Here is a 57,812-nt window from a genome sequence, read left to right as displayed (position 1 = left end):
CAACTAAGGACCAGATACTGTGCGTGGATAATCGCAGGGCTTCGATCTCCTTGTGTTTAGTTATTACACTGCTCCTGTATCCTAGAATCATCCTCAGCAGCCAGGACAAAAATGCTCATAGCCTCTCTAATGCTGCTCCTGTCCTATCTACCACCTCCAAGTCTCTCTAATGCCACTCCATGCCTCTTTATCACCACTCAAGGCCCCTCTACTGCCAATCCAAGCACATCACTACTCCAGGCCTATCTAACACCTCAAAGCCCTTCTACTGTCTGCCTAAACCTCTCTATCATCACTCCCTGACCCTGTATCACCACTGGAAGCCTCTCTTATCATAAATCCAATTCTACCTTACACCTACAATCCTATCATCACTCCAAACCTCTATTATCAATCCAAACATCTGCCACCACTCACAGTCTCTATAATTACTCCAGGCATTCGATATATCCATCCATTTAATCAGCACTAAATGAGCACTTACCTGGTCCTACACAGTGCTCACGAGTAGGGTGGTGATGAGTTTGGTGAGTGACAGGGAAAAGGTCCATTAACTATATAGAATGCGAGAAACCTGGGGAAACATTCTACATGAACTGTATGCACCAATATTCAACTGCATCCATCCACCAAAACAAAACTTTCTTCAGCTCAGGAAAGACCTTGCACTGTGAAACGCTGGTCCCAAAAGTCTCAAGGAACCATGCTCTGGGCAAACCTGGCATTCAACCATATCTAACCACAATAACAAGTATGACCAAAAATAATGGGTAGGATGAGGGATGGGACGGAGAGGGTATGGTATCTACAGCATTCAACAGGCACAAGGAACCATTTCACAAGCATAACAGGCATTCACTCACATCCAACCACCAAAGTTTCTATACAGCTGGTACACAAAAGGTCTGTGGAACAATTGTCAGAACATAACTGGTATTCAGCCATGTCCAGGCACCAAAATAACAAAGGGCACTGACCTGGTTCAACACAGCATTTATGGGTGAGGTTGGGGCAGGCTTGGTCGGTGTCAGGGATAAAATGGTCTTGTATCAACAGTATCCACAGGCACAGGTAAACATTCGATGATGATAACCACTCTAGGTCTCTATTATCACTCCAGGTCTCCATAACACCATCCCTAGCCTCCCTAACACCTCCGGGTCACTGTATCACCACTCAAGGCCTGTCTTACACTTCTCCAGGCATTTTATCACACCCTTTTAAATCAACAAAAGGACAACACTGACCTGGTCCAACACAGCACTCATGGGGAGGGTTGGGGCCGGCTTGGTGGGTGTCGGGGGTGAGTAGGTCTGGTAGCGTGCGTTGCTCACCCCAGCGATGTCCTCCAGCACCACTGTACATTCTTTGCTCAGTTTGTCACGACGCTGGCTCACTTCCTCCACCCTAAACCAAAGAAAAAACATAGCACTGCATTTTATTTTAGTTTCTTGGTCTTCCTTATGCAAAAGAAAAATATACCGGTACTTTAGACTGATAAGGGCACCCTAAGTGTTAATGGGAGGACATCATTCTGGAACAAATTCTAAACGTTCACAATTGGAGCTGCGATGGTTGTGTTTGTCAACTTTTACTAAAAATGTCTGTTAGGGTTCAGAGTTTTGTTACATATATACATCCACACAAGCTAAACCCATCAACTGTCCAGTGCAGCTGATGTAAACATACGCTACATTATCTAACGTTAATACCCACAGCCATCCCGTGGATTTGGACACACCCTCCAATGACCCTAGATTTCTACGTCACCAAAAAGTGCCTTGGGTCTATGCTAGCAATGAAAAGGAAAAATCTATCTATCTATCTATAGCCCGACGCCCTAATCCCGCAAAGGGTGGCCGCAGACAATACGCCTCCAAGTCACTCTGTCACCCACCATTTGACTACCCTCCCCCCAACTCACCCCCCCCCTCCCTCATATACCTCTCAACTCCATCCCTCCACCTCATCCTCGATCTACCCCTCCCTCTCCCTCCCCTCCACCTCACCTACATACACCCTCTTAGTCAGTCTTTCATTCTCCATTCTCTCCACATGTCCAAACCACCTCAGTGTATTTCTCCTAATCTTTTCAACCACATCCACATCTACCCCACAACGTTCCTTCACTTCTTCATTATAAAAAATATATAACGTTCCTGACTGCACACTAATGACTTCCGTATTGGTCTGAATAGATAGAGACAGATAAAGCCCAACACACTCACATGGCATAATACTGCGATGATCCTTTATGTGTAGGGTGTGAGAGTGTGTGTTTCTTGCCAGCCAGTTTCGCTGCAATGGAGTCTATGCCCATCTTACCACCTTCTCGCTGCCCCGGTGACGCTGCGGCTCCGTGGCTCAAGTCAGGGGGTGGCTCTGGCTCCACAATCACTGTCTGTGACTGGCTGGTTAGGCCTTGCACAGGGTCCTGCTTTGGGCAGACACTCATTAGCATCATCAGCACTGTTACTGACCACCATCATCATTATTACCACTGTCATCACCATCAACATCTTCAATATCATCATTACTACTGTCACCACTACTACCACCATCATCATCACTACAATTAATATCATAATCATACCATGATCATCATCATCATCATCACTGTTACCATCATCCCCATAAGTCACTGTACCTTATGGAATAGTGAGCGTACACTGGCATGCTCATCCTGGCAGTAGATGCGCTTGTGGGCCAGGAAGTTGACCAGAGATCGGAACAGGTTGCGGCACACCTTGCACTCTAGGATCATCTCACACTCGTTCAGCAGCAGCTTACGCACCTGCAGGAGAAGGCAGGCCCAGTGGTTAACCCTCTCACAAGATTTTTTTTTTTTTTTTTTTTTTTTTTTACCCACTCACAAAGATGACCTTATTTGTTCCTTTTTCTTGTTTAGTTTATTACTGTTGCCACCAGATCATTTTATTTAGCTTGGGGAAAGATGGCTTGTTATTCTTTTTGCTACCAGACAATTATAATCCGCTTGAGAGAGACCTGTTCTGGTGACGGGGAAAACGAGAGATATACCGTACATTCTTGTTTGAATGCACACTCCTGAGTCACATATGATGGCCTTAAAAAAAAAAAAAAAAAAATATCTGGCTGAAAGGATTACATTTCTTGGATGAGTAATGGCAAAAGGATTACATTTATTGGATGTGTAATGGCAAACTGGGTCTCTATATGAAATGAATACGTGACACAGAGGTAAAAAGTGGTAATGTAATGACACCATTCACTTCTAACTTACTTTTGTTGTTTACCCTTACTTCCACCAGACAATTTAAACTTTAAAGTACTGTTACTAAGACATCATTAAATTCCTCCAACTCAGAGCATCTGTAAAATCTACTGAAGGCTGAATTAAACTATTACTAAGACACTAATAAATTCCTCCAACTCAGAATGTCTATTACACCTATCAAAGGCTGAATTAAACTAGCTGGCAGTGGCAAGAATACTATTTAAATGATCCCCTTGGGCTGAAAGGGTTAAGTGATTATGAAAGGGAGGGTGCGAGCAGGAGAATCTGTGTTTAAAACATGATAAACTTGATAAATGCATATGTGGAGACTAAACACTGTGAAATTAACTCAAATCCTGTAAACTAGAAGGTAAAAACATAACACTGACTCACACACACACACACACACACACACACACACAATTACCGTACCTCCTCTGTGCCAGCAATGAGCGCCTTAGCGATTTTTGCCACACTGTTGGATGAAGCAGCTATGGAGGGCTTCAGGAGAGAGAAATCAGGGTCCTCAGGCAAATCAAACACTGGCACTGGCGCCTGGGGGTGGCAAGAATAAAACGAGGATAAAATTATTGTGTTATGAGGGTTTAAGACATCACAAACTCCCAATCCTAAAACATGACAAAGAATGCATGTTACTTAATGGTTCATAGCCTATATGGAACAAAGTAAATGTATGGATGACAGTGGAGTGAGAGAGAGAGAGAGAGAGAGAGAGAGAGAGAGAGAGAAATATTCTAAAATCAACCACAAACACACACCCTTTTAATGTTCTGCTGTCCCCCACCACTCCCACCAGCAGCAGCAGCACCAACAAACTTGGCTTTGGTGGCAGCGCTGGACTTCACCGAGGCCTGTGCCCCTCCGCTGCCACCGCCACTCGTCTGCTTTGTACTGGAGGCTGGTCTGTTGCTTGTACTGATGGATGAGGTAGTTCCCCTGCCGAATCCCCCCATACTACTACCACTACCGCTGCTGCTACTGCTGCCGCTGCTGCCTGGGATGCTCGTACTCTTACTTGGGGTGTTTGATGCGCTGGCTTTCCCCATGCTCTTCCCGCTGCTGCTAGCCCCTGACGTCCCTACCTGGTGATTGTTTATTCACCATCATCATCAACACCATTATCCTGATCCTATTACCCACCTAAGGATGGGGTGAGGATGGATCCAGGAACATGGAAAGAAACAGTACAAAAGTAGGAGAATTATTAACAACATGCCTAGTGATGTGGACCACAAATGTGTAAATATTAAAACTGCCATAAAGTGTGACTCTTCCTCCTAACCTTATTGCTGTTACAAATTTAGGTGTTAAATCCAACCTAATGCACTACAGTCAAACTACACAACTCCCTACCTTGCCACCCGACGACTTGGTGCTCTTCGAGGTGCTCTTGTCTGGGGTGGGGACAGTTTTTGCCTGCGCCCGTGCATTTGCTGTTGCAATGCGTTTGGCCAAGAGTTTCTGCGCCCGCTTAACCATGTCTGTGTTCTTAAGCATTCTGTGGAAAGGCAGAGGGTGTGTCATAAATGAACTACAGTACCATGATACACTGGCACAACATGGAAACAGTGTCATTTCATAGCTAGGATAATAACTGACTCATTAAAGACTACACATCTGGGTTCTGTTTAATTCCAAACTTAACCTTTTCAGTGAAGGACTGAATGAATGAGTGAGGAATGAAAGGGAATCAGTAGGGAAGGGAATGACTGAATAAGTGTCACTGAATGAATGAGGGGGTGTACCAAGTAAGTCTAGAGTTAAAGAGTATACTGTATCTGATTTACCTGAGAGACTTTGGTACAGTAGGTCCACCGGTTCCAGATCCCACCAATGATGAGAGTTAAAGTTCAATTATATTTGCTTCGGTAAAGTCTGTTTCATTTCATAACTCAGTTAATGGCCAAATGTAGTCAGACTGGAGGATAAATGTGACTAGTAACCAAGGAGACTCAGTCCTACCTCATTACTAGGACCCATCAAATTTCACACAATCATGATTAGGTATTCAAGTTGTATAAGTGATCTGGTTCCCTCAAAAAAAAAAAAAAAAAAAAAAAAAAAAAAAAAAAAAAAGTATTCCTAAATGATATCCACCTGAGTTTAGAGGAAATGTATAAATTTTCAATAACACTATACCCCTCGTGCTGTGTGGCCACCCGCTCAGGGGTGACTGATGAGCAGGGGTGGGCTGTGAGCAGACGGAGGAACAGGTGGATTTGATTAAAGCAAGATGATGCAGATGAGAGGCTGGGGTAAATGCATCACAGCATAGGTCAGTGAATATAAGGTTAATTTGAATGCATCATGAATAAAAACTACAGAACAGAATATACATTAAATATGGAAATCATTAGTGAAATAATGATAGAGAAATTTTTCATCCATTCATTGCCAGATGCCATGTATCCCAAACGGGGTGGCCAAGGCTTAGAGTTAATTGTTTTACAGGGAGGGGCACTAATCCTCCACCAACCCCACTTGACATGTAGGGAGAATGTAGATACTAATATATACAATATACTGTATATACAACACAACATGGAGGGGGAGTGGGTAAGTTGGGTTAAGGAAGGAGGGAGGGAGACAGAGAAGTGAGAGGAGAGGGAAAGAGTGGGGTAAATCTGTACGAACAGTAATGAAGAGGAGCAAGAGAGGAGCGACATGAGAGGTAGAACAAGTGAGTGGGAAGTAAGTGGGAGCATGACTGCTGTGGTAAATAGCTGTTGAAAATAGACAAAATGATGTGAGGATTGGGAAAGGGAGAAGACATGGATGGAAGAGGGGGGACAGGAAGGGATGGATGAACACAGAGGGGGAGAGATGTGGAGTTCTAGAGGAATATCAACCTATCTAACTCTTCCCTGTTTTCAGACTTAATTTGTTTGGTTGGATTTGTTGTTGTTCACACAGCTATCGCGACATTAATCATCTCGCATCTGTTCTTTTATTAAGTTTCTACCTTGTTCTGATTTCTACATCCTGGAATTAATTTGACCTCTGAATGATCATGTCTTGTATCCTGGGTAATTTCTGCAGCCTCTTTAATGTGGCTTCCTTCAACATGGATTAGAAAGTAGTTAAATCAGACAAGTGGTCCACCGTATTACTTGATTTGAAAGATAAACAGTCCACTTAGATATAAAATAGTTTGAATATATATTTGCATACTCCTCACCCTGCCCTTGGGTGGGTAAGGAGGTCCGGATGATGATTTGCATACTGCTTAATGGAGACTGCTGCAGAAAGCTTCATGAAAGGGAAAAGCACAGGTCATAAATACCCACAACCTTTTAACAAGTACTTTTTCACATCCTACTGTGGGCTGAGTCTCGTACTGTGTTGGTAGTACATCAGATGAGCAATAAGCAAAATCTTATCCATCATCATACCTGGCCCTGTAGTATCAAACAGATTTGCTACTACCAATTCACATTATCCAACCAATTATGAAATATCTCTTCTTATATCCTATCATGTAACAATGGTGATAAACCTCCACTCACTGTATCTCTATACATTCTACCCAAACTTCACCAGCCCTTCTACAGCATAAGCTATAATCAGAGTTTGAAAGCAAGAGTAAAGATTTGTATCTCAACTGTAGCCAAAAAACAAAAATGTCCCTGTATTTATAAACAAAAAAGATTGTTTCAGATGTTCAAAGGCCGCACCAAGTCATTCCACAGCAAGTGCAAAAAGGCATCCTAATACACACCACTAAATACTAGTCGAGTGACAGGCATAAGCATCAGCCACTGGGCACTGCCTAAATGTCCGTACGGCCAGCTTGCTACTGCCCCGGCTCACCTGTTAATTGTCTTCTTATCAATATTGAAGTGAATGGCTGTCTTCTTCTTGAGACCAAAGTTATCATCGCCGCCATTTTTGAAGTAGTAGTCGAGGACCTTTAACTTGAATTCATTCGTGTAGGTTATTTTCTTGGAAGACGCAGTCATGTTATCTGCCAAAACCAATGAACACAAATTAATATCAGAGCACACAGACAGGAGAAATAGGACAAACCCCGACAAACACAACCCCTTACGGGATTAAGGCGTCTGGCAACAGATAGACAGATGTATACATGTAGTCACATATTCTGATATGCCACAATTTCTAAGGAAAGGTGTGTAATGAAATGCTGAAACAAAAATATATGAATGGTAATTAGAAGGAATTATTTAAACACTAGCTTTATCTCTCCTCTATGATAAAACACACAGAGCACAGGGTCATAATACTGGCAGAATCCCTCGAACCCACACAAAAACTAAAAAAAAAAAAAAATCCAGTTATTTATACAGTATAACCCTTTTGTCAATGATGGTCTCATTTTAAATTGCTATATACACTGCAAAGATACTTCCTGACAGGTTGGTTTATGTTATATTAATTCTAATTGCCGTATAATAAACAGTACAGATACTTCCCGCCAGTCTCTCGTCCCATAATCAAGGTTGGCCACCCCATATTAAAGATCCTAATGAGGTCCCTGTCTCTCCCCAGCATCATGAGGGGCTATTACAGAACAGGAACAAATATGATTCATGATCATTTTGCCAGGACCAGCCCTCACAGGATACAGCATCTGGCAGTAGTTTGATGGGTGGACTGACAGTTGATCAAAATTTTCCTACCAGTCAGTCTCATTACTTTTACACTTCAAACAGTTTCAGTCACTGTTAAATTACATATTCCCATGTTTTACACGTCAGAATTAAAGCGAAATAACTGAAAACACCAAACCACGCAATAACAATGCCAAACCGTCGAAAGACAAATCCGATCCAGTGCTCTTTTCCAACGTGGAGGGGTCAATTTCAAATTACAAGGGTCACCCCTGAAATGCTGCGTCTGCTTTCTGTTACACTTTTAAATGAGATCATATTTTATTGAACGACATCATAATTACATAAAAACACCTAAGGTTGTCTGTTTAAGTACAATTACGCCAAAACCGACAGCGAAAAGTGAGAGCAGACACTCCAGACGCCGTGGCCCTGAGTACATGCCCCACTAGAGGGACGACTTAGAGCCTCTACACGCAACACCTGCTCCGACACCATTACCACTCTTATCCCGAACGTGCCGCGCCCGAAACTGATGATTTTCGTTGCCGACGACTTAAATGTACATTCCTACCTAGGTTATGGCGCCTACAAGCAGCTAAGGTGAGATATATCCTCTGTGAAAGATCGCGGAGGTGGCCCTCTTGGCTTTGTCGTTTGGCCCTACCCGGGGAGGATGTGACAAACCGCTCCCATTATGCATCACCATCACCCTATGCTCAGGCCAGAACGTACCTTACATATAACATAAATACACAAGAAAATATTCCCACCTGACTGTAGCTGCAGTGAGCTGCTTGTTCCTCGAATCACGGAGTAAATTAAACATTTAACGAGGGAATGCTGAGGCCCGACATTTTCTTTCCTGCGACGATGAGTTACTCTGCCCCTGTACCGACAGATGGCATCACCGCCGCCCACTCACAACGCGACCTTCTCCTGACGTCATAACCCGCGCAGTTTAAAATACCCTCTCCCTTATTTCTCCATTTAGACCATAATACGCACTCCCTGGTATCTTCAGTAGCATTTTTACGACTTTAATTGTTCAGTAAGTAGGGGAATAATCACTAAATCCATATGAAAGTCTTCTGTTAGGGGACAACTAAGGTAGAATAGTGAAAATCAATACATGTGACCCCCACACTGCAGCCCTGATGGGACATGGGAACAATCACCCACACTGATCCACACGCCGCATCCTGTCCCTCCACTTTCAGCCTACTACCCCTCCTCCCAGCCATTCAGCTCAGATACACACACTCTTTCACTTCGTCTTTCGCTCTCCAATCCGTCTATAACCAGACCATACAGTATGTTCACAGATCCATTCGTTTGTTCATCCGTCCCTAGGTCCACATCTGTATGCTACCCTCCCACATTATTCTTGGTCTACCTTTCCTTCTCTTCCCAACCACCCAACTCAAGAAACTTTCACCCACCATTCGCTCCATGTGGCCAAATTAGGCTACATTCCTTACTTCTCTGTACTGTTCATTAGGCCATTTGTCCCTCGATTTCAGTGGCACATACTTTTACAGTTCACTTTCCACTCGTCCTTATGCCCAGGCACAAGTCACCTAATTAACTGCACTTGAGCCATTACTTCTGCCAGTGTTTTTGCAGATGACAGTGACGTAACCAGTCGAGGGATGGCCCTGAAATATACCTGGCCAACCCAGTAACCTCCCCATATTTCTAAGAGATACCAAAGGGCCTCCTTGAGTTCTCCTTTGGCCAACCCATAATTAATCGTGGCCACCTTTTGCTTGGGGATCAAGTATGGAAGCTGTGCTAGTTTGGGAAAAGTTAAAAATGTTCGTGAGACGCAATTTTAAAAGCAGGGTGATGGTTTTTGAGAGTGACAAGAACATGACGTGCAATCAACTGGTAAGGAAATGGAGGATATAGGGGCATTTAAGTACTCAGTCTGGCGTAGACAATGACGGAGAATGAAAACAAAGAAAGAATAATGTTGCAAAGAAAATAGGCTAACAGATATTTCGAGGTGGTTTGGTGAAAAGGGATGGACGTCCGTGAATGAAATATTAAGATGGCGGAGTATATGAGAAAAGAAAATTATAGGGAGGCGTGGGAGAGGGGTAGGGTGTGGGACAGGGGTAGGGTGTGGGACAGGGGTAGGGTGTGGGACAGGGGTAGGGTGTGGGACAGGGGTAGGGTGTGGGACAGGGGTTGGGTGTGGGACTGGTGTAGGGTGTGGGAGAGGTGTAAGATGTGGGACAGGGGTTGGGTGTGGGACATGGGTAGGGTGTGGGACAGGGGTGGGGTGTGGTATGGTGTGGGACACGGGTAGGGTGTGGGACTAGGGTGGGGTGAGGGACAAAGGTAGGATGTGGGACAGGGTGAGGGACTGGGGTAGGCATGATAAAATAACTAAAAAGAGATCATAGGGGTAGAGTGTGGGAAAAGTACGGTGTGGGTTTGTGAATTTGTTGCTGTTGTCTTCGAGCGATTTAAATTGGAAAAAAGAGGACAGAAATGGACCAATAAAGTTTAGACGTTAAGAAACATAACAAATAAAGTCTGCAATTATGCACAGTGTGAACTGCTGTGAAGTACAAATTGCCATGATCCGTCAAGTAGAGAGTGAGGGCGCAGACTTCAAAAACTGACCACGAAAAGGTGTAATATATAAAACATTGTAGAAAAGAAAAAGCAGGAGTTTAATCAAAAGACCCGCCACCTTTTTTTTGTTGTATAAGTACTCTGTACCCTTTCACAGTTAAGTGGGAGCCGTTATCAGTACTTATCATCGCAAGCTACTGCTACCAGAGAATTAGTTAAGGTTCTAGACCGGACTGGATTACGGCAACGTGCTGTATGGTATAAGTCGGACTTCATCCGTAATTCAAGGTAGCACTCCCGCATATAACGTGGGGCCCTATAATCAGCGTGTCTTGGAAGGGTATTGGGCCATTGTTTTGGCCGTGTCCCTCAAACCCACAAGAAGAGGAAGAATAGGAAGCAAACTCCCCGAGGCGGGTCAGTTACTCTGAGGTAAGCATTAAGGAAAAAAAGAATAAGTAGACAGGGTGACTGTCAAGAGAGCCGTCGTAACTATACACTTTACGTTTACATTCCAGGTCAGGATGGGGTAGGGGGAACTATCCATTGGCTGGGGGTCACACTGCCATCTGTTGTACCGCTACCATTAACTGCTCAGTTGAAAGGCATCGCCTTTGTCCCCTGAAACTACAGACGACCCATGCACGGCGGCACACTACCTCTCAAACGAGTCCACCGTTGCCACCGACCAATGTTTGGGGCACCCGCTTTCAGGCCTCGAATTTCCCACATCTGGGGCAAGCATCCAATGCTACACCCGTGCACGGTCAGCCACCAGTACGTCCCGTTGAGTCCTTGGCAAGCCAGCCCCTGGATGGCGGTGATTCTGGTTAGCACGAACGCAGTATACGGGACGCACTTAGAGTTCTTTATTTATTTTATTTTTTTAATGCGAGAAAGAAGGAATCATAGGCCGTTCCAAGAGAAAAACAAAATACAAGAGAGAGCCAAATTCAAGATCTGATCATTTCGAGATGCCTGGACACACTGCGATTGAAAGACTGGAGATCACAGGCAGCAGGAAATACAGACAGAGGGAGACAGTTCCAGAGTTGACCTGTTGCACAAATGAAGGACTGGGAGTAACGGTTAACTCTTGCAAGAGAGAGCTGGACAGAAAAGGGATGAGAGTTTGCTGCTAGACGGGTGCTACGCGCCCGTCGTAGAGGTGGAGGAATGCATGCAGACAGTTCAGAGGAGCAGTGACCATTGAAGTAGCGATAGAAAAGAGATAAAGATGCAACAGTGCGACGAAGAGACAGGTTGAAGGGAGTCAGTAAGAGGAGGAGAGTTGATGAGACGAAAAGCCTTTAACTCCACCCTATTGAGAAGAGCTGTATGTGGGGAGTCTCCCCACACATGAGAGTTGTACTCCACACAGGGGCGGATAAAAATTATTGTGCCGGGGGAAAGAAGGAACGGAATTGGCTTAGCACACCTAATCTCTTGGAAGCAGATTTTACATGAGATGTAATATGATCTTTCCAAGATAAGTCCCGAGTAAATTAAACCCCAAGCATAGTCAAGGATGATGCAGGATTAAGCTGAATATTATTAAACATTAGTGGGTATACTTGTGGAAGATTTTGTCGGGTTGATAGGTGTAAAAACTTAGTCTTTGATGCATTAAAAACAACCAGATTATTTTTGCCCCAGTCAGAGATACGAGCCAAGTCAGACATTAGGTGTGCCATAGCTTCATCCCTTGTTTGTCGAAGTAACTGCTGAGATGGACGCCGCGGGAACCGAATGGAAAGGTGAAGGGTGGAGTCATCAGCATAAGAGTGGATAGGGTTAGATGTACAGCTCAGAAGGTCATTGATGAATGAAAGAAAAAGAGCTGGTGATAGGACAGAGCCCTGAGGAACACCACCGTTGATAGATCTTGGAGAAGAACGATGGCCGTCTACAATAGCGGCTATAGAACGACCAGAAAGGAAGCTAGGGATAAGGGCACAGATAGAAAGATAGAAACCATAAGAGGGCAGTTTTGAAATTAAATATTTATGCCAGACTCGATCGAAAGCCTTAGAGATGTCAAGTGCAATGGCAAAGCTTTTGCCAAAGTCCCGAAAGGAGGATGACCAGGAGTCTGAAAAGTAGGTGAGAAGATCGCCAGTTGAGCATCCCTGACGGAACCCATATTGGCGATCAGAAAGAAGGTTGTGACAGGAAAGATGCTTTAAATTTTTTCTATTAAGAATTGACTCGAAAACTTTTGAGATACAGGATGTTAAAGCAACTGGACGATAGTTAGAGGGTTGGGAATGGTCACCCCTCCTTGGGACTGACTGAATGAGAGCAAACTTCCAGCAAGAAGGAAAGCCACAAGTTGATAGACAAAGGCGAAAGAGCTTGCCTGGACAGGGTGTAAGCACAGAAGCACAGTTCTTGAGAACAACAGGAGGGACTCCATCAGGCCCATATGCCTTATTAGTATTGAGGGCAGCAATGGCAGAAAATACATCATCTGAAGAAATTTTAATGTCAGCCATGAGGAAGTCAGAGGGGAGGAAGTGATGGAGGAACAGCACCGGAATCGTCTAAGGTGTAATTGGAGGAGAAAGTCTGAGCAAAGAGATCTGCTTTATCAGTAGAAGAAATAGCTACAGAGCCATCAGAGTGGAAAAGAGGAGGGAAGGATGGTGAGGTAAAGTTGTTAGAAAGGTTTTTTGGCAAGGTGCCAGAAGGAGAGGGAAGAATTCGGGTTGGAGAGTTGAGAGCATTTAGTAAGGATGAAATTATTTTTAGCAGAGCGAAGAACAGACTTAGCACGATTCCGGGCAGAAACGTATACAAGATGTGATTCAGGGGTGGGTTGGCTCCGGTACCTTTTATAGGCCTTCTCCTTGTTGCGGACAGCATTAGAACAAGCGTGATTAAACCTAGGCTTTCTTGCATTAGTCAGAGGATATGAGAAAGGAATGTATGCTTCCATATCCGAGAGAATAACCTCCGTAATGCGCAAGGCACACTCTGATGGCTCCCGGCCGTGGAAGCAAAAATCATTCCAGGGAAAATCAAAGAAGTGCTGCCTGAGGGCCTCCCAATCCGCAGCTCCAAAGTACCACAGACGACGTTCTTTGGAGGGTCCACAGGCCGTACCGGAGCGACAGGACAGGTTAAGGTGATAAGGTTGTGATCGGAGGAGCCCAACGGAAAGAAAAGATTAACAGTGTAAGCAGAAGAATTAGTGGTAAAGGAAGAGGTCAAGTATGTTGGAGCTCTCTCCAAGGCGGTGAGGAATACGGGTAGGGTGCTGTACAAGCTGCTCTAGGTCATTATGGATAGAAAAGGTGTAGGCTAGTTCACCAGGTGGATCAGGTAAAGGAGAGGAGAGCCAAAGGTGGTGGTGAACATTGAAATCTCCTAGAATGGAGATTTCGGAGAAAGGAGAAATGGATAGAATGTGTTCCATCATAGAAGTAAAATAGTCAAAGAATTTTTGATAGTCAGTAGAAGTTGAAGATAAGTAAACAGCGCAGATATATTTAGTCAGAGAATGACAGGAAAGCCGAAGAATCGAGTTCAGGAACACGAGAACAAGATAGGTCGTTGCGTACATACAAGCAACATCCACCTTTGGCTTTGATATGAATATAGAGAAAGTAGGAGGATACAGAAAAGGGTTTGCTGACAGTTGCCTCAGACAGCTGAGTCACAGTCAGAAAAAGAAGGTGAGGTTTAGAGAAGGAGAGGTGGTGCTCAACAGAGAGAAAGTTAGAGGAAAGGCCGCGAATGCTGCAGAAATGAAGAAGAAAAGAGTCAGACAGTGATTCCAGGCAGCTCGAGTTGTCACCGGCAGTGGGGCGGAAGATGGGGGCATTTATGGTCCCCCCCTCCCGGGGACTCCGGGGCTTGGTTAAACGACGCCATTTTGGTTGAATTTTGAATCTGAAGTGTAATGTGTACTGTGCATGTAGTTTGGTGTTGATAGTTAGAGAAACTTGTATTGGAGAGCATGCTGGCCTACTCTTTGTGTTACTGAGACACTGAAAAAGTTCAGCAAAGGGGGATGGTCGAGACCTAGTCCCGAGGGCTGATGAAACGGGAGTTCCAGCTCTCCCTGTCATTAGCTTTCCATCCACCTTGGGAGTACTGCCCTGCTCGACTGGTGCTACAGTTTACTCCTCAGTGTAAGACCTATCCCGGAGACTCCAGGAGGTGGAAATAAGTTCGCAGCAACAAAAACAACAACTGGGGGACTTCTTTGTCTGACATACTGTAGAGAACGACGATTCTACAGCCGAGGCTTCCACTCATCGAGGTCATGGTGGCGGTGAGGAGCCTGCCGCTGACCACGCAAACCCGACGGGGACTCGCCCTAAAGAAAAAACTAGGCCATCTCTCCATACCCAGGTAGAGAAGCTTACAAAAGATTACAATGCCTTGACCCGAAACATGGCAGAATTCAGGCTTTCAATTGAGCAGTTAACGGCAGCGGTACAACAGATAGCAGTGCGACCCCCATCCAATGGATATATAGCTCCCCCTGCACTGATTGCCTTGCAGGAGATAGGACGTGATGTGCCCCACCTGAGATGTTACAATGTTTTCATCCTGGATCAAGATGAAGGCAGCTGGGCTTGGCTATGTATGTTAAGTCTAGTCTCCCCGTTACTCTCTTTGAAAAAGGTTTACACAATGATGCTGAATACATACTGTAGTAGTCTGCTTACATCTTGACAGCACACTTATTTATATTGTGAATATATATGTTCATGCCAGTTACGTTCATATGGATTCCCTTCCCACTTGCATTCTTGAGGAGAGAACTATTCTGTTCGGAGACCTTAATGCCAGGCATGCATGTCTGGGTATCGTTAAAACCTCCAATGTCAATGGGGTGCGTGGGAAAAATTTCCTTGATGCTGTTGATGCCGCTTTACTTACAGATGAAAATGTTCCTGCTCATTTTCAGGGAGAGCCTCTGTATTTTATAACATATAGCGTAACTTATTTTTATCAAAGGGCATGTGGCTACAAAACAAAACCGCGGTGTGGCCACACCCACGAATGTCCAATCACTAACTATGTAACTGTATCGGCTGAAAAAGGTGTGTGGCAAGACCCACCGCCTTCTTCTGTTGTATAAACACTGTATCTTTTACAACAATAAATACCAGTTCAGTTTAAGATAGGTTAGCCTCTTTATGTATAAAAGGTACTGCCTTAAGTTGCAGGCAAAGCATAGGTCATTAGCCTATGATTTAGACATTATGTCAACTTACCCTTAAGTAGCCAATGTTCATTATTCATGTGCATATATGGATTAGTAATACGGCCAAACAGGATAAATTCAGAGAAAATGCTTTTCAATGTGTACGATATTTTTGAAAAAAATAAAAAATAAATAACATCTTGCGAATGGTAAGGTGGGACTGGGAGAGTGGGAGCCTGGGAGGATGGAGTACGTTTTGCTATTGTACGGTTGTACCACCTGATGGGCCGCGGGGACAGGGTGTGTAGCGCTGCCTTCCCACAGCCGACGGCATGTCGTCTGCTGTGGGTCTCGCGCATCTGAGCAAACTTGCTGTTATACAGCACTGTGGAACAGATTGGTGCCATTGATGGTCTCTCGACCAAGGAGAATACGTTGAGAAAGACAGACAGTCGTTGAAACGGATTAAGGCACTTGACAAAAAGTGGGAAATTTTTCATCAGGAAAAGATAATTTACCACCACGATCTTGTCCAAAAAATACAAAAAACAAACTGGAGGAATGTGAATTTAATTGGTAAGGTCCTTCTACTGCTTCAAGTAAAGAGTACATTTACCAAACGGACGACCATGACAGCAGTGACCCTGTTCTTTATGAGATATGGAGGCAGCTTCTTAATGAAGTACAGCAATCCAGTTGTTCATTTACATTATTTTACCAACCACCATATTTTACACTGATTTTTCAGAGAACTTTTTAAATTTTTCAGGCCATCAACGGTATTCCTTTAATTTTGTATTCTTATTCTGCCACTTCATTTTTTTTCCAGCCAACCAAATGATCAGAGGGACTGCTTTGAGGAGGCTGGGATGGCCAGTCAGTCTCAGGTTCTGCCGTCAAATGAGTAACGACAGCTCACTATTACCACGAGCTAGGGAGAAGTTAGTCAGTCTCGGGGAGGGACAGGTTTCCTTGGTGAAGGATGATTCGTCAGGCATTGCGACAATCAAACTCCATCAAGAACATCGAAAAAATGCTCTCTCGGGTGTGTTGCTGGTCTGATGAAACTCCTAACTCCTTAACAACTTCAGTATTAAGTTATATGTTTGTGAAGTTTGATGAACCCTGGTTATGAGGTAGCAGTGAGTCACCTTGATTATGTGCCAGATCAACCCTTCAGTTTGACTGCTGCGCTCTTGACCATAAACTGAACTGAAAGGTGTCAGGGATCATGTCAGGTTAGAGGAAACTGAATGGCAAAAGGTGAGATATTTTGCAACAGATCCCTGGTTTCTGCCTGTACGATAACGTCCCATAACCATTCCCAGGTCGCATGATGGTGCAGCTGTGGGACATCACAAAGGAGCTACAGGACTGGGGTGCAGGCAAAGCTGTTATATTGTGTGGGGAAGGAGACGCATTTTGCTCGGGTGGCGACCTGGTCACCATGCAGAGCATCCGTAACCCGAATGACGGCCTTCTCATGGCCACACTCATGCATGATGCTGTGTTGCGACTCTACTGTTTGCCCTTCGTCACGGTCTGTCTTGTTCATGGCAAGGCTATTGGGGCCGGGGCCGAGCTGACGACCGCGACAGATTACCGTGTGTTTACCGAGACTGGCGAGGTCAGCTTTGTTCAGGGCAAGCTGGGTCTGGTAACAGGGGTTGGAGGTGGAACACTGCTGGTTAAAATGTTAGGCTCCAGTTTAGCACTTAATATTCTCCTGTCTTGTAAAAAACTGAATGGAACAAAAGCCATGAAGATAGGACTGGCTGATCACATAGTTGATTCTAAAACAAGGCAAGAGGAATTAAATACATGGCTTTCAGGTCTCATATCACACGAGACAGAGGTGGTTCAAGCCCTGAAAAGGATTGCGGTTGGTGCTCGTGACTCCCCGCTAAATGACAGCATGTTAAATGAGAGGCATAATTTTGCTCCTCTGTGGGGTGGGCCAGCTAACTTGAAGGCTTTAGAGAAACTAGTGAAGCATAATTAAATTCTTATGAAAAGTAGATCCAGTGAGAAGTATTTCGTATTTTTGTAGATGTGTGTAATTAATATATGGTAAATTTTAATGAGCAGTAGGCATTTCCAGAATAGTGCCCACTTTTGTTTAGACCTGGTTTTTGTGCTTAAATGAAATATATGTGAGGATTTGAATTGAGTGCACTGTGGGAGCTCATGGGCTGGCATGGTAAGGCTCGCGGTGTTGCCTTTTGGCAGGGGAAAGATGTAAATAGCGTCCACCATGCATTGCTCGTGGTGGTGTAGTGGGTGACTCTGCCTAAAATAAGCAGATGCATGCCTCTATTGGTGGTGCTGTATAAAGGAGAGGATGTAGGGGGTGCTATAGAGCTGGTTGTTGATGTCATGTGGTGGTAGAACTATCATGAGGCTGTCAGCATGAGTTTGTGGGAGTGGCAGTGCTTACGTGGGGCCAGCTGATGTGTGGCTGTGCAGAGGTATCTCCAAGGCTATGGAGATTTTCACCACTGGGGGGCTTGGAACAGGCTTCCAGGCATCTTGTGCCTCCAAGAGTTTCTGGGGGTGGAGCAGTGTCCAGTAAGCTGGTGCAGAAGGATTCCTCACTGGTTTAGTAGACACTGAGGGACACTGCAACTTATCCAAAGATAGCAAGATGCTGCGGGGCCATGTCATGCCAACATAAGGTGGTGGAGCCCTGGCGACGGGGCCACGGTTGGTGTTAGTGTGTTTATAGTGGGGGCTGTGTGGCGGAACCATGATGGGGAAGGGCTACGGTTGGTGTTATAGTTTGTTTATAGTGGGGCTGTGTGGTGGAGCCATGATGGTGGGGCCACAGTTGGTTTACAGTGTGTTCATAATGGGGGCTGTGAAGTTGCTACGCAGAGACGTAGCCTGTGGGTGAGGGAGGCTAGTAGGTGTGACACTGGCGGTGCATGGAGGGCAGTGCTGTGACACTGCAGGCTGACTGGGTAGAGCAGTGGAAACATTTCTGTATTTTTCTTTTGTATGTATTTTATGTTCTATTCAGAGTATGGATCAACATTAAATGAAGAATTATTGCTTAGCATAGTTTATGTTAACCTAAGCAGGAGGTTCAGTAAAAGTAGGGGAAGTGTTCTTATTTTTTTTGTTCATGTGTGTTTTCCCTGAGTGGGCTGTAAGGCGAGCCCTAAGCTGAGGGCAGCTGAGACTGGCTCATTACATATGGTGTGTGTTTGTGTGTGTGTGTGTGTGTGTGTGTGTGTGTGTGTGTGTGTGTGTGTGTGTGTGTGTGTATGTGTGTGTGTAATATTGATAACAAATGGACAATTACAGTCCCCTAATGAAGTTACAACACAGAGATAAAGTGGCTGAATTAGATACCTTTATCATGGTGAGCCTCGTTATAGCTGAATTCGATCATTGGCTGGTAGCCAAAATAAAATTGTTTCATCATACAGAAGAGATTAAAAAAGTACCAGCCTACTGTGTGAAAAATACCGGCATACAGTACTGTGTAGGTGCTGCATAATGCCCTGCCAGCATGGCCCACCAGCCAAATTTATCCTATCTTATTGGGGCCTTTCATTCCCTCCTTAACAGCTTTTTAACCCCTTGGATCAGGTGTCATATTTCATTGTTTTATTCTCACCACTTCTAGAGGACTACTTTTAATTTAGGAAAGGTACAGGTGCTGGCAAAGGCTGTATCTAACCCTTCCATTTAGAAAACTTTCCCTTATGCTGAATGAGATCATCTGTAGATAACAAGTATTAAATAAAAATGACTGGTTTCAGTGTGCCATCTCCAAACAGGTTTCCTCTGAGACTTTTTGGACTAGAGAGGTTAAATATAGCACTTGTTAATTCCTTGAAAATGAGTAACCCATTCCAAGCTGATTAATAATGTGTGTAGGTGGCAAGAATAACATGAAGAATATGTCCTTGGGCAGAATGAAGGCGTTTATTTTTCATATTGCTTTGTCCTCAGTTCTAAGTTTTCATTCACACACTGTAATTCTACTGTAAGTCATTAGCAACATCTTCTGTTAGACATACCCTAATATTTTTTTCTAAACATACTGTAGTTCTTATTGTGAAAGCTTGCACATACTAGATAACAATAGCCTCAGAGATCTATAATTTGAAGGTGGTAATATATATATATATATATATATATATATATATATATATATATATATATATATATATTTTTTTTCACTGTACCCATGTCCTGATGATCATCCCAAATTTCTGGCTGAAATATGGAGGTACGTACAAATGTACCCCATCAGTACTACTTAAAAAAATAATAATAATAATAACCTTGTGACTGCAGCAGTCTCTCTCATTTGAACAAAATCAAGTGTCATCCTGAATAACACAATCAGTCTGTAGCAGTGATAATCATCATCAGAAATGACTGATTAGATAGATGTATAGTAGGTCCTTGAATTCAAGACGTGAGGGTACTAGCATTGTGATGAAAGAGTTGAGAGAAAGGATGGGACTGGAGTGTATCGATATTGTGATAAGGAGGGATAAATTGAGATGGTTTGAGCACGTTGAGAGGAGAGAGAATGACAGCTGGGTGCGAAAGGTGAGAAGTGTGAATGTTGAGGGTACGGTTGTGATAGGCAGACCAAAAAAGACCCGGGATGAGGCCACGGACTGTGACCTCAGGGATAAGGGGCCAAATAGGGAGGCTGCCAGAGATTGAGCAGCATGGAGAGCTGTCATCATGTGACCAGGCCAATGCATGCAAGCATGTTGGAGCCTTTACATACAATACAGTGGTGCGAAGCAAGATGGTATTTAACCACTGTGACTCATAGTATATCTTTCAGCTAAACAAAAGTACCTTGTGTTTCATGAATGAAATACAAGAGCTCAGAGCAATGAAGAGGGGGAAAAAAAAAAAAAAATCTTTTAATTCCTTTACTGTAGCTGAAAAATTCCATGGTTGGCAAAATATAAAATCACACAGAACACACACAAAAAAACACACACACAAAAAAACACACACACAAGGAACACATAAAAAAAAAAGAAGAAAAAACTCACAAGGAACACATTAAAAAATAAATAATTTCCAAACAAAATGCTTACCAGGCAAATCCGCAAAAATATTAATAAATCCACAACCTGTGCTTGACCTCCACAATACAGTGACGTCCTTTGTAATTATTCTTCCTAACATCGGATTATTTTATTCCCCCTGAGAAAGACCACAGTGAAGGGATGGAAAAAAAAAAAGCTTCATCTAACACCCAATTTAAAAAGTTCCTAAGCTGAATAAAATCACCTCAAAATTATGCTTTTGGGCCCATATTCTTGTACGTTAAGAAAGCTCCTCAACACCTCTTTTTAATGGATTTGTTCTGCTTCTTACACCTCGATATCTTCTTTTGTGTTATTTACATCACTGCAATATCACCATATTTTGCATATATAATGTACAAGAGGATATTACCCAGCCATATGTAAAACTAAATCACTAAGGAAGAGGTGCTAGGGAGCCTCCTTACCCGATAAGAATAGAGCCCTGGACTGAAAAGGAGTTACGTTTATTATGAATTACAGGTATAAAATTCTCGCTTGTTTACTCCTTAGGCTTATTGGAATGCAAGTTATTTTATCCTGATAGTTATAAGTATAATACAAGACACTAGATTCTGCAACAATGACTAGACTTTATCAGTTGTACTACCAATATGAGAGAGAAAAGAGGAGTACATGTGTGAAAGAGAAGACAGATTATGACTGTATGTGGTGTTAAATAAAAGACTGGACCAGAGAAGAAACATTGTACTGTATAAAGTGTAAAGTTAAAGTGGAACAGTAATGTGAGAAAGAGAAGCAATAAATTATCTGTAATGATGTAATGGGGTCTGTAAAAAATGTGAGAAAGAGAAGCAATAAATTATCTGTAATGATGTAATGGGGTCTATAAAAAACCTCATGTTGCCTAGAGGCAAAGCATTGATCCTCTCTTTGGCTTACTGGTAACATGGTGCGTGTGGAACATGAAGGCCTGAGATCAAATCTCAGCCAGACAAGAGATTAATTTGTTAAGTTTCATTTCTGTTGTTACATTGGTTGGCAGCAGTGTGGGATGTTAGGCGAGGCTTGGAGGTCAATGATGTTGGTTGGCTGACAGCGTCCTAGTCCTTACATCCCTGGGATGAGCTGTTTGGTGTGGTCTGCAGCATTCCCAACTGTGCCCACCAATGCTATACTACAATGTATTCAAAACCCACCAAATTAATCACCAAGGGGAGAAAAGAGTGATGTAATGGGGCCTATAGAAAAGCAAAGCGGGGATCCTCTCTTTGCAGTGGTAACATGCATGCATATGGAGCGTGAGGGCCTGAGATTGAATCTCAGCCAGACCAATTATTCATTTGTTGAGTTTCATTTTGGCTGTTACAATCGGAGATTCCAATATATTACATAACAGAAGCAACAGAAGAGATACAGAAGACTAAGCAGAGTGGGAGGAGAAAGTGCAACAGTAAGGAACAAAGTTGGAGAAGATTGATAATAGTCTGGAAGAGGGAGCAGAATAGTGAGAGAAAGTGCAACAGTAAGGGGTAAGGTTGCAGATGACTGATAATAATTTGGAAGGGGGAGCAAAATAGTGAGAGAAGGTAAAAAGAATAGGTAATTTGTGCAGAATGAAAGAAATACATCATGCCCATGTATTCAACTTAAAACTCACTTAGTACAGTCATCATGCCCATGTATTCAACTTAAAACTCACTTGGTACAGTCATCTTTGTTACTGTAATAACTAATTTAATAATCACCACTGTTTCATTTAAACCTACATTACAACTAATATTGCAAAGAGAACTTGCTGTATGCGAGTCAAGCCAATGTGTTCTCACTTAAAACTCTCCCTGTAGAAGCAGTAAAACACAACACATGGCCCAAACACACACAGTTTCCACTTGCAACAGACGGGCGGCTGATGGAAGGAATGGGTAGAAAAAATCATAGGGCAGTTTGATGTCCAGTGTGGGGGGACTTGCATAGGAAGCCTCAGCTGGGCGTGTCATATCAACAAAAGATACCGACGACACCAGTTCAACATCCAGAGTCTGCGATTCACGGAGGGAGCTGCAGTTTACCGAGTGACAGGCGAACTCTATAGACTGAGGTGCCCCATAGTGCAGGACAACAGCAACCACCTTAGCCTGGGGGTTGGCCAGTGCTCCCTGTAGGCTGTACGCAACCTCCAGATGCAGGGATAGCGTAAGGTCAGAGCATTTCTTCTTTCCTACTGACTGAGCTGTAAAGGAGAGAACATCATCATCATCATTCTGATCCATTTTCTTCACTTAAAATCATCCTTCTGACCATTTCCCTTCACCTACAGATGGGGTGAGGCTGGATTCAGTAAGATGGTCAGAGGAAGTACAAAACTGGGAGAACCATCACCAGCATCCTAAGCAAAATGAACCTCACAATCATTCATTCATCATTCAAAGAGAGAAGCACTTAAAATAACCCCTTCAGTTCTGTGTGACACTGATAACTATTTTATCAATATGAATAAAATTACCGTAATCAATTAGACATGTCAAGTGGGGTTGGTGGAGGATTAGTGCCCCTCCCTGTAACACAATTAACTCTAAGCCCTTGGCCACCCCGTCTGGGATACATGGCGTCTGGCAATGAATTAGACATGACTGTTAGTAGATAGTGTGATAAATGATAGCATACAGATAACAATACTGGTGATGACTAAATTAATACTGAATACAGGAGTGTTACTAACATCAACAACAAGGATACCCTTTGAGCTTTAACTTGACTGTCTGTATGTCTGTTAGCAACATTATGGAAAAACTTGATAATATAATTGCACCAAATTTGGAAAGATTGAGGAGCATCACAAGAAAAAGTACTGTAATTAAAAAAAATATATAAATGAAAAGTAAAATGGGGAGATCGTGCTGGCGTCATGAAGATATGCACTTTTTTTTTTTTTTTTTTCCCAGAAGTAAGAAACCACAAACCAGAAGCCCACAAGATTATTCCCTCCAAGAAAAAATAACAACAAAATAATGGTGAGCCAAACTCAAGATCCTTTCATTTTGAGATGCCTGGACACATTGTGTTTAAAAGACAGGAGGTCAAACGCAGTAGGAAATACAGACAGAGGGAGACAGTAACAGAGTTAACCTGTTGCATACGTTAAGGACTGGGAATGGTTGCTCTTGTTGCAGTAAAATTGTTGACAAAACCCAGCCACACCAGCCTACCTGATGAAGCCCTGTCCCTGGGAACCTCTGGGACAAGAACCGGGACCCAATCAGCGGCATTGTTGACACTCGCGTCACCGAACGCTGCCACACGGAGGCCCTCCATATCTGCGGGTTAGGGTGATGCTAGCAATTTCCATCCCAGAACATGTTTTACATTTTATTTCTCCTATCTCTACGTGATTCTTTTCAGCTTAGGACAGGTCTTTCACATGGGAAAGGGCATATATCTGTATTAATCCCTCTACTATTTGCGGTCTGCCTTCCAAATTTCTCATTCCTCCCTCAACATCACAGAGTATCCTTTCCCCTCATACTCTTCTGGTTCACATTACAGTACTTCATCATCATCATCCAGACCTCCTTTCTCACCCTAGGGCAGGGTGAGGAGTAGCATGTCCATTACAGTAATTACATAAAAATATTTAATGCAACACATTCCATCGCCAGAGCCAGGAGGGAAGTGTTGGCATATTTTTGACAGTAATTGTACCTGCATCTTTTAGTGAGGGTCCAAGAAGAAGGTTAATGAATCGCTCTTGTAGGCGAGAACAGTCATCCAGGTCACTCTCTGTTACCCCCACCACACACCCTGTCCGCATCTCCACCCCAAAGTTGACTGGAGATCGGGTGTCATCACATTTTCCTGCATCTCCAGCTGCCAGGATGGTCAACCACTGCTCCTGGTTGCTGTCCAGTAAGATGGCCTCCCTCCACTCACCTGATGCAGTGGGATCAGGAAGCAGAGTTGTATTCCAGGTGGCAAAGGTTTCATACTGCCACTTCCTTAAGGATTTATTTTCTATATTACACCCTAACATTCTTTTGTATGATATTTTAATCTTTTTAATAACCCATACATGTTCCCTATGTGTCAGCACGTGGGTTGGCTGAGGGTTAGTGCCTCTCACCATAAAACCAATACCTTAACTCAAAGGCAAACAGTCACTCCTTGCAAGATTGTGGCATCTGGCTGTAGAAAGAGTGATAGACTATCTACATACTGTAATTTGGACCAGTAATAGACAAGCATATACTGCAATGGTATGTGCATCATATATATCAAAGGACAAAGTGTTATGAAATCTCTTTAGCCATTCAGAATATGAATGTCAAAATCAGAAGTTCAACCTGAATAAATATACTGGCAGATAACATGACTGGAACTCAGGAAAAACACTCAGAATTGAAATCAAGTTGCAGGCTTTTGAAAACTGCTTAAAAAAATGGTAGCAACATTAACTCTAGCCTCAAGTACTACAAAGCCATTCCTTTAAGTTTGAACCAAAAGTCACCTACTATTTTTTCATCACGTCTACACCACACTCTCTTCTTACCCTCTTCAGTGATGTTGGTAACCAGTGTGCCAAGTATAAGGGGCTTGCCAGTCAGGTATCCAGGGCGACCACTCCTCTCAAACACCACACCTTCCCTTGCAGATGCCCATATGAACTTACTGCCAAAGCTCTGGGTAAAGTGCGTCACATCCGCCGTCAAGTTTGCAAGGTGTATCCGTGCCTGTACCTCCAGAATGCCTTCCGTTCCATTATGTACAAGAAGATAGTGAACGCTCTTTGTAACATTAACACAAACTCCTCCAATGAACACTGGCTTGGGGATAACACCAATTTCCACGCAGTTCTCATCACTTTGGCCAACACAGAGCAATGGCTTCACAGGCAGTAACACATCCTCATTCACAGTCATGGAACTCTGCCGGTCACTCAGCAACCCTCTAAGTGCCAAGATTAGTGGACTTTCTTCACCAATCTTCACCTGCGCCTCAGGAGTGCCAAATGGAAGGACTGTGGGCTCGGCAGTGCTGGACGGCTCTGTGACAACAATAGTAGGTGTGGCTGAGGCTTCGGTGGTGGTCACTGTTACTTCTTTGGTATCATTGGCACTTATATTCTGTGGAAAAAATAATACAGAGATAGATAGATAGATAGACATATATAGATAAAGTCACACAGACAGATAGATATACAGACAGACAGATAAATGGATAGATAGACAGATAGGTAGGCAGATATTAACTTGACCATTTCTCTCTCTAAAGAAGAGGAAAGAGTGAAGGAAAGAAAGACAGAATAGGAAGGATGGAAGAGGGGAAAGGGAAGACACAGAATGCTGACATATTAACAAATAAATAGGAGGTACCTGAAACAACTGGGTAGGATCCGCCACCACAACAAAAGCCACAAAACTGTCGACCCCAAAGGACGGATTACTTTGGCAGGCATCAGGGAGGGATGGGAAGACATGGGAGCAGGTGGACTGTGCAGCTTTGAGGTACTGGAGAGGCTCGGTGGTCTCACACTCAACCCCAATGACGGAACTTGGCACACCTAGAAAATAAATAAATACAAGATATCTATACATCTATATATATGTATGCTTCATTCAATCATTCATTCATTGCCAGACGCCATGTATCCCAAACGGGGTGGCCAAGGGCTTAGAGTTAATTGTTTTACAGGGAGGGGCACTAATCCTCCACCAACCCCACTTGACACGTAGGGAGAACGTTATGCCAACAGCATCTGGTGTTCCCAGGCGGTCACCCATCCAAGTATGTATTGTATATATACAAAGCCAGTCCTCATTTAACCCCTGCACTATCAATAATACAAAAGAACAATGCATTACACACTTTATTCCAACCCACCTCCCCAACTCACCCTCACTCACCACCAACCCTCTAACCAATCCAAGGCATCCACTGCAACTCATCACTCCTACACGTAAACTCATCACTGCCCCTCCCACCACTCCAAGCTTCCCTTCCCAAAACACTCCCTGCATCATCTTCATCATCATAATCACCATCATCATCATCATTAACAGTTTTCTCACTTAAGAATGGGGTAATGTATGATCTAGAAATAAGGAAAGAGAAAATAAGTAAGTGGTACTGCTATCAAATGCATGCACAGTGAACTCTGCCACAGTCAGTCACACAATATTCAAGTCCCCTGAAACCAGATTCCACCTCATAAGGCTAATAAATGCCATATTTTCTTCACAGATACATTTAACACCCACCCACCAAATGAGTCAAACTGTTTAGAGCCAAGTAAAACTACAAACCTATATAAAAGAGTGTCCCATCACTGCTGACTCCCCAGACAGGCTTGCCAGCAGTATAAGGCTCTGCAACAAAGCTTGGGGCTTCTTCCATGAGATGCTGTTGCCAGGAATATACTCGTTTGTTACTCTGAAGCTTGTTGTATTCTTCAAGTGTTGTTGCTCCCTGAAAGTAGGTTAATTTAAGTGATATCATTCAACACACCTCGCTCACATACACTCTCCTCATTAGTCTCTCACTCTCCATCCTCTCCACATGGCCAAACCACCTCAGTGTATAGCTCCTAATGCTTTTATCACATCCACGTCCACACCACAACACTCCTTCACTTCTTGATTTGTCAGTCTGTCTCTCCATGTAACTCCACACTCTACAAATGATAAAACCAACATTCTCTCAGGAGAAATTTGCTGGTAGGGAGGAGATGCCAGCAAGCCTCCTTAAATGAAAAAAATATATACAGTACAGGATGGATGGATGGATGGATAAAGGTCTTACAGAGGATATCAGTTAAATGGGTCACCTTCACAGGAGAATAAATGGTGCGGCGTGGGAGGTTGTCGGTGATGATACAGAACATCCCAGACTCTACCACGTCAACCTGGTACTCAGTGTTGCTGCCAAACACAGTGTGGCGCTGGTAGCAGTAACGAGGGTCTGAGGGTTGCAAAAAAAATGGTTAACCTTCAGTATCATGATGTCTGTTATATTTACGGCATGATAATGATGATGAGGATGATGATGATGACAACAGTGACAATGATGATGATGATGATGATGATGATGATGATAATGATGGGAAGCTACTAAATTAAGTCAAACAAGCAGACAAGGGAACAGGTTTATTTCACACTTATGGCACACTCATTACGATCCTCCCAAACCCATCATATCAGAGTCCTCTATGGGTAGGCAAACATGTCAAGTCTCTCTCGGCTTAGGAAGAGTTCCGTACCAGCAATGGGGAGGGAGAAGTAAAAGTGGCGGTACATTTTGCAAACTACTGTCCCTGATTGTCCCTTACACTCACCAAGCACAGGCTGAGGTCTGGTCTGGCAACGGGAGAACACTTTCCGATCCTCCTCACTGCAATCCTCATCACAGCAACAGTTGACATCACAAAACCCCACCTGGAAGATGTGCAAAAGGTAATTGTGTTGTGGTAATGGACTCAGAAGGTACAAGCATCATCTTTTTTAAAATTCTGGTTTGTTGTTATATATGTATTTAAAAAGTTAGGTAAAAAAAAAAAAAAACACTATAATGCACGTTCAGCATGGAATTTTTTTTATCCATTGTAAAAGACTATCCTGGTAGTGATTTTATCCCCCTAGCTGGAGGTATGGGATAGATATAAAGAGACTGAATGTTAATATGAAGGTCATGGTCAGTGGGTGTATAGGAAGCATTTAATGCCATGGAATAAGGTAAGTGTTAAGTGTGGTAATGAGATTTGGCCTGAATGAGAGGAGAATACGGAAAATGCAGACTGGAATGTACAGAAACAAGAATGATGTGATAGATAACCTGCGTCTCAATGAGTGATAGAACTGAGAATACCTGTACTATAGTGTGCTGTGAGAGAGATCTGACATAAGAGATAGAGAGAGGATGCAAACAGGTAGGTTAGGACAAGTTGTACCAGTAGAAGAGGGAAGGGTTACTGGGTGAGACTGTGGAAGATATGGGGGGTGAGGTTCTGTATGGAGACCTCTGCACTAAAGGACTGAGGAGGGACATGGCTCACTGCTGCAACACATGACATTATCCACTCTAACACCCTCACCTTCAAGTCGCAGGTGCAGAAGTCATCAACAAAGAATGCACTCTCCTCCAGAGGTGTTGTGGTGGAGGTAGTCTCGGTGGTGGTGGTGGGTGGTGAGAGGGTGATGGCCTCAGTTGACAAGTTGCCTGTGTCACTGCTGTCTGTGGTATACCAACAATTCTTATTATACATCAGAAATTTTTATTTCTTGTCGCCAATAAAGCTGATAAGACAAATTCCCCAAATTAACAGTATTAAGGAAAAAAGCTGTAATACAGTACTGTATCTGTTAATATCATAATCATTACCGGTTGGTGGAGGATTAGTGCCCCTCCCTGTAAAACAATTAACTCTAAGCCCTTGACCACCCCGTTTGGGATACATGGCGTCTGGCAATGAATGAATGAATTACCAAAAGATCAACATGATACCGATAATGATAACGAATTTCAAAACATCTGTTGCAAATTTTTCAAAACAACTGGCACTATCAGCTTGAAGAAACTGGCAAATCAGCTTTATGGGTAATATGGGAAATTTAACAGACATTTCTTTTGTAATTTACCATGGATTTATTTACAAAAAAGAAATCAATATTGAAAATAAATAAAATAAACAAACACTGGAAAAAATAAAAAAAGGCAACATATAACATGAACTTACTATAGTCAACATCCCAGGTGGCATTACCATCTGTGCTGTAATTGGCCTCGATATTTGTAGTGTTGATGTTTACGCTAAATTCAACCTCACCCTCATCATTTGTGGGGTGCTCCTGAGACCCATTTTCACTGCTTTCATCAATAGGAATAGTGCCTCCACCAAGAAGAATAATTGCTGGGGATTCCGTGGTGATCTGTGGTTCATATTCCAAGTCTCCCTCCACCTCCTGGCACACTGTAAACTTCGTACACACCAGACAGGCCACCAGAGCAAATAATGTGCACTTTGACCCCATGAAACACTTTGACATCACCATCTTCATTGTGCTTTTCCACTTTTTTCCCCATGTACAGTACTATCCACTTGTAGCTGCTCAGTTAATCACATCTGGTCAACACACCCTAGACATTAAGTGAGGGATACCGCTACTTTTTATTATTACTGACATCACAGTGCTCCTCAGAGGCCTAATACATCACTCCATATTTTTGAAAGTCTCTGAGAATAATGCCCAGCTCCAGATGAACCTGGAAATGAGAGAAACAGCAAAACATTAATAATACAGCAAATCACTTCACTCCTAATTTAATCCTCATTGTCATCCTATCACAGTAAAAAAATTTGCCACATAGAATTTCCCCTTATTTATGGTCTCAAAATCTCAGCTCCATCCCTCAAAAAATACCATCCACGAGAAGCTTCATCTGTCTATCTGTCTATTTATAGCCAGATGCCATGATCCCATAAGGGGTGGCCATTTGTCTCTGAGTTAGTTGTTTTATGGGGAGGGGCACTAACCCTCCATCAATCCACTTTTTAAGACACACAGAATACGTGTGTAAAAATGTATCATATATAATTTCCTCCTTATTCATGTTCTCAAAATCTCACCTGCATCTCTTGTAAAATACCATCCATGAGAAGCTTCACAGAAAACATTTGATAATAGTTTTTTTTACTTGATAATCAGTGCAGTAACTCTGGCAGGTGTTGGCACTGAACATTTATAAGAAAAGGGATGACATCAATGATGATGGCGATGATGATGATGATGATGATGAGGAGGAGGAGGAGGAGGAGGAGGAGGTAATGATGATGATGATGATGGATGAGAATGAGGAGGAGGAAGAGGAGAAGAGGGAGGAAATTATGAAAATAATGATGATGATGATGGTATAATACATAGAAGTTCTTTGTACTTTTCCAGCTGCAACAGTGTGTAAGCGGTAGCGCTCTGATGATGAGTGGATGAATTCTGTCGACAGCAGTTGGGGTCCTCCACCTAAGAACGCTCGCCTCACCTCCTCTGCAAACGTTCCTGCCAAAGGAAGGGAGAACCTCAACACAAAACCCTGCAAAATGTTAACAGCTTCAGCACATCCTGCCACACTAGGATAATATCACCTACCATAAAAGACTGAGGATGAGATGGAGGAATGGGATGGAGAGGTATATGAGAGGGGGTGTGAGCTGAAGGGGGGTTGGAGGGGGCAGCAAAATGGTGGGGGACAGGGCAACATGGAGGTTATTTGTTCGTGGCCACCCCTTATGGGATTAAAGTGTCTGGCGATAGACAGACAGATAAAACACAATGAAATATACAAAAAAATGGCCTAACTGAAAATGGTTAAGAGGTAGCCATAAGTCTCACAACGCTAAGGGCTGTTTTCTCATGAAGTTAGGATGTTCACAAACACCTCTTCTTTACCAGTTTATTTCTGACTCTGTTTCAACCCTATATTGCTGTGTGCTATTCATGTATTCTACATCATAATGAGGTATAAGAAGCAAAAGTAAGAATATTAATGGATAGTTTGAACAATAAATCATTAAGAAAGAGGTGCCAGGGAACTTCCACTGCCAACATATTGAGTGATCAGTGGGTGTATGCATTTGCTCTCTCTCTCTCACCAACAGGCCTCCAGGTGTGACAGGTGAGTGAGTGGTGGCCAGGTTTTGAAGGCACATGAGTCACTCCGTAGCCACACAGATCAACGCGACCCAGGTCATCCTGACGGTACACCTGTAGCAGCAGCTGAGGCCAACCTGTGGGAAGGAAGACAGTGAGTGAAGTAAGAATATTTGTGTTTATATTGTTTTGTTGGCTGTGGCCATTCATGCATGTGAAAGCAATTCTCTGTTAACACTGAGTCATGTAGCTCCAGCACCACTGGTGTTCCATATAATGTTGTCAGCCCTTAAAAAAAAAAGGTCCTTGGATTTGAATTCTGGGTTTTCATTATCTTCAGACTGGCTGCCACCCACATCCGAGTCCTGCCTATTCCAAGGAGCAGATTATAGTTATGTATATGAGAAATGTATGTACAGTAACATCAACCTGAACTTTGTGTATATGTGGTCAGGGACCCTGTCTTGAGTGTTATGGAAGGTCAGTTACAGTACCAAGCTTCTGGCCCCACAACATTCCCACTGCTGCACCTCTCAGGGACTTAGTAAACAGATCATTAGCAAGAACTATGGACTTAGTAACACATGTGAATACTGACAGATTTAGTGTGGTGTGGTAAAGTTTCATTCATTCATTCATTCATTGCCAGACGCCATGTATCCCAAACGGGGTGGCCAAGGGCTTAGAGTTAATTGTTTTACAGGGAGGGGCACTAATCCTCCACCAACCCCACTTGACACGTAGGGATGCCAACAGCATCTGGTGTTCCCACGCGGTCACCCATCCAAGTACTAACCAGACCCAACGTTGCTTTACCATGCATAACAATACTCAGTGTCATCAGCAGTTCTATGGGGGTCTACTAGGATATGCACATACACACCAACCTTGAATGCCGCGTGTGGAGAGATGTAGATCGATAGGATGACACCAGGTGACTTTCTCTCCAGTTTCAGACTGATCCGCCTGTGTTTGGCCTTCAGTCACTCCCTCCACTACACGCCATCCTCCACCTGAGAACCAAATGTCGACATCAGTCATCACTACCATCAAAATTATCAGTCACTCACCAACATCATTATCACTGTCATAACAGCAACACAAGATAATTATCACTACTATATACTACACAATGCCATGATGCAGGGACGGGATACCCTCCCATGATTGCATCCTGACTAGTTATACAAACATATCAACTGCGACCCTAGCCTCCAAAAGCAGGATGGTGTACTGTAGGAGTACAACTTCATCCTGTAGTCCACTGGGTTTATGTTTAGATAAACCTAAGATCAGCACTACAAAACAAGGCCGTACTGTACCTAACTGTAGAGTCCACTTGCAGAAGATGGATGCATGGGGGAACCCACTGGCACCACTGACCTGCCCGATGATGTGTACCTCAGCCATACGCGCCCACCCAACCTGACCACGCTGAAAATAAGTGAAGATTTTAGTCTTAGCTCATTATTTATTTTCTCTCACATCATTTGACTGAAGCTGAGCATCTATTCTTTGAATTTTCTCTTCCACATTCCTTGTTTTGTAGCTGCTTCAAAACAATGGGAGGGGGTACTTCTCTAGATCCTAGCACCACCCACTATCACATTTACGTTAACTATCCAACCTTGTTTCAATGTACTGTAGACGCAACAGCAGATGGAGTTAGCAGTGGGAGAAATAGCATCCTTCCTCCCAATATTCAAAGTACTGTACAGTACTAAACAATGCAACTGCAACAGAGAAGTAACAAGGAAGACCCTACCATATTCAGCCATACAATGTAAAAACACAGCCATATATGTGGACTTGATTATGGGTACAAATTTAAATACTCTTAATACCACAAATATACTGGTAAACAAGAAGCTGTACAGATAGTCCTTGCTATGTCCAGGATGTGCTGCAAAATATCGTAACTTCCATACACCTGGTCCTGCAGACTGGGGGAAACTGGCCTATGTGCAGTACAGATAGCAATACAAATGCAACCCCTTCAGTCCAATGACATACACAGGTACAGGCAGGTCCCGTTATATGAGCAAGTGCTATACGAGAAACCAATGCTACAAGAATGGGCAATTTAGACCTAAATTCTATGATGTAAGCAGGGTCAGTTATCTTAGCCCTATTTTTCCCCACAAGTTATGTACTCCATTATACAAGTTTTGCCATCCTTTTCTTTCTATCGGTTATACAAGTACTGTATCTGCTATCCAGGCAGTCCTCCATTATCATATCCCACGTGTATGATGGGGCCGGCCTGTATTCTGTTTTATATTTGGTATCTCCTGGCAATTCCATTCAACTTAAAAGAGATGTCTTCTTCTATACAGGTTACTGAAGGCTATATCAAACTCCCATCCCGTTCAAAGTCACTCCTGAGCTGAAGTGAAGCCTCTGAAAGTTGCTAGGTTAGTTTGGTTAGGTTAGGTTAATTTTGCATTTATACTATTTATGTTGATTTAACACTTATGTTTAATTAATGTGGTTCAATATCATGACTCAAAATACAGTACCCCAAAGTGTAGGGTAAGGGATTATTCCCCCAAGCTAGACCTAGATAGATCATATAGCCTTGCTAGGGTCACAGGAGAAAATTACCACTCCCAGCAAAAGCAACTACCTGGGCAAGGCGTGAACTCTCGACCTTGCAATGTTAAGCCCAGCATTCTATCACTGAGCCACCCCGCTTCCCAAAGTGTACAGTAAAACTGTTCACTACAAAAGTCTGGGAAATGAGAATTTCTATTTTCTCTTAAGCTTTTATACTGCAGTGGTAATTCTGAGTCATTTCCCTAAAACCAGTTTAAATAAAACCAAAGCACCAATGATAAAAGCTTTGTTTGAATCTTTGAAATGTCCAGAAAAATCCTGGTTTAGGTTTGATTAGGTTGGTTTGGTTACGAATTAGTTACTTGGGGAAAGAAAAACACACACACACACACACACATTGGTCCAGGTGTTCTCCTAAGTTAGCATCGAGTTCCATCTCTATTTGATCTTTCCTTCCTTTTCTTTACCCTCCTCCCTTCTTTCCCACTTCCTTTTCTTCCCTCCCTCAAAAGCTCATATCCACATTACACAGCTCCCACAGTTCAGACTGACTCTACTGTAATCAGTCTGAAAGGCCTTGAGATCAAGGTACCTTGGAATTAGGGGATTTACTGGAATGTTATATGACACTGTTTTGTTTGGAATGTTGAACCTCACAAATGCATATAACTTAGAGTGAACTGCATATTGTAATTTATTCTGCCATAACTATGAATGTCTTTGGAATTTTACATACCTCAATATGTCACTAGAGAATCTTACTAGCCATAATAAACTGTGTAGTAATATGTGTTCAAATAATTCCCACTGCTTACACTTTTTTTTTTTTTTCCCTAAGAATGTAAGGTAATCTTTTATATGAACTGAAACGCATCAGCAGATGAAGTAAAACTACCGCCATTTTTCCACGCCAGGCATTCTGTTTGGAAGCCTATGACTCTAGCCTACAAGGTCTCTTGTTGCAGATTCTTCATTGTACACTTCCCAAAACATTCTCCTGAGTTTTGCAGATACATTTGTTAAAACTGCAACTTCCAACGGATTGAGGCGTCGATTTTTCTACTTGCAAAAATAATTAAGAAACTCTGCTTGATTGACAAACTCTGATAACCTACTAATTTATTTTTTTTCGGTCTGAAGCATAGGAGAGGATAAATTGCGCTTTGTTCAGAGAATAATATATTTATAACGATACGTGTTTCATGATTCTCTGCTCCATTGGTATGTACGTTATATTGGAATGGTCCTCAGAGAAGAGATTCTAATAGTTTAGTGTACATTTCCTTAATTCAATTTCTTCCTTGCACTCCAAGTTTCTTAGCTGGTGTACCTTTCCCACACGGTAAGCGTAAGGATTATTAATGACAGATCTAAAACAGTACTGAATGAATGAATAGGAAAATGAAATTCGTCTGCTAATGTCAAATGCTATAAGGATTGAATTCCAAAAATAACAGGTGCTAAAAATAACAAAAGAGCATCGTTCAAGCGTGCAACTCTAAATATTGTGTGGTTTAGAGTTAATATAATACGTCTGGAATACTGCTTGTGTGTGACTTTGTGTACCTTATGAAGTGAATGTAAATATTGCACTGTTTCCTGATCAGTTTGTTTATCAGTGTGTGAAATAATTATGACGCCACAAGGGTGAAGTAGCATTGCGTCAAGGTAATTTAGTGTTTAATACTTCGAATTAGTAGAAGGGTGTGAGGTGGATGCCCATTTTGAAGCCATTTTACGTATATGGTCAGTACCTCCTCAGCTTATGGTAGTAGTAATGTTTTAACCCCATGAATCAGGTAACGTTTAGTGCAGGTGTAATCTTGCTACTTTCGTTTAATTTGTTAAGGTTTTGAGAGACTTTTCGAACTGGAGAGCTGGATACAGTCTCCATCAATCCATTCAATAGCAGGTGGTTTTTGAGCTGAAACATTGGTCTGGTATTAGCATTAAAAAAAACAAAAATTACAGAGAATTGGTTCAGTACAGTGTGTGTGCTCTAGCCATAGTTACAGACATTCTTGTAGTTTTGGCTTGATTTTCCTTGGAGCTGTATATTTTGCATTTATGTTATTATCACTAATATATGGTATTGGAGTTAAAAAAAAAATAATAATAATAATTTTGTGCAGCCTACTGAGAACTGCCCAACATTGAACTGTTGGTTTAATAAAATTTTTGGGGATATATAGTATATAGAAAGACTGCTAGACCTCTCTCTCTCTCTCTCTCTCTCTCTCTCTCTTGGATATTGTTTGTCTTAGTTAAAGCTCATGGTATGATACATTTTTGTTGCAGTCCATTTTAGGGTTGCCGGGTATGTTTTTGTATATTTTCTTCATGCAACAAGAATGACTCCATCGGGGGATTAGCATTGGACCTAATCGAACCATGGCCTCCTTCAGTCCCAAGCCTGGCATCCTTCAGTCCCTTGTCTTGGCATTTCAGTCCTAACCTTGGCATCAGTCAGTTCCTAAGTTTGGCATTTTAGTCCTAACCTTAGCATCCTTCAATCCCTAATCTTGGCATTTCAGTCCTAACCTTGGCATCCTTCAGTCTAGACTCTGCCATCACAGTAAAGGGTATGACTGAGAATTACACAAACCACACCTAACAGACTACAACTGATCTGAAAATGGAGGTTCTTTTTGGTGCACCTTTTCTGTACCTTAGCCGCAGTTCTCTAGATTTTGCCACCAAGAATTTTAGCATCGGTAATCCCTACGTGTCAAGTGGGGTTGTTGGAGGATTAGTGCCCCTCCCTGTAAAACAATTAACTCTAAGCCCTTGGCCACCCCGTTTGGGATACATGGGGTCTGGCAATGATGATGATGAATAAATTATACCCATTTTACTCTAATCTGGCCTGAAATTGTCATCTCTTGTTCTTGAAAACCGAGTTGTAACATTGGATGAAGACCAGCTTATGGTGCTAGTCAGGAAGAAGTGGTATAAATAGGATGCAGAGTCAGCATTGTCTTTATTCTGCCACCAAGCTTTTCCCATCAACATATTGTGTGGAACCATTAGCTACTCTGTGTGTGTGTGTGTGTGTGTGTGTGTGTGTGTGTGTGTGTGTGTATTTTTATCCATGTGTGGACATGTGTGTTTAAGTATAGTACTATATATGTGTTTATTACCAGATTTGATAAGTTGTTCACCTTTACAGCCTTATGAGAAAGCTGTTCGCAAAAGCAATTGACATGCACTTTCCAGATGAAGTACAAGTGGTGGGGCGGAGCAGCGAGGCAGCTACGGGTGTTGTGAGGTGCCGGCATAATGTCCACACCGGTCACACCAACAGCCACACGCAAGAGGGCCTTCAACCAGGTCAGTTTTGGGGGCTGCCTTGGGGTTTGGGGAGGGACTTACAGTATAGGCTAGCATAATGCACCACAATTTGATCCAGTCAGGTTATATAAAGTCTAACCCACTCTTAGCAGGATGCTTGTTGAATCCAGGGACAACAACCCACCCATTGCTGTTGTACATTCGGACCACATTATTTGTTGAGTTGTGTGTCAAGATGAGCCATTGTGTTGATACCTCCCTGAAATCATCCGTCTTTATAAACTGAGTGGGTCAGAAACTTTGGATCACAGCTGTACGGATAAAATTACAGGACGGTACCAAAACATAAACAAGAGTCCCTGTATTAGAGAAGACATAATCATATTAAAGTTAATTATACCATTCACCCTAAATCTCACCTACAGTTTTTAGAACCCTGACAGCAAAGAAAATGCCAAAGGTATATATGGGTGGAAGACTGGGTGTGCTGGCTGGAGTTATTCTTTTCATCATATTCATGCTGCCAACAGATGACTTATATTTTATTCATGGTACTACTAGACATTTTACTCAGCTTGGGATAGACCTTGGGTAACAGAGGGATAAATGAAAGCTGTAACTAAGTCCTTTTAGTTCAAAAAATCTTTCTAAGTTTCAGTACAGTAAAATCACTTGAAAAGAGTAAAAATTAAGCTACTTAGTTTTCCTTCTATTTCCAGAGCCCTAACAGCGGTGAGAACACCGAAGGTACGGGAGGCTGGCTGGGTGCACTGGGTGGGGTCGTCGGGGAGTGGCTGCAGGGGTGGGGTCTGCTGGGGGTGCTACGCAAGCGGTCTGGTGTCCCTGGGGGTGTGCGGTCCACCCCAGCCACCCCACCAACACACAGCCACCCATCCTCTCCCTCCCACGAACACATTGAATTGCGGCAGCTGAATTTCCAGGTACACCTTGGTAGTTTCACCACTTGTGTATGATGTTTTCTTCTTTTTATTTTATTCCAGCTCAGGTGTTAAGTTCCTGATAATATCATGTGAATTTTTCCAGGAGTGGTCAGATGGTTTTGGGATTAGCTAAATGCCTTAATAATAAGAAGATTGGAAGAAGAGGTACAGTTGCAGTATTCATTGGTGTCACAGAGTCTATTGAAAACTAATGGGATTTGTGACCACTTCCCACTGTGACTGTAACATAACAAGGGTTTGCACTCGTTTGGTTCAGTCGTGCATACATTTTTTTTTTTTTTCACAACTGATGTAATTGCTCTGTCCTGTAAGTTCACCATTCGGGTACCGTGACATCTTTTCTTAGTTTATTCTTGCTTCTTCAGATGATGGAATTGAACTTAGACCATTTATAGTAAAGGCCTTGAGAAGAATATATTAATCTGTTCTAGTCCAAAGAGTCTAGCTGAATAGGTTAAATGCATCTGGAGGTAGCAAGAATAGGCAGAAAAAGGTGTTATCTTAGTTAAGCCTTTCTCTCCAGATTTACTTCTGTTTAGATTTCATTGTATCCCCGAATGACATGATTTAAGCTTAGCAGAGACTTGTCAGACTGGAGTGGTCAGATACAGCCTTCATTTGGCCCACTATTTCTTGAGGTGCCCTTCTGATGTAAGCATTACGTAACATCTGGTGGTTGGAGTGTTTACCCAGGTCAGCATGATGGTGTAGCTAGTTATTATTATTATTATTATTATTATTATTATTTTTATTGTTGTTCTTGTTGTTATTATTATTATTATTATTATTAATTGTTGCCTCCACGTGGTTTCATAAGTTTAGAGAAGAATTATTGAACTGGTGGGTTATATGTTTCCTTCTTTTTCTCTTTCACATCAAATGACCTAATGTGAATTGATAAAAATCTAATGGAGTTATCAAAAGAAGTAGTAGTAGTAGTATAGTAATAGTAATAGTAGTAGTATTAGTAGTAGTAGCAGCAGTCGTAGTAGTAGCTGTAGTTGCAACTCCAGACTTAGATGGATGTGAACCTGATGGACTGCAGACTGAGATGGTCCTTCTGCAGTCCACCATCCTCCTTTTTGAGGGTAGGGAGGGAGTTGATGGATGGACGTATAAACAGGGCAGCAGGTCCAACCCTTTATATTAGTTCCATTGCAGGGAGACGCCTCTCTTCACTTCTGGCAGCAAAAATAATCCAGTAAATTAAGTCACGTGATGTGAGACATTTAGAGGAGGCATGTGTGTTGATGGTGTCTGGTTAGTACTTGGATGGGTGACTGCCTGGGAACACCAGATGCTGTTGGCATCCCTACGTGTCAAGTGGGGTTGGTGGAGGATTAGTGCCCCTCCCTGTAAAACAATTAACTCTAAGCCATTGGCCACCCCGTCTGGGATACATGGCGTCTGGCAATGAATGAATGAATGAATGAATGTGTGTTGATGGTGTCACTTGTAGAATGGCATCAGGAATTATGAAGGCTGATTGACTTTAAGTTTCTGTTTATTATTTTCCTTAATTCTGATAAGCTTTTTGATTCTCGTTTATATCTGGAATTAGTACTTTGTTTTTCTTCACTTTTTGGATCGTACTTCACCCCATCCTTTCATGGGGAAAGAAAGGTTTTTGGTGATGATGGTGATGGTGATGTTTTAGGTAACATTTATTTATTCAAGCAGTTTCATACTCTGGTAACCCATTCTTCAGTCTGCATCTTCCCAGAATTTTGTGTCATATAAACTGTGTAGGTTATGTGTAATTGTTGTAATTTGGATTAATGAACAAGCCAAATGGTTTCTTGTAACCCAGGAAACCATTTATGAAGTTGAGCAGAAATTATATGTGGTAGTCAGTTTGATGCCTGGTGGTCTAGTAGGCTAAGGCTCTCCAACTGGATATGACCCGTGGAGATTTATATCCATGGGGTGAGTGGGGTTTACTGTTCACATCATACATCATACCATTCAGAGCGTACTGGTCTTGCCCTGATGTCTGGACCAGTTAGCTTGTCTTTGAGCCCCTGCACTCCTGGTAAGGTAATAAAGGATTGGACGATGGGTGGATGGAATATGTAGTGAAGGATTGTAACCTAAAATTACTCCAAGAAAGGGTCAGAATGTAAATCAGATCAGGCAGCAGTAGTGGTTTGTGGTTTTTCAGTACAGGCGGGTCCCATTATACAAGTGGGATATGTTGATAGAGAACTGCTCGGATAATGAAAACTCGTATAACAGATTACTTAACATGTGGGAAGAATAGGGTTAACTGATCATGCTCGCATCACCGACTGTGGGTTTAAAATGCCCATTCTCGTGTCATCAGTTTCTCTTGTGGTGGATGTTCGTATAATAGGACTCACCCGTACTCAGGAACGCTGGCAGTATTGTGGCAGTTTCATCACAGCCTTGGACTACAGGTCTGATAATGTCAAGATAAGAGGATTTTATTTTAGGCAACTTTAGGAGTTTACTTATTTGTATTTATTTTACCTGTTTAGTTTTGGTGTATAGATTTTTATTTAACTTTATTTCTTTATTTTTACTTTCTTTAGATAAAGGAGACAGATTACTATCCATGTACAGTATTTCTTTATATTGTAAGATACTGTATGACATAAAAAGGTGGCAGGAAAAGGTTTGAGTCCCACTTTTTTTTATATATACAGGTACAAAGAACATCATACTTTAATTGATTCATTTTAATGAAGTGGAGATTTTCAGCCTTTTGCAGCTTATTTCCTGTAGCTCAGTGGCAGAATTTCGTATAATCCAGTGGCAGAATAAGACAGTACTGTGGTACAAAATCCCTTCCATATAATGCTTTGCGACCAATACCATATTTTAGTTTTAAGGTGTTGTTACAGCACAGCATTCAAGATGGAGAGAGGGCAATTTTACTCCCAGATAAAGTGAACAGAGTATGCAGCACAGGAGAGGAATACTGTACATACCTGGGACTTTCTCTTTCCTCTGATTCATGTCCCCAGTGAGGGCAGAAAACCATGAGTTAGGATGATGTTATGACTGTTAATTTTTTTTTTTTTTTTTGTAATGCTGAACTTAATTTTTTTTTTATTGTTTACAGTTACAAGAGTGCATAAGCCTGATACAGGACATGTCATTTGGTAGTTATTTAAATTATGTGTTGCATTTGTGACCACTTTCCTCTTTCACAACTGAGTGTTTGGCTTCAGTGTCATGTTTATTTGTGTTGTGTAATTCGTGTTTACATTTTTGAAGGGTGGAATGAAGGGTTAGTAGATGTGTGGCCTATCATTGTGCATTCTCTTGGTACTCTGTCATAGTTTAGGGCTTTCCTCTTCCTGTTTCTGGATTAGTTACTTCATAAATGGTATTAAGTTGATCTTTAAATGATGTTTCCTCTTCCTGTTTCTGGATTAGTTACTTCATAAATGGTATTAAGTTGATCTTTAAATGATGTTTCCTCTTCCTGTTTCTGGGCTACTGATAATTTCATAAATGATAATAAGTTGGTCCTTAAATTATGTTCTGGTACACCTTAAGTTATTGTTTTGTTAGTCGTAAATATATGTAAATTAACATAAATAAAGTTAAGGATTATTATAAGAAATAGGGAACTACACCTGAAGTTATGATTAAGGTGCTTCTTGAGTGGTAAAAGTTTACACTGAATGGGCAGTCATTGTACCATACATGATAGCTACTGTAATTTGTTGTGTTAAGTAAAAGTTAAACTATTCCCTAAGTTTTAAGTAAAGAAATAAATTCAGTATTAAATGATTGAACTGTGTGATATTTATTGAGCTTGTTGCGGTAATATGATAGCCTCTTCAATGCAATGATAGTTTTTAGTGCACTGTTGTTAGCACCGGATGTTTTGTTTGGCTGAGGAATAAACATTTGGTATTGAGGGGATATTTGGAGATTATCCATAACCTTTTCACTGCAAAATGTCTCTCCAAAGCTGAATGAAGCCACATGGTAACAACAGGCATTTAACACAAGTGACGTACTTGGGTTGAAGGGGGTAAATTCAAGTTTGGTTTAGTCCTCATAGATGGCATTCTGTTAGTTTGCATTCTTGGATGATGAGAGCCAAAAAACCAAGTGTTTTCCTTGACAGTTGTACACCCACTAAAAATATTTGTTACCCCTGGGTGCGATGAACTCTGAAATGAGTTGTCGAAGTGAAGCCGTATTACTAGAGTGGGTATGAATTGTTCCAGAATTTTTATATATGGCAGTGTAAATGAACTGTCCTAGTTAACCCTGTAAAAAGCAAGGAAGGCTTGGTGAAGTCTGAGAGTGGTCATTTCCAGATGTATACATGTATTCATCTGTGAGGACTGAACAGTGTTATGTGTGTTTAACTCCTTCAATATGATGACCTCTTTAATGTATTAATGTTTGGTATCCTTGGGCAGTTATATTCAGGGTAAGAGATAACTTATACTGAGGGCGATGGAGACAATATCCATTTACTCCTTCAGGATAATGATGCCTCCTTTTTTTTATTATTATTTATTTATTAATTTTCTGTCCTTTGTCACCACCAGTTTTATTGAGTCAACACAAGAGTCATCACATTGAAGGGTTTAATTTCTGGGGTGTAGAGTAGCAGGATCGGGTGCATTGGTGGTCGTTTACTGTGCTATTTCAGTGTCAGTGTGTGTGGAATTAACCATTTTTTTCCTGGCTGCCCTCAGTGTTTCCTCTGATTTAGGGTGTTAATATCTTCATGCTGCCACATCCTTAGGTGGGAAAATGGTCTGGATGATGATGAAGACAATGATGATGATGATGATGAGGGTGATAATTCACTGTCTGTCTGTCTCTCTCAAATTGTAGATAAACAGGAATTACTCACTCCATTTTCTTGCAGAGTATTTACAGCACTTTCATTTTTCTGTGACATGGCTAGACTATTTTCTACATAGCATATATATCTAGAAATTTATAGCATTATAGTTAACTTGAAAGGCTTGTAATTCCACTGTTAAAGGCAATTACTGTACTTAGATGTAGATCCGATTATTCTAACTCCCATATAGATTTAGCATTGATGGTTGTGTTGTTATGATGGAGAGTGTTAGAGTGATGGGAAGCCCCCCAAATTTTGAGATCAATAATGGAAAAATGTTAAAGAAAATAGTAGGTTTTATAATGGAAAAATGGTAAAGGAAATGGTGGGTTTTATGGTGCAAAATGGTAAAGCAAATAGTGGGTTTTATGATGGAAAAATGGTATAGAAAATGGTGGGTTTTATGATGGAAAAATGGTAAAGAAAGTGATGGGTTTTATAATGGAAGTATGGTAGACAAAATGGTGAATTCTGTAATGGAAAAGTGGTAAAGAAAATGGTGGGTCTCATTCCTCTTCTGGCACAAAAGGCCCTGGGGTCATATTCTTGCTGGGTCAGGAAGCTCCCTAACATCTTTTTGTCACTGGTTTATTTCTGCATGTGTCATTTTATTATTTTTTATCATATATAGGCAATCTGTGTTGATAATACAGAGGATTGACTATGATAGCAAGAGACAAGGAAGGTGTAACATGCATTTAAATCAGTAAGGAAGAGGTGTTTGTAAGCCTCATCACCCTACAAGTATATAGACTTTAGTGCCATAGGAGTCCAGTAAAGGATATATGTTTTCTATAATTGAGCGTCAGATTTTGAGGGCTTGCCTCCAAATTACCAAATGTAGTTTTTAAGAATATGTCTGTTACTTTACTCTTGTAGTTGACAGTCTCTTATAGTTCCAGAAATAACCGTTAAACTTCAGGTGGCATTACTAAAGGTCTGATTTTCCAGCTGTATATTATTTTGAAATCCCAACCATAGTATGATTATGTAGGTCTTCCCTTGTAATCAGATGATACTGGTGGTCTAGTGGGTTAAGGTTATTCAGTCAGATAGAGCCTGTGAGGGTTTATTGCATAGGGATAGTTGGGTTTAAGTGCTGGTATGATGCTACTCAGGGGTTCTTGAGGCTGGTCACCTTGCCGTAAATATTGGGACTGAGTAGCTTGGATCGACCAGAGAAGGATAGGCTGATAGATGGATAGCGTAGATAGACTTGTTTCTGTATGTGCTTAGATTTAATTATACAGTAATAGAAGTTCTCTGAAAGCATGAGGAATAAAATACAGAAATTATTTTAATGACTGGGGTAAGGATGTTAGCAGCTCAGCTTCATGGATTTATTTATTTATTTATTTTTTTAGTTTAATTTGGCCTTCATCTGTTCATCTGTGAAAAAAATATGGTGGCAAAACCAGTATTATTATGTACCTTTGCTCACATGCCTGAAGTTTAATGGTTAAATATATAGGTACAGTTCCATGCCAAAATTCCATTCCTTCTCCTGATCTTCAGTAACTCTTAACATTACTGTGTGTTTGTGTATTTCAAGTAGTCATTATCTTTATGTTGTTAAACACATTCATCTACCTACCCAAACTAATTTCCTACTGCTGACAATCCCCAGCCTTTCTAAAGCAGTGTGTCCAGGCATCTCAGAATGAACAAATCTTGAATTTGGCTGTCTGTTATCTTGTTTTTGTTTTGAGGGGAATTGTCTTGCAGGTTCTTGGCCTTGGGTTCCTTCTTCCTTGCATAAAAAAAAATATGCGATATGAGCTACTGAAGGCCAGGAAGAAGGATGGAACTTTTGCCAGCATCTGTGTATTGTTAGCCGCCAAGGGTGCTCTGAAGCTATATTGATTGGTGTGGTAAAGGTAGACTCTTTTAACTAATTGTACTTGCAAGAATTTGGTCAGTTACTCTTTTAGGCGCTTTTGGCACAAGTTTTAAAATCCTAACAGCATGTGTGTACAGTGGGAGTCTGATTATCCTAGTGCATAAGTATTGTGGTACAGGAAGTCCTATTATAAGTAACATTCTGTTATAATTATTGATATTTTTATTATTATTATTATCGTTAATATTATACTTTTTTTCTAAGTCATCAGTATATTTCAGAAAATTGCTTTGTCAAATATCCAGTTGAGTACGAACCCTTGTGGTACCTTACCAGACATCCGATACTTATAACAAGGACTAACTGCTCCAGATTATCCTGATACTTAAATATCCATACAGTATACATGTACTGGATTATATGTATACTTAATTATAATGATTATTTTGCAGCCTGATTATCCAGATACCTGAATGTTTGTATGTGTGTGTTTGTATTTTAAGGCCTGATTGTCCAGATACTTCTGTGTGTGTGTGTGTGTGTGTGTGTGTGTGTGTGTATTGGTAGTGTTTCAGCACACACCTGACATGGGCAAGGGACTCTAAAATACACATTTTTACAAGTCCTTAATGGCAGCTGCTTTGTGGGGCCAAGGAACTCCCACTTTGGAAAGGTTGGGTGGTAGAGAGACACAAGTTAGAGCTTGGATCCTTTATTCTCTCTAACATTTTGGGCTACACAGAACCCATTTTTAGAAACATTTGAGAAATTAAAGAATTGAAGAGAGAGAGAGAGCTGTAGAACTCTCCAGTATTTTGAATGTTATGGTACGATGGTTAGTTTAGAAGAGAGTGTACGACATTTGACACACACGGAAGTAAAGCTTGGGCACTGCATGATTGAGACCTTAATAGGGTATGCCTTGTGGGAATATGATGCTTTCTGAACAGTTTCTGGTATAATCTGGCTGACTGGCTGGCATTAGTAACAGGGCAGTGTATGAGGACTTGGAAACAGAAAGAAGGGCAGTAGGAGTGAGGGACGGCATTGCTGAGTGAATAAAGAGAAACAGTTTGAGTTGGTATGAATATATTTAAAGAGTTCATGTGTGTTGGGTGTCAGAGTAAGTCTTGGAGAGAGTGAATGGAAGGATATTTGGAAAAAGGAATCCGTATGTTTCTGTCTGAAATGGAAGTGGATGGTACATTTGTGAGGGAGAAGGAAGGGGAAGAGGAGTGACTGATAAAATGAAGGTATAAATGGAAGAAGAAGTCCACATATTGTATGTCTGCCATAGAAGTGGACAGTACATTTGTGACTGAGAAGGAGGGAGAGGAGGAATGACTGAGAAAGTGTGAGAAATATATATGAACAGCGTATTCTGGATATAATTCTGTCATGGTTGTTCTTAGCAAAGAATAAACCACTCATGGCAGAGAGGTTAGGAACAGATATTGGTAGGTATGAATAATCTAGAGTTAATTGTGGAAAATTGAAATAAGTAGGGTATGGATAATATGAGTTACAGTAAGTACTGTATGGATAATATGAGTTAAGTATAGATAATCGTTCTTAAGTATAGATAAATGTAAGTATGGCTAATCTGAGTTGAGTATGGATAATCCGAGTCCTGTGCGGATAATGGGAATTTGGCTGTGTGGTGCGCTGATCTCTTGCGCTTCCCCCTACCCTGCTACTCTACACGGACTGCCTAGATTTAGAGTTTAGATTTAGATGATGCCGTGGCACAACTGGGCCTTGTGGCAGCATAAACACAGTAATGGGAGACTTGGCATGTAGGGAATGTGCCTAGTGGTTGGCTGACAGGTTTAGTTAGTACAGTGTAATATGGATTATAAAGTATCAGTTTGAATTTTTTCACTCTGATGATGTTAGTTACCTCATATTCTTGCATTGTGGTTGGTTGTTGGGTTTTAATTAGTATAGACTGGATTCAAATCAATGTTGGCCTCTATTATTTTAAGTGATGTCTCTCCTCTACATCCAGATGGTTTTATTCAGTTTGGGAGAACTTTTAAAATTGGAAAGTCAGCTGTGCGTTTTAATACTTCACAACTTTCACCAGCCCCAAGACTCTAGTTAATCCCTTCTAATCCCAACATACTTGTGCAGCTGCAAGAACAAAATTATAAGACATCGTACTGAAAGCCTCTTCAATACACTCCTGTCTTTCAAATTTTATTCTTGCATCCTTAGGACAATTTTCCATATGTCATTTTTCTCCATCCAAACATTCCTTTTTTCAGTTGAAGGAAAGAACCTTATACTGAATGGAATAGATGTGACCACCATACAGTGACATCGTGTTTATTTTATTCTTGCCATTGTCAGATAAGTGTATTTAGTTGACAGGACTCCTCATTGTGAAGAGTTTAAGTTTTTGCAATCAGTGGAACCAGAAATCTGTGAGTTTGTTTTATTCTCTAATGTCATGTTTTATGTACAGAGCTGACTTTTGAGAGGATCTGTACATTGCTGACTTTCTGAACTAGAGACAGAAGATGCAGCGGTAATTAAGTTATTACTAGATATGAATAAAACTGCTAAATAAAACCATCTGTTGGTAATGTGATTAAAATGATGAGGTCAGCATCATCTGTAGAGTACTGAGTTTTTTATTTTTTATTTTTTTAACAAGCCTGCTACAGGGCTGACTAATGATCTCTGCAGTACTGACACTTGTAAATCTACCACCTCAGCAATCCCCCGCATGCCAGGTCTCTCTCTCTGCTTATGATATGCGGTGTTGGTCATGTGGGATGGAGGTTATAAATGCTTTTGTTCACTTCTCTTTGTCTTGCAGTGTAGTGAAGGTGTTGGTGGTGGTGATGGTGTTGAAGGTGGTGGTGGTGGTGGTGGTAGTGATTGCGGCCCTAGTGTGTTGCCTGGTGATGTGTTGCGGAGGAGACTGCGTCCCCCCTACTCCCTCCACCACCCCCGCAGGGCCCCCAGACACTCCTATTATGAAGGCTCGTCCCCAGATTCGTACCTCCTCACGGCCGTTTTGATCCACTCACTTAAGCACGGGTCGGGGCGAGCTTGTGCCGAGCCCCACTGTCAGGTATGCTGTAGGGACGGCAGGAGTCCACCCCAGTCATCTGCTGGAAAGTCAGTACTCGGAGATAAGCAGGAAGAGCCCAAATCATACTCCAGAAATGATTGGGATGAGGAGGATCGAAGTGAAACCATCACAGATCTAACTTTCATTCGGTCTGTCTCTGAGGAGTGTGGGTCCGAGGGGAAGATGGCTTCACACGGGAGAAATCCGGACATACAGATTGACCTGGATGGTCAGCAAGGGTCCCCACTAAGCAGCCCAACTGGCTCGTTTCAGTTTGCCCAGATTAGTCCACTGCCCAGCCCCCACTCCTCCTCCATCACAATGAGTTCCACCCTCTCCTCCATGAACCCCATGTTATCCCTCACATCCTGTGGTGGCTCCGAGGCACCATTGCTCGAGTCTGAAGTCTCATCGTTTGACATCTCTTCCCTCACTGATGTCACGATGTCTTCCAGTATGATGTCAATCTCGGCACAATCACTTCACCAGGGTGAGGAATGCCTGCTGATCTCTGACACCGCAACTGGGTCGGAGCTTTCGCTGTCTGCTGCCACAACGGACTGTAGCACCCTGGTTGGATCCTATGCTTCAGACACACTGCGCACATACTCCTCGGAGACCATACCCTCTGATTCCTACCCCATGCCATCCGACTCCTTCACTTGCCACCCCGATAGTCCCGAACCCATAACTCTAGATGCGTACCAATCGCGAGGAAGTAGAGGAGATGCCATGTCCAGCTCAGTGCACTCCCTGCCCTCCCGGTTCACCTTAAAGGACCGCCCTGGCTCCCTCCGCCCTGTTCTCCTGTCCACAGGGTCCCTGGTCCTCCTCCCTCGTCGTCCCTCCCTGGCCTCCCTCCCCTCAGTCTCCTCCGCATCCTCACAAGGACACTTTATGTGGGAAGAGGTAGGTCTGCTCTTTGCGCCCCCCTGCCTCATACCTGCCTGACCCAGAGCTGCCTACCCTCCACAGTAAGCCCTACAGTTAGCACATACAGTACAAATGTAAATATTTTTCTGCTGCAGACACCTGTAGATGTTATTTATGGGTAAGAAATAATCATGACACAGTAAAACCACACACACATATAGTTTGTATTTCCATCTTCTCTGTGTTAAGGAGGCAGAGGAATGTAAAGCAGTTTCACTAGCTTTATCACACTGTCATAAAAGTAACCAAAAATAACTGCATAATTAGCACATATTGTCTTCCCTAAACTGCTGCACTAATGAAAGCCCAAGTAAGGTTGTAAAAAGCATAGTGGTTGCATCACTTTAGTGCCAAAGTTATACATAGATAGCACAATGTATTACATAACTTTTCAGTAGTACTTATTGAAATTATGGTGAGTTTGTAATGAGTGTGTAGATTGCATTTCTTAATTGCCATGCTGAAAAAAAAACTAAGTTCATCATTTTAGCTCAAGAGATTATAGCCCTCTACATCTTTGCTGATGGTGGATGGCTGACAACCACTGTCATAGCAGATATATATTAGTTATACCTGTTGCTGCTTTGGACACTGTTGTTTTATACAAGTTAATAACAGACACTGTTCAGCTGAGAGTAATGCTGGCAGTCAAGGGTTCAAAACAGTCTTTAATAGTCCTTGAGATGTTATGGATACACTAAGGTATTATATTGAGGCTAACACAGTGCAGTTTTCATCACTTATAATCCCAGCTGTAAGTGAAGTACAACATCTTAGTTAAACTCTTTCAGGTACTTTGGATGCACTGAAACATTTTATCCAGACTGGTAGAATGTGGTTTTCTTCTGGTTAATAAAACTTCTAGCAGTTAAAGAGCAATAGGAAGATGTCTTTTGACAGGAGAAATTGTACTTACATGAAATTGTTGTTTATTAAGAGCCATGCACCCCAAGGCATTACTTAGGAAGAGAAAGCCTCACGTGGACCCTCTTCAATATAATTTCTTCCATTTGAATTGTGAAGTCAAGACAGATGCTTTTAGTTACTGATATGTGCTAACAGGGGCTGTCTGTGTGCTGCCTTAGTATTTTTACCTAACCCAGGACAGTAGTTCCATTGATGCATGACGACCTGAATTGCTTTTTGCTCTCTCCTGCGTTGATTTATATTCTGTTCTGTTCTCAGTAGTTAGTCTAGATTTTGTGGTCCTCTTGGGACTTTGTAAGAAGAATACCACCAGCATATTCCCTGTGTCTTAAAGTCATCTAATGGCGTGGCTGTGAGAAAGTGGAAACCCATCTTCCAAAGTGTATTGAAAGCAGCCTCCTACCTCCTATGGTACAAGAAGGTGGGGGCAGGGAAGATAGTACAGTATGTCTTTTATTGTTACCTTTATGTCCTCTGTGTGATCAGATACAGTATTAGTGTTTGGATCTGCCTAATGTATATAACTATGGGAAATTGTGTTAGGTTGATGGTACTTTGTTTTTGTGTTTATGTTGTAGTTTGGGACAGAAGTTCACCTAATATTGTATATTCACCCCCTGTCCACGCCACTTTCCCCCTCTGGCTAATATTCATAAGCTGAGAGGGGCTTGGTATTTTCTGTACCTGTAGATAATGCTCTTTTAAATGACCTGTCAGGGAGAAGGTGATGGATATGCTCTAAGAGTGAAGGAAAGGCAGTGGAATATTAAGTGAGCCTTTGTCCCGGTGACCCTATTTTATTTGTCCCTGTGACCCTGTTTGATGGTGGTAGACGTAGCGGTTTTTCCCATCAGTTAAAATCACCGTCTTGTGTTGATAGGATTATTGTAACCTCAAGAGATTTTTGTATTGTTGGTAAAGGATTTCTGTTACCTTGTGTCAGTATTGTTAGTATTGTTTCAATTTAACATCATAATCACTGTTTGGGTTCAGTGTTGCTTTCTTTTGCCGTCCCTCGCATCAGTTATTGTAATGGAAACGTGTTGCCTGTTCTGTAATAATTTGCAGGTATCACCCATTATTTCATCTTATCTCTATCCATCACCATTACATGTGTTGTTAGTTTTGTGTTAGTTTGTATTATTTGAAATTTTGACATACTGCGTCTTACTGCACTCTTTGGCTTTCTCCTGCATTGTTATGATTAATGACTATTTTAAACACTGTATATGAAATTTTGGCATGATGTCACCTTATTGCTTTCTTTTGCCTTCCTCAGCAGTACTGTATTTTTATTGTTGTGACCTCTGCATGTCAACACTGCTGCACTCCTGTGATGGATCAACTTTATATTCATCTGAAGTTACTGTTATTCATGTCATTGTTCTAGTTTGCCCAAATATGTGGCATGCGTTTCCCATTGTGCTTTCCTTTTTGATGGTATGACTATAACTTGTCCCTCTTCCATGCATTCTCTTGTTATCTGGATCTCACCTCACCCCATTCTTGTGTGGGGAAAAAGGTCATTATGATGATGATGATGATGATATCCTGAACTTTTTGCTGTTGCACTTATCTTTGCATGGTATCACCTGTAATATGAACCTGTGATTGTCATCTCATTCCAATAAGTCATTGGTGTGTCACCATTTTTTTAGTCTTTATCTGGTGCAACGTACTGTACACAGTAAATCACAGAAAAGTGCACACCTTTGCCACCAGCAAAGTTGATTAGCCGGTTTCTTCTGGTTTGTATTAAAAAGAAAAAAAAGTGTTGCTTTGAAACAAATTCTTGACTTACAATATGGAATGTTTGATATGTTAGTTTACCCATAAGTTATTCTGTTGCTTTCTTTTGCTTTCTTATGTGTTGATATGACTAGAATAATATGAGATTATCACAGTAGTCAGTATGTTATCACCTGATGAAACTGTCACTCTCACAGCTAAGTTATGGTTGCCTGAAGTTCAGTGAGCCTTAGTTATGAATCACCTTTGTTGCTTGTCAGATTGAACCTCAGATATGACTATTTGTGACCATCAACCAAGCTGAAAGGGTTAGGAAACTTCGTCAGATTAGAACAAACACACTATAGTGTTGTTTTCCTGCAAGTTAGAGACATACTGTAGTTCATCTAGTATTCCACCACTTTTCTCACTGTCCTCTGCTGGATAACCTGCCAGAGTTGAGAGTAGTTTTGTTTGTTTTTCTGCACTTAGAAGGATGAGTTTGATGTGATCTAGCCAGAACTGTTACAGACATGCTATAAGTGTGAAGGAGATGCAGTGGATTAGGAGATGTAGGGATGGCCCTGACTTATCCTGTGATTGTGATTATTATTTTTGAGTTTGCACAGTCCTGGGTCCTTGGCTTGAATATTATAGCTGAGAACATTGCAGGATAGGCTACTGGCCAACACTCATGATGGCTTTACATAATCTATAAACTGCCTGTCCCCTTTGGGAGTAAAACCAACACACACACTGCCTGACCTTCACCCCAGCTGTCACCTTAGACTACTAGACCACCAGGCATTATTATTATTATTATTATTATTATTATTATTATTATTATTTTTCACTCTGTTTTGTAGAAGGTATTTGCTTTCTAATTATTTAATATTTTCTGTTTTTCAACCCTGTCATTCCTTCCTTCCTCCAAACTCACTCATTTCACCTCTAAATAACCCCCTCCCATCCTCCTGTCCCCAAGCCTGCCCTTCCCCAACATTGCACTGTGGTTGGTATTGTTGTTGGTTAAGGAAGCTCCCTTACATCCCTTCCTAAGCAACTTATTTTGCATATTACACCTCTTCTGTGTTATTTAGATCATTCTAATACCACCATTTTCAGCATAAGTAACAGACAAATTGATATTAGCCAGCCATATCCAAAACTAAATCACTAAGGAAGAGGTGTTAGGGAGCTTCCTTAACCAATGAGAATACAGACCTCATTTTCTCGCCTTTTCTCTTGTATCCAGCCTCATTTCTCACCTTTTCTTGTATCCAACCTCATTTCTGACCTTTTCTATCTTGTATTGCCATTTTTACCTCCTTTTGCTAACTTCCACCACCTCCCCCTTCTCCCCACTACCCCCAGAACCCGTGTTACGTGCGTATAGAGGGAGGGCGGCCAGGTGAGGGACACGTGTTCCGACCCACCACCTTAGAGCGGCCATCTTGGTGTGACGCCTGTGCCCACCTCGTGTTCTATCACGCCATCACCTGTCACAGTGAGTACCCAATTTGACTGTTTGGGGTACTTTGGTGTTCTGTGGGAGTGAGTGAATTTATTTTTACACAATACTTGATTTCTTTGATTCTTTTGAGAGGTTGTGGCATAGTTATATGTGTACAGCATTTGGTGTGTGTCCAGTTTGTGATTTAACATGCTTCTACATGTCACAGGAAGTAACCAGTTTGACTTTTTTGGCATTATTTTAATCTGTGCCAGTGAGCTGTTTAATATGTATACTGTACTGCATTTCTATGAGTTTATTTTTTTATTATTATTTTTTTTTTTTGAGAAGCTGGGCCCAAGTTACAAGTGTATCTTTGCTGTGTGTGGTGCTTGTGTCACTCCTTATTCTACCAAACATCAACATGCCAGAGTCTCTCCCGTTTGACTGGTCTGGGTGCTTGTGATTTGAAGGAATGAGCTACTGGTGTTTCATATTTATATTGTAGTTATTTTATGGGTCATTTTTGAGATACTTCCCTCTTTTACGTGTATATTTGATAAGTGTGATGATTTTGTCTATGTTTTACCACGATACAGTAAGTACCTGATTATACTAGTTGGGTGTTTTTATGTTCTCTGGGAATCCTTTTGTTTCATTTCGTTTTTGAAGGCTCCAACATGCTTGCATGCGTTGGCCTCGGTCACCTGATGGCGGCTCTCCATGCTGCTCGATCTCTGGCAACTTTCCTATTCAGTCCCTTATCCCTGAGGTCACACTAAATGACCTCATCCTGGGTCTTTTTCTGTCTACAGGGTCTCTCTCACAACCCTACCCCTAACATTAAGTCTCTCACATTCTACACCCAATTATCATCCCCCATCCTCTCTCCACATGTCCAAACCACCTCAGTCTACCTCACCTCATCACAACACCAATACACCCCAATCCCATCCTACTTCTCAACTCTTCCATCGTAAACCTAGCCCCCCCCAGGCCTCGCACTCAGGGACGCATTGCACGTCCACCTAATCATTGCCATTTCAGTACATTGGAACCTGCAGATATCCTCTTCCTTTACTGCCCAGGTCTCACTACCATACAGCATTACACTTCTAACACAAAACAAACTTTGTCCGAGAGTCTGATCGCCCTGATATTCTAACTGGAGTTTTTGATGTATGAGGTGGAAATGCTACCACTGCATCACAGGGAATGAGTTATTTAATTTTTTTATATAACCTAAGATGTTGGGTTTGTATGAGTAGTTATGTTTTCGTTAGATTTGTACAGTGTTGTGCCCACTTAGTATATTACCTTGCTTCGACTTGCCACAGAAAATACAGTACCCAACATTATAGTTGTTGGTGTTTTTTAATCTGTGGAAGTGAGCTTTTATTTGTGCTGTTGTGTGTGTGTGTGTGTGTGTGTGTGTGTGTGTGTGTGTGTGTGTGTGTGCGTCTTTATGAACAGTACGATACAAATGCAATTTGATATCTGAAGTGCTGTTATTTGGTAAAGGTTGGATGGGGTATTATTAACAGGTAGATCAACTCCTCAGAGACCACAGTGATGCCACACCCAGACTTTGACCTTGATCGTGACCTTGACCTTTGATGGATTCACACGAATAAAATCACATCTTCCCAGACCCAGAAATAACAACGTGCCAATTTGATGGGAATTGGATTAGACATTGACGAGATAAATTCAGGCATTCATGAGATGTGTTGTCAATATACCCACATACATACATAAACACATACGGTACACACATGCATGCTTACATACATACATTACACATACACACCCGGTACATATTAGCAACGCCTCAGGTGTTGGTAACAAAACAAACCATGACACTAACAACAACAGTAGTACCACAGCAAGTTCCAACAACAACACAATTGGAAGGTGTGGGTTGGCGCGAGATTAATTTTAGATCCACGGCGTCCCCTACTGTGATGTAAACAGCGCGACGTGATACATTTCCAACACCGACGTTCACATGGCACCCGATGATTTTTTTTTTCTTTTTTAACTCGTAGATCTTGGTTGATGAACTGCAGGTATTAACACCCCAGGGGACAGCATATTCTGTCTATCTATGTCTAGTCGGAGCCATAATACCATAAGGCGTGGTCGTTTGTCTTTGAGTTATCCTTTACGGGGAGGTGCACTAACCCTTCACTAACCCACTTGCTGACACGTAGGGAACACGTATGGGTTGGTTATATGGTTACCACCCAGCGTTGTAAATGGATTCCTGGCTTACAGGAAACCATTAGGCTTGTCATTCAATGTAAAGCCACCTGAGAAGGAAGGAAGAGCAATAAGGAGTAACAGGAAAGATGGGTGATATAGGCAGAGAGGAGGGCGGCATTTAGTTTTGCTGTTTTCCTGATGTTTTTATTCAGTTAAGAATTGATTTTTTGAACGGGACGAATTTGATGTGACATTAAACTCAAGCCACCTCGCTTTCCTTCAGAGCTGTTTACTAAGATAAAAATCGCCCTGAGGCAACAAAAATAAATAAAGAAAGAAAAAGCATCGGATTTAATATGCTTCCCCTAAATGGTGGGGATAACTCTAGTCTCTGAGCTGATTAAAACCGTCTGGAGGAAGTAAGATTGAAGGGAAAGGGGCAGTGTTGTTGGGAAGGGATTCAAGAGGGAAAGGAGAGGAAATATGGAGAGAAACAACGAGGGGAGGAAGTGGTAAAGAGCAAAGGGGAGGAGGAAGAAGGGGTGGGAGGGAGGGAAGATGGAGGGGGAAAAAGTTGAAGTGTTTCCGATGGTATGTAGGTAATGGAGAGAGAGAGAGAGAGAGAGAGAGAGAGAGAGAGAGAGAAGCAGGAGCAGTAGTAGTAGTTGTTACTTTTCTTAATGCGTCCGATCTGGCGACAGGTCCTCACTCCCCAAGGCCCCTTTGTTCTGTGCGCGCCACACATCTCCACATGTCACCGCTTTGGCACTAACACCCACCGTCCATATTGAATACATACTAAGGCTGTTTCCTACACGACTGATGTATGTTATTAGCGGGGATATTTTTACATGTTGGCGGGTCATATGGTTGATCAGTAAAGTGTGTTTTAACGTAAATCCGTAAATTGTTCTTCGCCTCAGCCGGTAAATTCATGTCAAATAACAGAACACCTCTCAACCAACTCGTCCACCACCACCACCGCTGCTACTACTACTACTACTACTACTACTACCACCACCACCACTGCTACTACTACTACTACTACTACTACTGTTACTACTACTACTACTACTACTACTGCTGCTGGTGCATTATGTTAGTACTGCGTGTTTATAGCTTTTAGCCTTATAGTAGTAATAGCAGCAGCAGTAGTAGTAGTAGTAGGTAAGCGCGCATGCATAACCTCCAGAGAGAGAGAGAGAGAGAGAGAGAGAATGGTAGTCAGTATGGGTTGGGTCGTTGAGCGAGACGGGTCAGATATGTCTCACTCTCTCACAGCCACGCGGGACACACAAGTTACATTAAAGAAAGAAAGAGAGAGAGAGAGAGATGAGAAACAGTGATCAGTAAGACAAGGAGAAGGAAAAATGGAAAATGGTGAAAATAATGAAGGAACGAGGTGATAATTTATTTTTTGGCGGGAAATTTAAAAATAATGTGATATATATGGAAAGGTAAATTGGACGAGCGTAAACAAAGGTGATAATATTTTTTTTTGGGGGGACGGGAAATTAAAAAAAAATGATGTATTAGAATAGATAGACGAGTGTAAACAGAGGTGATATATATATATTTTTTTTTTGGGGGGGGGCAGGAAATAAAAAAAAAAAAAGTGATGTATAAGGAAAGGTAAATAGACAAACGTAAACAGAGGTGATAGACTTTTTTTTGGGGGGGGGCGGGAAACTAAAAAAAAAAAAAAAAAAGTGATATATGAGGAAAGGTAAATACCGTAGACGAGCGTAAACAAAGGTGATAGTTTTTCGTTTTTTTTTTTGGCGGGAAATTTAAAAAAGTGATGTATAAGGGAAGGTAAACAGACGAGCGTAAAAAAAAGACCGGAAATAAAGAGACTAATATCTAACCAACGTGTAAGAGAAAAGGATAGAAATTAGGAAGGCTCTCCCCCACCCACCACACCATCAGGGTGACTAATCAGAAAAAAGAAGAAACATGGAAATTTTTAAAGAGGCAGAAGAGGAACACACACACACACACACACACACACACACACACACACACACACACACACACACACACACACACACACAGAGTCGCCGAATGTTCATCTTGGAAATGAATAAGACAAGGTTAGTTAAAGCGGGGAAATTAAACAACAGTGTGATACGCAGAGGGGAAGGGAAGGACGAGACTGCGGTATGGGGAAGTAAAGAAGGAACAGGAACGGAAGGAAACAGGAAGGAGGAGCTGAAATGAACGTAACACAGAGAGAAATAAGGAACAGGAAAGGAAGGAAACAGGAAGAAGAGGTGAAAGGAACGTAACAAGGAGAGCAATAAGAAAGGAAGTGGGAGTGACATTTTTAGCGATCCAATAAATGTGGTAAATGGACGAAGAAGAAATAAAAGGAATGGAAGGAAGTGGCATGACCGAATAAATATGGTTAATAAACGAAGGAAAATGAAAGGAATATTATATCAAGAAAGCTAAAAGGAAGGTAGGAGGGATTAGACTCTTTTCACCTTAATTTGGCCCAGATTTTCATCCTTTTGTAGCTTATTTCGCGTAGTTCGGTGGCAGAAGAAGACAATGCTACGGCTCTACCTCCTTTCCACAGTACTTCTTCGTGACTAGCATCATATTCTAGTGTTATTCTCTTGTTACATCAGCATTTAAGATGGAGAGATGCCTGGGATGGTAATTTTAGGCCAAGTTAGAGTAAAAAGAGCATAGTTTGTGGGGAAACGAAAAACTGGTAAATATGAGTAA

At 41.8% G+C, this 57,812-nt stretch overlaps 3 protein-coding genes across 3 annotated transcripts; 1 reads left to right on the top strand and 2 right to left on the bottom strand.

The window, feature by feature from the left end:
* Positions 1 to 15,889: 15,889 nt before the first annotated feature.
* Positions 15,890 to 18,641, top strand: LOC145400682 (ethylmalonyl-CoA decarboxylase-like). Its single transcript, XM_080273118.1, has 3 exons — positions 15,890 to 16,171; positions 16,425 to 16,640; positions 16,924 to 18,641. The coding sequence occupies exons 2-3, from the start codon at positions 16,433 to 16,435 to the stop codon at positions 17,595 to 17,597; spliced, it is 882 nt and encodes a 293-aa protein (XP_080129244.1). The 5' UTR covers positions 15,890 to 16,171; positions 16,425 to 16,432; the 3' UTR covers positions 17,598 to 18,641.
* A 3,667-nt stretch (positions 18,642 to 22,308) lies between these two features.
* On the bottom strand, positions 22,309 to 29,672 carry tctn (tectonic). The gene is made up of 10 exons (XM_080273265.1): positions 29,351 to 29,672; positions 28,709 to 28,848; positions 27,953 to 28,052; positions 27,446 to 27,579; positions 26,925 to 27,087; positions 25,995 to 26,182; positions 25,172 to 25,745; positions 24,328 to 24,555; positions 23,835 to 23,942; positions 22,309 to 22,858 (listed from the first exon to the last, which is right to left on the bottom strand). The coding sequence occupies exons 1-10, from the start codon at positions 29,670 to 29,672 to the stop codon at positions 22,455 to 22,457; spliced, it is 2,361 nt and encodes a 786-aa protein (XP_080129391.1). The 3' UTR covers positions 22,309 to 22,454.
* A 100-nt stretch (positions 29,673 to 29,772) lies between these two features.
* On the bottom strand, positions 29,773 to 32,689 carry B9d2 (B9 domain-containing protein 2). Its single transcript, XM_080273117.1, has 5 exons — positions 32,582 to 32,689; positions 32,147 to 32,272; positions 31,262 to 31,396; positions 30,550 to 30,668; positions 29,773 to 29,877 (listed from the first exon to the last, which is right to left on the bottom strand). Exons 1-5 carry the CDS (start codon positions 32,667 to 32,669, stop codon positions 29,818 to 29,820), a joined length of 528 nt encoding a protein of 175 aa, XP_080129243.1. The 5' UTR covers positions 32,670 to 32,689; the 3' UTR covers positions 29,773 to 29,817.
* Between the last annotated feature and the right edge of the window lie 25,123 nt (positions 32,690 to 57,812).

Source organism: Coenobita brevimanus, chromosome 53 (genome assembly GCF_032717465.1).
Source record: "Coenobita brevimanus isolate Jiangsu-jjx chromosome 53, ASM3271746v2, whole genome shotgun sequence".
Classification (NCBI taxonomy): Eukaryota; Metazoa; Arthropoda; class Malacostraca; order Decapoda; family Coenobitidae; genus Coenobita; species Coenobita brevimanus.
The sequence above is the reverse complement of the archived record's forward strand: the minus strand, read 5'-3'. Positions and strand labels throughout refer to the sequence as shown.

Excerpts from the sequence above, each read along its gene's own strand:
- LOC145400682 (XM_080273118.1), top strand. The coding sequence starts at position 16,433 with ATGATCAGAGGGACTGCTTTGAGGAGGCTGGGATGGCCAGTCAGTCTC. Across the intron at positions 16,641-16,923 it reads TCGAAAAAATGCTCTCTCGG|GTCGCATGATGGTGCAGCTG; the intron begins GTGTGTTGCTGG and ends AACCATTCCCAG.
- tctn (XM_080273265.1), bottom strand. The coding sequence starts at position 29,672 with ATGAAGATGGTGATGTCAAAGTGTTTCATGGGGTCAAAGTGCACATTA. Across the intron at positions 28,849-29,350 it reads CACCTGGGATGTTGACTATA|ACAGCAGTGACACAGGCAAC; the intron begins GTAAGTTCATGT and ends GGTATACCACAG. Across the intron at positions 23,943-24,327 it reads ACCCTCACTAAAAGATGCAG|ATATGGAGGGCCTCCGTGTG; the intron begins GTACAATTACTG and ends CCTAACCCGCAG.
- B9d2 (XM_080273117.1), bottom strand. The coding sequence starts at position 32,669 with ATGGCTGAGGTACACATCATCGGGCAGGTCAGTGGTGCCAGTGGGTTC. Across the intron at positions 31,397-32,146 it reads CTCCACACGCGGCATTCAAG|GTTGGCCTCAGCTGCTGCTA; the intron begins GTTGGTGTGTAT and ends TCCTTCCCACAG. Across the intron at positions 30,669-31,261 it reads TCACACCTGGAGGCCTGTTG|GAACGTTTGCAGAGGAGGTG; the intron begins GTGAGAGAGAGA and ends TTCCTTTGGCAG.